At 39.1% G+C, this 72089-nt stretch overlaps 2 protein-coding genes and 1 pseudogene across 3 annotated transcripts; all 3 read right to left on the minus strand.

The window, feature by feature from the left end:
* Positions 1-9283: 9283 nt before the first annotated feature.
* LOC311289707 (tripartite motif-containing protein 16-like) lies at positions 9284-16882 on the minus strand. The gene is made up of 6 exons (XM_084407937.1): positions 16232-16882; positions 14415-14510; positions 14095-14328; positions 11251-11410; positions 11050-11097; positions 9284-10809 (listed from the first exon to the last, which is right to left on the minus strand). The coding sequence occupies exons 1-6, from the start codon at positions 16808-16810 to the stop codon at positions 10271-10273; spliced, it is 1656 nt and encodes a 551-aa protein (XP_084264063.1). The 5' UTR covers positions 16811-16882; the 3' UTR covers positions 9284-10270.
* A 29245-nt stretch (positions 16883-46127) lies between these two features.
* On the minus strand, positions 46128-47345 carry LOC311289813 (putative nuclease HARBI1; annotated as a pseudogene). Its single transcript has 3 exons — positions 46929-47345; positions 46672-46758; positions 46128-46366 (listed from the first exon to the last, which is right to left on the minus strand). The product of its transcript is annotated as a putative nuclease HARBI1 (transcript).
* Positions 47346-61894: 14549 nt separating this feature from the next.
* LOC311289711 (tripartite motif-containing protein 16-like) lies at positions 61895-69186 on the minus strand. Its single transcript, XM_084407941.1, has 6 exons — positions 68552-69186; positions 66007-66102; positions 65687-65920; positions 65129-65288; positions 64928-64975; positions 61895-62852 (listed from the first exon to the last, which is right to left on the minus strand). Exons 1-6 carry the CDS (start codon positions 69122-69124, stop codon positions 62326-62328), a joined length of 1638 nt encoding a protein of 545 aa, XP_084264067.1. The 5' UTR covers positions 69125-69186; the 3' UTR covers positions 61895-62325.
* Positions 69187-72089: the final 2903 nt, after the last annotated feature.

Here is a 72089-nt window from a genome sequence, read left to right on the forward strand (position 1 = left end):
TAACCCTGAAATGAGGGAAACTCTTTTCTGTTTCAGAATGGGAGGTATGTCAAACCTGAGACAGCAGGGTAAGTCAAGTCCATTTCTGAAAGAGAGGTAACTTATACTCAGAGTCAGTTACCATGGCAACTTACTCTGTGAACCTAACCTGGTCGGGAGCAGGTTTTCTTCGGTAAACCCAGAGTTTCTTTTGGTCTCCTCCCCTTTTTTAAAGAGGAAGCGGTGTTTAAACACCTCATTCATTCTTTCGGTACATTCATTCATTGCGCACATTTCAGTCACACAGAGAGCATCAAAGTGAATGAAATGGCATGTCCTTTTATGAACGATACTTTAGATGTAGAGGCTGCATTAATTCGTAGGGAGTTACATTTACGTCGGGAGAGGATTTTGAGGCCCAGAGTGGATTTTTTGTCATATCCCTATGCATTTTTATTTGAGTGGTACCATTTTTCTTTACAGTCAATAAGATACATCCATAATCTCATCCATCCTTACATCAGTAACATCAGCCATCGCGGCCGTGCTCTTACATCCGAGCAGATGCTTTGCGTTGCATTACGTTTCTTTGCAAATGATAGTTTTCTGTATAACATTGGGGATAAAGAACATATTAGTAAGGCTACTGTTTGCAGAGCGGAAAGGAAGTGTGCCTCGCTCTTAAGCGCTTTCTGAGAATTTTTGTTTCCTGGGCACAAACCTGTGAGAGCCATCAAAGAGGAGTTTCACAGGGTTTAAATGAGGCTAACCTGATAAATGACGTTCAGTTAAGAGCATCTTGCTGCGACACCTGGAAGTAACCGAATAATTAGAATTATCTAATTATAAGAGATCCTTAACCTTGATGTTCCCAGTTGGGTTGTGCAGCCCTTTCAAACGGATGTGATTGAATGCGAGCCCGCAATTCAGGAGCATCTTGTCGACATCCAGTGCGACGATGAAGCCCAGGCTATTTTTCGCACCTCTGGCTGGTGCAGCATGTGGGTTCATGTGGCCCAGCAGTATCCGGTTCTCTGGCAAAAGATCAGACTGCTGATTCTTGCTTTTCCAACAACATATCTCGTTGAGCAGGGATTCAGCAAGGTCATCCACATGCAGTCTAAGTACCGCAATCGCTTGGACTTGCATGCCTCAGGCGCACTACGACTGAAACTAATGTCTCTGCAACCCGGAGTAAAGAAATTACCAGAAAAACATCAAGCACAGGACTCACATTAATTTTCAAATCAATTTTGAAAGTTCGAATTTGAAAGTTCAAATAAATCATTCTGCTTTTCCCCTGTTAATGTTCTCCGTTGAAAAGAATTTATAAGAATGTTTCTTGTTTGCTGACTGGCTGTTCATGGTACAGCTGCTGTTAATTACATTTTAGTGACATGCTTTTTAATTATATATCGTCGCTGTCGGGCGGAATCCTCGTATCTCCAAAACCATTATTTTTCAGGAAATTAAAAAAACTGCATATTTTTTGAGTTATAGTACTTTAAGAGCTAATCAAAGCTAATGAGTGTGGTTACATACATCTTCCTAAACTCTATTTTAAACGTTTAAGAGATATGAGTGATGCAATACCAAAATATTAGGCTGTCTAAAATTGGCGGAAATTAATCTGCACACAAACAAAGTCGGCGGTCGCGTTGAGCCTTTTGACAAGAGAAAAGGCTTCAATAGTTAACCAAAGCTAACGACTGTGGTTACATACATCTTACTAAACTCTATTTTAAAGGTTTAAGAGCTATACGTGAAGCAGAACAAAAAACGATGAGCTGACTAGGCTGTCTAATAGGCGGAAATTTGCCTAATCTGCACGCAAACTTACCTTCGTGGCTCATGGGCTTCCTTCTGCACCAAAGCATTACAGCTATCGATTTTTAACAAAACAAGCCTATTCAAATGTATCTAACCTAACTATTTTAACTCGTTATTGTCTAAAAAAACTGACAGAGTTATGCAATGATAGGCTTAGCTGCTACTGGCGCCAGTAACGTTAGACAGACCCTTTTTCTTCCATAAATAAAACCTGCTACTTGGGGTATTTTACATGCACAGTGCCAACTTCGGGTCAGTAAAATAATAATAAAAACAATAATTTAATGATGGTATCCAAAACATTTATTTCAATTCAAGTATTATATTAGATACATTTTAAAACAATGCACACGTATAATAAGCCTAGTAATAATAAGCCTGTAATACGTAGACATTTAAAATACATCAATAACTGATATCATAGTTTAACACAGATAAAATCAGAGTTAAGGCTTGCTTTACGTGTTGCTCGACGAGGATTTCTTAATCGTTGCGACTTTCAATCTTGAGGAGACAAAATGCCGCGGAGTGAAGAAGAGGTGGAGTTACGAGGATTCTCAGACAGTTGAAGTGTCCAATGGAGTTAAGAGATTTGCTCTCAAGCTATTTCAACACTTTAGATTGGTTAATAATTTGTAAAAATAACAGACCCACGTGGGGACTGACCAATAGCATCGATTTGTGATAAAATATGAAATTGACAAAATTTGGGCATACGAGGTTTCCGCCCGACAGCGACGATATACAAAATATAAGTACACAACTGCAGGAAATATATCACACTGTGCAAGTGATTTTTTTTATATTTTATTACAAAAATCTTACATATTGTACCTTTAAGGCCAGTTGCAGTAGAGATAACTACTAATAATAGATAATAAATTCGGAAATTAGAATTGAATCGAAATAGAATTGTGAACTACTTTTAAATATTCCTTATGAATTTAATATTAATTTAAATATTAACTAACTGTTGATATTTTGCTTTATAATTTGTTTCATTATAGACAGTCAGCAAGTGATAAAAAAAGGTTTTAGCAAAGGCCAGGTTGACAAAGTTCAGGAAAAAATGATACAGCAACCCAAGAACTGCTCGAGGAGTACAGAAGGAAGGAGAGAGAGAGGTTTGGTTTGCAGATGTTACAAGCAGGCGTAATCAGCAATAAACACCCTACAGAGCCTTTTAACCACTACTATAACAGGGCTATATTAATATAAATAAATAAATCTGCAACAATCTGTAATTTAATATTAATTAAAACATTTCTTTTTATTATTATTCAATAGTTTTAATTGTTAATAATTTTGTAATAATTATAATTGGTAGAATGGTAGTTCTGTAATTCATGTTCCTGAAAACTTCTGTTAGATCTACCTGAAAAACTTGATCTTTATTTCAGTTGTATCTTTATTCCATTGTGTTTATTTGTGCTTCTGTTTGTAATTTTTTTTTCCTTTTTTTTTTTCTTGTTTAATTATTTGTAAAATCAGTAAGACTGAAATTACGCTCCACCCCACAACTTTAGGTCCTGAATAGGACACACACACACACACACACACACACACACACACACACACACACACACACACACACACACACACAGTAAGCATTACTTTTATGCTATAGGATAATGTGTACATAAAAGTTACTTTTTTCCCCCATGTTGTGAGTTATGCTTATTTAATGTCATGCTTTCTTTCCTTCCAGGTATCAAAAACGAAAACAAACTGGCAAAATAAAGAAAATTGAAGAGCTGACTAAGAAGCAACATGAAAAAAAATTAAAAAAAACAGTGGCGGGAGAACTCAAAGTGTTATTATAAAAGAAAGAAAGAAACAGCTTTATTAGACACCAGACATGGGGACTTGTGACTTGGTGACTTGGACTCGAGTCGACTCAAGTCGCTATTTTTATGACTTGTGACTTGACTTGACAAAAAATAAAATACTTGAGGCTTGACTCGGACTTGACTTGACTTGACTTGACTTGACTTGAGACACGATGACTTGAATGACTTAAGTGTTAATCACATCATGTTTTCAGTTTGAATATAAAATATATAAATTCTTTTAAAAAATAAAGTTGATTACCCAGCTGGAGCGCAGGATGAGAATAGTGTGTCATGACTGGATCACGACACTATCATCAGTCATGCCCTCTCGTACCTTACGCACACCTCGCCACTTAGATCAGATATCACATCAACATGTCAGCCGGAGGGGTACCGAGGGTCATCGCTTTCGGCTTCAAGAATTATTCACAAGATGGCAAAAGACGAACAGTGCTTTGCAAGACATGCAACATTAACATCGCGGACAGCCAGATGACAACCTCCAATTTCGTCCGTCATTTGAAGAGCCATTCTGCCCAGTAAGTGCTTGTCAATTTGTTAATGTTATCTGGTTAGTTGGTAGTTAGCTAATGTAATAATAGCTAAAGTAGCCATTAAAGGTTGTATCAGCGATTTCAGGCCCAAAAAAGGCCCAAACATAAATTATCACACTCATCTAATCTTTCCTAATGATCCGCTAGCTGCCCGCCCCATAAGCAGGCCATCAAAAAAAAAACGTGCCTCTGTAGGCAGCCTAGGCTCCGGGATCTGTACACAAAAACAATTGCTACCAACAAGTGTTAACCAACCACTCAAAGGCAAAATAAAGTGTTCCAACCAATTACCCAATTATGTGTGTGTGTGTGTGTGTGTGTGAGAGAGAGAGAGTGAGTGAGTGTGTGTGAGAGAGAGTGAGTGTGAGAGAAAGAGAGAGAGAGAGAGAGAGAGAGAGAGAGAGAGAGAGAGAGAGAGAGAGAGTGTGTGTGTGTGTGTGTGTGTGTGTGTGTGTGTGTGTGTGTGTGTGTGTGTGTGTGTGTGTGTTTGTGTTTGTGTGTGAGTGTCTTATGTCTTGTCTTTTCACTTTATTAAGATCAGATTCTGCAGGTAAAATTACAATAATAAGGTGACTTGACTTGGACTTGACTTGACCTACTACAGGACTTGACTTGACTTGACTTGACATAGCTTGTGACTTGACTTGACTTGACTTGACTTGACCTACTACAGGACTTGACTTGACTTGACATAGCTTGTGACTTGACTTGACTTGACTTGACTTGACTTGACCTACTACAGGACTTGACTTGACTTGACATAGCTTGTGACTTGACTTGACTTGACTTGACTTGACTTGCCCAAGAAAAAAATACTTGGGACTTACTTGAGACTTGAAGGTTAAGACTTGAGACTTGCAACGTGTGACTTGGTCCCATCTCTGCTAGACACAACACCATCTAGTGAGGAAGATGATTCACTTCAGCTTATTCAAGAAGCAAATGAAGTTCAAGAAAATCTTCAAGTAGCCGCCCCAAAAGAACAGCCATTCTTGTCTCAGCAGTAAAAAAGGAATTAAAAAAAAAATCAAATTTCCAAATTTAGTCAAATAAATATTATTTTGAAGGTTGACTGAACTTTCAAATGTAGAATGTACATTACAGATACATAAATTTGTAGTTCACTTAGTTTGAACAACTTAAAATATTAAAAAGCAAGAGCTTAAAATGTCAGGTTTTGTGGTCAGGCCCAACTAACAGGCTGCTGAGCATGCTCAGATTGTCACAGATGATGCTCCTGAATAACCTTTTTTTTTTTTTGTCGAAGTATTCAGATTTATAATGACAAACAGTTGTTACTAAGAATTAACACGTTTTACCTCTTTAGTGTTTTTTAAATTATATTCCATTTTAAAGGTGAACTGAATTCTCAAGGTAAAGAAACTAAGGAAGTTCCACATCATTCAAATGTAATGTTAATGCAAGATTGAATACTTATAATTTTAATAATAGTAATTAAATTCAACTAATTCTCATAATTCTCAACATACACTATTATCAAAAGTTCTAAAGCTCTCTTTTTAAAAGTTTTTGAATTCTCAACTTTTTTTTTACAGTGTAATTCCATCAGCTCAACTCCTAAAAAAAAAGTATATAAAAAATATAAATATAAAAATTTATATTCAGTCACCAAGACAAATAAATACATCTACCCCCAAAAGAATCACCTAAAATAAAGAAAGAAAGAAAGAAAGAAAGAAAGTGATTTTTTTTTTTCATAAAAAAGGACACAGGACCACCTCTCAAACTTCTCAAGACACATTTACAATATCAAACATCAGTATGAAAGAATGAGGAAATTGAGAGAGTCCCTTACCCAGAATGAAGCAGTAGTTCCGATGATAAGAGGTCAAGAGCTGCAAGGAGGGAACAGGACAAACTGGCACCAATCAGAGAGATGTGGGTAGACTGGGTCGAAAGACTACCTCTCATGTACCGACCAGATACCAACATTACAGTTGATGAGAGCTTGGTGGGATTCAGGGGCAGGTGCCCTTTCAAACAGTATATGCCAAAAAAACCTGCCAAATATGCCATTAAAATATGGGCAGCCTGTGATGCAAACTCGAGCTACTGTTTGAACATGCAGGTGTACACAGGAAAACCTCGAGGGATGCCACACGAAAGAAACCTGGGAAGGACAATAGTCATGGAAATGATGAATGGCTTTCAAGGGCATATTGTCACTTGTGACAACTTTTTTACTTCATATACTCTTGGCACAGAGCTCCTAAACAAGAAAATGAGAATGATAGGAACAATCCGACAGTCAAGTCAAGAGCTGCCAAGTGCTCTGACCAATCCAAGAGGCCGTGCGATATACTCATCTCTGTTCGCCTACACAGAGACACACGCCATCGTGTCCTACTGTGCAAAGAAAAAGAAAAAACGTTCTTCTCATGAGCACTGTGCACGAAGATCCAGCAGTGAGTGAAAGAGAAGACAGGAAACCAGAGAATAATATTTATATCAGGAAGTTTCAAGCAATATGTCAGTAAATATGTTAATGGATTTGTAGTATACCTATAAAACAAATGTATTTTAAATACATTTTTTTTAAAAATCACTAGGGAAGTAACACAAAACAGTAAACTACAATCAAATTTATGCATATTTTGAATTGAGAATCAATTTTTAAATCGTGACCTCAATAAATTATATGAATCGAATCGTGAGGTACCAAAAGATTCCGACCCCTACCAGGAAATATACTAGAATTGACAGTATTTATTGAGCCTTTTAAAGAGGGGGTTCATGAGTTTTTCAAACATTGTAAAATTGCTCTTTAAAGAAAATTGCACTCGCCTTACCTGCCAGCACTGCAGCTTGTGAGCAAAGTTTTTCTGTCCTTAAGCGCACTAAAACCTGCCTAAGAAACACCATGAGTGATGAAAGCCTGAGTCATTTTAAAGGGGTATTGAGTGTAGAGTCAGAAAGAGCTTGAGGCACAAAATCCTGGCCGCCATTCTCCTGGAGGATTGTGTTGCTGTATTTGCCACAACAGCAGAATAAAGTTGCTTTGACCTTGTTGAGCTGTGATGTAGTACAAATATGTGACCAAGTACAGATTACAATTTACATTAACAGTATAATCATAACTAATGTTTGTTTATTTAATTAAGTTAGTTTTTTTGTGAAACTATGCGATATAATAACTAATGTGAGTTGTTCTTTTGATGTTAACTGTAAAATTGTGCACCCATGAGTTTGTACTATTAATGTTCATTTGAATTGAAGTAGCGTTGCTTGCATCCTTTATTTTCTTTGGATACATACTGCAACAGTATAATGATTGTTTTGATTAAATGAAGAGTTAAGCATCCATGTTTTCACTTTGCACTTTGAATAATTTGCAGTTGACTTGTGTAGTCCCTTTTGTCTATTTGACTTGAACTCCCTCAGCTCTATACAGTGTAATAGCAATGTATAGTAATATTAATGCTAACGTTTCGAATTAGCTCATTAGCTGCTTGTTCTGAACTTCACCCTGTTCACTTGCTTAAAAACACTACGGTTAATTTCACATTTATGTTCTCTTCTTTTAAACCAAGACTGGCACTGGCAAATTTGAGAAGCCTGAATTTCCTGACAAGTTTACCAAGCACTGCTCTGGCAATCAGTTGCCTATTTTGTATTTATCTTTTGTCTTCGATGATAGATGTTTGTAAGAGCAAGTGTTTTTTTTTGTTGCCACACTGATGCTGTAGAAACTGAAAATCAAGTTTTTAATGTTGTTTATATGTCTGTGGTGTTTTTAATATGCTGTACATTCATGTCAACACCATTGCTGAGTATTTTCACCTTAAAACTGCAGTGAACCAAAGACAGTCTCAAAAACGCAGTCTGAAATCGCTGTTGTTTCTGACGTCTCAAACTACCTTGTAACCAATCAGATCAACGTGTGATCGTCAACAAGTGGAATATTCATAGAACCACGTATATTAAATGAGGCAAGGTTGTAGAGTTACATTCAAGCTATTTTAAGGCATGTAGATATTTTTTTTCCATGGAAAAAACGCTTAAATGTGTTATTTTGGTGATCAAAGATGAGTTTTAAGGGATAAAATGATTGACTAAAGGGGGGCTTTTTATAATAACGTTCAGTGAACAATTGCTGCACTGCTGCTCCTGGAACGTCTTGACGGACTGCATCCGGACTCCAACCTGTTAACATGGGCACGGAAAAACAAACACCGTATACACACTGCAAACGTATTATGTGTGAACCTGGCGTGAAGAACACTGATGCTTTCCACCACTGATAACAGCAGTAACCAACACTCAGCGTGATTTCCAAAACAGCACATTCCAGCGCCTCTTATTTAACAAACTAAATGAATACGCTGCTAGCTAACTGTAGATGTTTTATTTGTATTAGGTGCATCCATGCCGTGAAAATGTCTCAAATAATGGTGGGGACAATATCAACCCCTGCAAAAAGTGGTTGGGACATGTCCCACCTGCATGTTACGCCTATGATCTATACAGTTTTCCAGTGTCATAAATGAGATGACCTACGGATCCATTGTGATGGTATTTTCCCTGCCATTCATGCCATTTAATAACTGCTAGGTGGTCCACCAGTAATTCTTCCACACATTCTCCTCATAGGTTCTCCAGGCCCTCTCTATGTGTTAGGTATGAGCTCCTGTCTAGGCATCAACAAATGCTACACTGTGGTTCACAGTATAAAGCCTGTAACCTAGCTGGGGCAGAGCATGTCTGAAAGCCCTCCACTCATCACTGATGATGATGATGATGATGATACCTCTTGCCATGGTGAGCTATGACTGGAATCAGTTCTCCTCTGTTCCTCATTTCAACTGGATTTGATGATTTGTCTCCTTGGTGTGTCACTCCCAGTTTGCCAAACACCCACTTCCTCCTTTTCCATCCACCATCTATTCTACTGCCACGCACATACTGAAAACAAAAACAATGTCCAAAGAAAGAAAGAACATGTAATTTAAATTATTTTTAATAGATCATAGTTAAGTAGTAAAGCACATATTTCAATGAGAAGCCAAACGTAAGCCGTCCGCCATATTGGAACAGTCAATATTCAAAAACAGTCTACAAATACATATCTATGAGTGCAGCCTTATGATGTTACACCACCTGACCGTTCACATGCTGCTGACTTATGTAAATATATATTTTGTATTATATAAACATTTAAGGGCAAAACTGTAATGTTTGAGTGCAGAAATCATTTATACCAGATATTACAGTATTAATATTCAAAAAGATACAATATCAATATATCACAATAAAGATATTTTGGTTATTTTATTTTTTGTTTCTAAAAATAAGAACAAAGAAGCAAATTACAAATTATTTTTTTTTTTTTTTTTTACATTAGGTTTCTTTAGGTTTTTTTGTAGAAATATTGGCTCATCTTTCAGGAAGGTCAAAGTTCATCGTATTGATCACGTGTCGCTCGTGATGAATGCTAGATGCAGAAGAACCCTTTTTTCATGTCCCATATATTTCTGAGTTATCTGGATTTAACTGATGATGATGATTTGACTCAGTCCTTGTTTTGATCTTATCTCAGATTTGGCAAAGTATCATATCTGTAATTTCAGTCCTGTTCAGGAGGAGATTTATTTAAAGTAAACTGGATTAGATTAGAATAATTGTGCTCATACTTTCACTGATCAAGGGTTTACAGTATGATCAGATAATCTGGGTTTATATATTTTACATTTATTAATACATTGACATTTATCAATTGCACAACAAATTACTTTTTTATTGAATGATAAATTTAAAGAAAGGTCATTTTAATAGTAATAATGATTAATGAATAGAACTGAATGACTGAAATAGATCTTGAGAAAAGCACAGATACACACCGTCACTCATCATGACTCACGAACACACACTGATCTGACTGTCTATATGAGGATTCATTAAACACATTTATTCTGACGTTATTTCACTGACAGAAGTTCAACTGTAGTATTAATGTAATGAAGAGAAAATAAGAGACTCTATAACATCTCATTATTACTGATTTATCATGCAGCTCAAAGCATTATGGGTAGAATCTCTACAGTCTGTTCTCATTCATCAACACAGTTTCACTGATGATCCAGTAGAAACAGTAAACCCAGGATAGAGCGGTTGAGTGAATGTGGTCTGGACTGTGTGGATGAGGCTCATTGTGTCAGAGACGCTGTAGAAGGACAGAGTTCCTGCACTGTGATCCACATACACTCCTACTCTACACACTCCTACTCTCCTGCTGATGGGCTTTACAGGGAGTTTAGTCTCTATGTTATTGTGTGTGAATGAGTAACTGGAGGAAGAGCAGGACAAACTCCAGGACTGATCATTATATCCAAACCAACACTCATCACCCGTTCCCTTCCTGCTGATGCTCTTATATGACACTGATATATACACACCAATAACTCCACTCCACTCAATCTCCCAGTAACAGCGTCCACACACACTCTCTCTACACAGAACCTGAGGATACACATCAAATCTGTCTGGATGATCAGGATACGGCTGCTCTGGGTAAGTGTTAGTAATCACTCTGTTCCTCTCAGACAGACTGAGGTGTTTATGCACTGTGTTCAGATCCAGAGTGAACTGATGAGAATCTGATGGAGAGAAAACACATCAGAATCAGGAATTATGAATCTGTCTGATCTTTTATTATAGCTGAACTCTTCATGTTCAGTATATCAGCAGTGTCTCAGTACAGTTTACCAGATATCCTGTGCAAATCATCATTTACATGATCAACTCTAAAACTCTTCTATCATATTTTCTTTCACCTTCTACAGGAAGAACATGAAGACACTCAGTGAGTTTTTCTGCTTGTTTTCTTAGTGACTTACATTGTAGGAAGTCGTTCCTGGTTCTGGGAACAATGTTGGTGAAAGTGACTGTGGAAATCAACAGACATGAAGAGTGTGATTATCATGTCGAGAGAAAATGATCCCTCCATCCGTTCCTAAGACATTTCTAATATGATCTTCTACATGATATGAGATGATGGAGGATCATTTCTGAGAGCTGATGAATCTCCAGGACTTTACCTCTGTCAGAGATCTTCTTCAGCTCCTCTTGGCAGAAATCCTCCAGTTTGTCTCTCAGCTGACGGACAGATTCTCTCACACCATCAAAAGAGGAGAGAGAACTGAAGGGATTGTCATTTACGTCTGTAGATTCAGGAGGAGCTGAGAGAGACTGGAAACTCTACAGAAAACAGAAATCAAAGCTCATCACCTCCACACTTCATCAATAACCTGCACTACTGTCAGATTTCAGCGGCTCTTGTTGATCTTGACATCTTTAGTAACTGAACTAAATCCAGCTCTTTCACAGAATCAGATACATTTTTCTTCATATTCATTATATGACATTAGAGCAACAAATTATAACATGTCACACACTATATGTGAACTGTCTAGTCAATCGTTGTTGTTTTTTGGATGATAAAACATTAGCTAAGAACATAAATGTTAAGTAGGGTTTGAGGGTTAAGTAGATTTGCTCAGGAAAAACAGTTCAAAGGCTACGAGTAGATTAGTGGTCAGGTTTTGTGGTTTCAAAACGCTGCATTGCTATATTTCCATATTTTTTGACCTTGGATAATAAAATAATAATAATTGCAAGGATTGCAAAAAAAAAAAGTATATGATTAAATAAGAATCATAAAATAAAAGAGTGAAAATATATAGATATTTTTAAACTGCCTGACTGCTGTAAAAGAAGTTTGATCCAATTTGTATCTCTGCAACAGATTTTTAGCAACATTGATTTTGCAACACATTTCTCATGTCAATACCTAACAATTAATTAATTAATTTTAATCTGAGTTTAAGTTCAAGTCTGACGCCTGTTTCACACTGGACAAGCAAGAGCACATATTTTTTCTGCCATCAATGTTACCAGATTAGAGCAGCGGTTCTTAAACTGGTGGTCAACGTTTTATTAAGAACAACGTCTTATTCCAATGTACATATTACATTATTTTAACAACTCTGTGGAATACTTGATCCTGATTGGTCAGTCACAACATTCCAAGGTGTGTTATTCCCCGATAACAACCACCAAAATGAATAACACACCGTTCATCCGGGTTACTACGAGTCACTACTACTTAAATGCTTAATGTGTCAGTCCGCTGTCTTAGACTGTCTGGCAAACAGCACGAGTTACAATGGAAGACTTCAGCGTTAATTTCAACATATATGGTAAAAACAATTATTTTCAGCAATGGATAGAATCAGACGACTCCACAGTTAAAAAAAAAAAAAAAAAAAAAAAAAAAAAAACCTTCACTCCGAAGAACAAACAACCACGAGACACAAAGAGCTGAATGAATCTGCACTTGACAGAATAGAAGATGACTGCTACGAAACTAACACAAAATAATTTTATGGCCAATGAAAATTCTCAAAGATTGGCTAAGTGAGAAAAAAATGCGACGGATTATGATAGGTATGAGGCAGAAGAGCTCAATAAGGTGCTACGCTCCTTTTATGCGTCTGTTCAGAATGCAAACGGCCAGACTTATTCGGTAGCTATATGGCCATCAGGACTGGTGTCGCCAGATATTTCAAAAAGTTTGACATCCTGAAGAGTGCTACCTTTAACTCCAGCAATGCAGTTTTTAAATCTACCATTAAACAAATTCGTAAGATTGGTAAGGACATTAGTCAGCATCATCCCCCGATCTCGACAGCAGACTTGCACCTAATAAAACATTTGGACGTGCTGTCACCACACACAGCCATTGGTCTTGTTCGGAAAGTTTGGTTTGATGTACAACTACATCTGGCAAGACGAGGCAGAGAAGGAAATCGACACCTAAGAAGGGACTCGTTTATCATAAAATGCGCAGACAACGATACAAAGTACATTACTCTGTCACATTATGCAGAGACCAAGAACCATAAAGACCCGAAAGATCCATGTAAGAAATTACAGGGATTGCGTCTTTACTGAACCCAACAACCCACAGTGTCCCATTGCAAGTTTAAAAAAATACCTAGGCCTCTGTCTGCCGAACCACAGTTTGAGAAGCACAGCTGTGCAACTCCTCTCACGCGCCGGACTGGAAACCAGACAGATTATAATTTATATTTATAATAATTAATTAATAATTATTTTAAATTTGTTACAAATGAGCTAATAAAATATTTTGCATTAACATTTTGTGTCCAATTGTTTATTGTTTTTAGTGATACAACTGCACATTATGCCTTAATTGTCTGTCTTGTCTAAACTCAAAGCCGTTTGTTGCGAACTGTTTTTCTTCACGGATGCTTTAAGGAAGAGCTAATAAAATATTTCAACTCAAGTCAATATTTCGCGTCTAATTATTTACTTGTGGCAAGTAGCCATGTTAATAAGTGGGATAATTTACCTCCGCTTCGCATCGGGGTCCTCATCACCCTGTCGGGGGTTTATTCTGAGATGATAACTGGCTGGATGTACATTATCCCTTACATAAAATGTCCCATGAATGTTTTGGTCTGCTTTTGTTTTCCAGTTTTGTTTTTCTCGGTTTACCTAACTTCCTTTTTTACCTAAGTACCTAAAGAAAACATACCTATTAAACTTTTTTTTTTTTTTTGTGGTTTTAAAATATATATATATTTTTAAAACCTGTTTGTAAAAAATAAATAATAAAAAAAAGTTTAAATATTAGTGAAGTATTCCAGAAAAAAAGAGATTTCCAGAGCTGAACTGCATTTGTAAGTGCGTCTCTTTCAAAAGAAGAAGATCAGATGAGAGTCTGACTGATGATGATATAATAACCGAACACACAGATCAACACTTCAGTCAACGGCTCATTCTGCTCTCATGAAATGTTTCTCTGTGAGTCTCTTGCTCAAGTCCACTATGACCCTGTTCTTCTAGATCTCTGTTACCTGCAGGAAATGGATGTGATCCTGTGTGTGTGAAAGCTGCTCCAGCTCAGCGTCTCTCCTCCTCAGATCATTGATCTCCTGCTCCAGTCGCTCCAGTCGTCCTTCAGCTCGACTCACTGCAGTCTTTTCCTGATCTCTGATCCGCTGTGTCGCCTCAGAGCGGCTTCTCTCAATGGAGCGGATGAGCTCAGTGAAGATCCTCTCACTGTCCTCCACTGCTGTCTGTGCAGAGCGCTGTTAGGACACACATCACAATCACACAGTGGCTTCAGTGAGTCCTGACTGAGACGTCTCAAACTTCTCTTCTTCTCCAGACTCACCTTATGAGACGCCACAGCCTCTCTCAGCTGCTGAAGATCTTTCTCTCTCTGCTGGATCCTCTGCTGGAACGACCTCTGCGTCTCCTTCAGCTGGTGCTAAAGGACAAACCAATGACAGGAGAAACATCACATTAATCATCAACTAAACAGATATGAATCCAGTATCAGTGAAGAGGTGAGAATTAGGGGTTAAAGGTTGCATTATAAGTATATAAGTTCAATCATAAGTGCCAACATTATTTCATCAAGTTTTATTGCCTAGCTTTATATAGATTCACCCAGAAATGTAAGTTCTTCATTGTTTACTCATCATCAGGTCTTTCCAAACATGTATGATTTCTCTTGCTGGGCACAAAAGAAGATATTATGGATAGTCTTTGTTTTTAAAGCCCAAATCAAATATGGTGACACGTCAACAACCTCAAACCTAACTGGCTCATGGATGTCACATGACTTAACGTGCGACCATATTTAATATTCTTCGAAAATATATAAGACTTCGGGTGCTTCTCAATATCCCTCCTCATTTCCTTGCTCCTCCGTCCTCCATCCTATGACCCGGAAACCTATCGAGCTCAGCCATCTTGAAGGACATCTCAATTCTCTAATTACACCGCGAGGAGACGAGGATCGAGGGGTGAGGAGGCTTCCATAGGAGTTATGAGCGAGGATACATGAGTGTATCTTTTGCGGAAGTGTTTTATCGACTAAACGTGACGCACTTATCAATTCTCCTCCCCCTTCACATCGGTCACAATCATTTTAATTTATACCCACATCAAGATGTTGGGTCTGGGAACTCACCATTGGCTGAGCTCAATCCGAAGGGCGGGATAAACGGTTGTCTTTCAAATTCCCTCTGCACGCAATAGGATAGCTCTACAACCAACCAGAGCGTGAGCGTTTTCTCAAAGAAAAGCTTAACTCTAAGTCCTCCAGAGTCGCGGCCAAAGCCGATTCGAAAGACCGCTGTTCGCCAGCAGCAGCAGCAGCCACTCTTTGGAACCGTCGCAACTCTGCCGTCATTATGTTAAGCCCGCCCGCCGACTCTATACACGATGTGATTGGCCTGACTAGAGGTTTTTTTTTTTTTTTGGTATCTTGCTTTATTATTATTCATTATGAATTTCTTGAATAACCAAACTTCAACAATATAAGGGCAGATCTTTTGAGCACTAATGATGATGCTGTAAAGTGATGCTCGTGTTCCAATGTATAAAAAAGCTTTCATCCGATTCCTCCGTCCTCCATTTTTTTTCTTGCTGCCTTCCCTCGCACCCTTAAGGGGGTGGAGCTGAGACGCGAGGAAAGGAAGCAAGGAAAGTTAACGAGGATGCACAAATAAGAAATTAGAAGCACCCTCTGATCACCCCCATTGGATTTGCATGGATTTTTTTTATTCTACTTTCAAAATAAGAACAGATGAGAAATTCCTTAAAATACCTTCTTTTGTGTTACTCAGAAAAAGTGAGTCATGCCAGTAAATGATGAATGTTAATTTTTGGGGGTGAAATACTGGTTTAAAGGGCTCCTATTATGCTTTTCCACATAGACACAGTCCAAGAGACACAGTTTTTCAGTTGAGGGCGACACAGAATCTCTGAAGATGATGACATCATGCACATGCGTATTACGTTTTCAAAGGAAAAAAATCTAAGGAAAAACTTCTCTGTTTTGAGCATATCTTTGTCGTGTAAACGTACCCTAAAACTAATTTAGGGTAAAACCATTAAATGATATAAATGTAGTCTAGTAGACCCCACAAACAATATTATGAGCCTGTAAATGATCATAATGGGATCTCTGTAAGTTCAAACCTGTTTCTCTGTCCTCTGTGCAGCAGTTGATACAGTGTCGTGGTTTTTATGTTCATCCATCACACACAGCAAACATATACACTTCTGATCAGTGCGGCAGAAAACCTCGAGGAGCTTGTCGTGTTTCTGGCAGATCATCTCCTGCAGTCGTCCAGTGGCATCAGTCAGATTGTGTCTCTTTCCTCTAAAGAAACTCTCATGTTGTTCAAGGTGATTCTGACAGTAAGAGTTCAGACACACCAGACAGGACTTGACGGCTTTGTGTTTTCTTCCAGTACAGACGTCACACTGCACATCTCCAGCTCCAGCGTAACAGTCAGCAGCAAGTTTAGTCTTCTTCAGTTTCTCCACCACTTCAGCTAGCATGGTGTTTTTAGCTAAAGCAGGTCTTGGCCTGAAGGTCTGTCTGCACTGAGGACAGCTGTAGACTCTCTTCTCATCCTCCTGATCCCAGCAGTCTGTAATACAGATCTTACAGTAACTGTGTCCACAGGGAATGGCCACTGGATCCTTCAGGAGATCCAGACACACTGGACACATGAACTCATTTTGATCCACTGAAATTCTGGCTTCTGCCATTTTACTGAATGAATACAGAGACACAAACACATAACAGCTCAGCTACACTTCAGTTTCACTTTCCCTGAACTCATGTGATTCCTGTTTCCTGGTTCTGTGTTTGAGTGACGTGTGCAAAACAGGCGTGTCTGTAAAGCAGCTTCCACATTCCTGATCCTGAAGAGCCTCATTCCTGCTAAGTTTTTAGTTTCCATGTGTTCACAAACACACATTTTGTTTAATAAGTCTCAGACACGCACTCAAAAATATAAAGTAGAGAGAAGCAAGACAACAACCTTAAAAGTTCAGTTATTCTCTGTCCTAAATACTACACTGTTACTGGAGGACTGAAAACTGTCCAGAAAAGTCACCATGAAGTCAAAATTGCTCGGCGAGGATTTCTTATCGTTGCGACGTTCAATCTTGAGGAGACAAAATGCCGCGGAGGCTCCCGCCGCGGAGTGAAGAAGAGGTGGAGTTACGAGGATTCTCAGACAGTTGAAGTGTCCAATGGAGTTACGAGATTTGCTCTAAAGCTATTTTCAACACTTTAGATTGGTTAATAATTTGTAAAAATAACATAACCACGTGGGGACTGACCAATAGCATCGATTTGTGAACAAATATGAAATTGACAGAATTTGGGCATACGAGGTTTCCGCCCGACAGCGAAGATATGAAAGCTGCAGTCCGTGACATTTGGCGCTCGATAAATAAACAAAATTTCAGGCATTATATAATGTCCATATAATGCCACATAGTTTTGCAAAAGAATAAAGTATCGCAAAAGAAAATAAAGTTTTGCAAAACAAAAATAAAGTTTTGAGCAAAGAAAAAATGTTTTGCTCACAAAAATAAAGAATGGCAAAGGGGGGAAAAAGTATAAAAAAAAAAAGAAGATTTGCACAATAAAATAAAGTACTGCAAAAAGAAAGATATAATTAATTGCAAAAAATCAATGACAGCTGCAATCCTATTTTATCTCTGCAACATATTTTCCATACTCACACCTACTAAGTTATTTGCAACGCTGCTTTTATTCTGCGTTTCAGTCAAGCGTGTGCTCGCAATACCGTTTTCCCTTTGCGCTTCACTTTTCTCTGCATTTCTCTTCATGGCGCTGTTTTAACGTGGGGGTGGAGTCAAGAAACCCTGCGAAGTCACGTCATCCGCAGGAGACGCAGCAGATCGCAAAACAATTCATGTCACCATGGCAGAGCATAGGCATGCAGGTGATGGATTTCAGGTATGTACAGTTGACTGTTTCCCTTTATTTCATCAACATTAAAATGTGCATTGTTTTTTGTTTGTTTAACTTGTCCAAAATGTCCGGGATTCGGCTTTTGAATGAATGAATGAATGAATGAATGAATGAATGGCGACTGTAGAAAGCAAAAGCCGAATCCCGGACATTTTGGGAAATCTCGAAATCCCGGCCGGACATGTCTGGGAAAAAGAGGACGTATGGTCACCCTGTGGTGGTCTTTTCATAACGAGTGCTGTGTCATGAGTGCTGTGTGTATGTGTGTGAGTACGTGTGCGAGAGTGTTGAAGCACAGGTGTACGGGAATGGTGACTTGCCGTGGAGGCCTTATTGTGCCCTTTTATATCGTCCCTGCTGTCACCCCTCTGCTCCTTTATCCTGAACTCAGATGGCGCTGACTACTCAGGTCGCTCTTTGTGTATTTTGTTAAATGGTGTAATTGTTGTTGTCTACATTAAATGTCATTGATGGGTTGTTCTTTGAGCTTTTGTAAAGACTCTTCTTATCTTTAATAAAATTTATATTTTTCTGTATCCACGTCTCCCGCTGATTCACTGTGAACTATTTTAATTTAGTATTGTCCCTGGCAAGATTCCAGGGTGGCGTAGTCGCCAGCTATCAATCTTATGACATCCATCCATAATCAGATTACAATCCCAGATGGACTCCTTAATGAACTATCCAACTTAAAAAACAGTGGAGAGGCAAGTGGAAAACAACATTGTACCCATAACTGCCCTTGAAGTGCAATTTGGAGTGAAAGGACCTCCAAAGTTTCTTGTTTCCAGAGAGCATCTTCAGAATATTGTGAGTATGCAGCTGTCTGTTCCATGTATTTCCCAGCTTCTTGGTGTGTCAACAAGGACTATTAATCGCCGTCTCAATGAGTTTGGCATTTCTGTAAGAGACACATATACAAAGATCTCAGATGAGTAGCTTGACAACCTTGTCAGTTCAGTGAAGGCTGAAAGTCCACACCTAGGCCACAGAATGATGAAAGGACAGTTGCAAGCACTGGGTCACCGTGTGCCATGGACAAGGGTTTGGGATTCCATGCATCGAGTGGACTCTGCTGGAATACTTGCAAGAACGACGCAGTTGTGATGTGTCGTCAGAAGGACTTATTCTGTCCACAGAGCGCCACCGACCAGGATAGGAATATTTACGACTGGTAAGCGCTGGGACCACCGCCCAGTCTGAGGAAACAACTCTTAAAACCGTTTTTTCCAGCGTTCGCGAAGCTCATAAGCATGGCTGGAGTGTCCCGCTAGACTGTTAACACGGTCTCACGGGCCTTGATGTGTTACGATAACGTGTTGAGGCTTTCAATTTATGCCTTTCTAGGAAGGTGGCCCCGAACGCAAGCGGCCTGCCTGTTGTTCGACCGCTGGGAGTATCGAGCCCGCGTTCACAGGCCACGAGCCCTCCGGATTCTCTCCCGGTCCCGGAACCCCTGTCCAAAAGACACAGGGTCTGCTGCGGACAGTCGTTTAATCCCGTCTCGTGGCTACCCAGCCCGTGTGTTTAATGGACGTTTAGTGGACGTTGTGTGCGTGTGTCCTGAGAATGAGAGCGTTCACGAGATGGGTTTTGTCACTACATTTCAGCCCGATTTGCGATCTATGCTGCTCGGCGGCCCTGCGCCATTGGGCGAGCGAGAACTTTTTACGCACGGAGAACCCCCCTTGGGACGGTTACGATGCGGAAAGTTGTGACGACAGATGCGTCCTTAACAGGCTGGGGAACCACCCAGGAAGGCAGAACGGTGAACGGTCTTTGGCTGAGCAGACTACGTTCAGCGCACATTAACTATTTAGAGTTTTTACCATTTGGAAAGCTCTGAATCATTTTCTGCCTCGCCTGCAGGGACATCCCCTTCTAGTACGGTGCGATAATACCATGGCAGTGGCTTATATCAACCGTCAGGGCGGCATGCGCTCGTCGAAACTCCACGCTCTAGCTTACAGGTTTTTGGGGTGGAGCAGACGGGTTTTTCTGTCATTACGCGTGACTCATGTTCCGGGCATTCTGTACAGAGGCGCGGATCTGCTATCGAGGGGAAACCCAATCTACGGGGATTGGTGTCTTCACCCACAGATAGTGGAGATGTTATGGATGAGATTCAGACAGGCAGCCGTAGATCTTTTCGCCTCGCGCGAAAACCACCATTGTCCTATGTTCTTCTCGCTAAAGGACGTGGACGCGCCCCTCGGGGCAGACGCACTGGCCCACCCATGGCCCAAAGTGCTGCTGTATGCTTTTCCTCCCCTGTGCCTGATAATTTAAAACTGGCCAGGGTGAGAGAGCACGGCCTGTCTCTCATTCTGATAGCACCCAGGTGGCCCAAAGCCCCGTGGCTGGCAGAGATAATCCCTCTGTTATACGCCGAGCCATGGCGCCTCCCCCCTCGCACGGACATACTGTCCCAAGCCAACGGGGAGATTTACCACCCCCACCCGGACAGGGTGGCTCTCTGGGCCTGGCCCGTGAGAGGACGAACCTAAATGCACTGGGGCTCCCGCCGCGTGTAATCGCCACTACTCAGAATGCCAGGGCCGTTTCCACGCGATCCCTATATGGCTGTAAGTGGCAAGTGTTCGAAGGGTGGCGTGATGGGCGTGGTCTCACATCTTATCAGTGCTCGGTGTCTGATATTTTGTGTTTCCTGCAAGACCTCATGGAAAGAGGCAGGTCCTTTTCCACCATTAAGGTCTACCTGGCTGCGATTTCAGCCTGTCATGTGGATTTTGAGGGCTCCACCGTCAGGCAGCACCCTCTAACCCGCAGTTTTATGAAGGGTGCTCGCCGCTCTTTGCCGGTCATCAGGAGATCTGTTCCAGAGTGGGACCTCTCCATGGTGCTGGAAGCGCGGTCTCTGTATCCTTTTGAGCCTCTGGGGAGTATTTCCCTTAAGCTGCTGTCCCTCAAGACAGCTTTGCTCTCGGCCTTGGCATCTGCTAAACGGGTCAGTGAGCTACATGCACTCTCGGTTCACCCCTCGTGCGCCAAATTCTCCCTAAGTGGAGATAAGGTTTCCCTTAAGCCTAACCCGGCCTTCATGCCGAAATGCTTCCCTGCGTTCACTTCGGAGGTTTTGGAGCTATCCGCTTTTCACCCTCCACCTTTTGCCTCCCCGGAGGATCAGAGGCGGAATGCTCTGTGTCCCGTTCGTGCTCTGCAAGCATATATGACCAGGACCAGTGCTTTCCGCAAGAGCGACCAGCTCTTTGTTTCAAGGGCTCCCCCCGCACAAGGGGAGTCCCATTTCAAAGCAATGCCTCTCACATTGGCTTGTGGACGCTATACTATGGCTTATGAAGCAAAGGGAATGCAGCCCCCAGGGGGCATCAGAGCTCATTCCACAAGGGGCTTAGCCGCCTCTTGGGCTTTGTTCAGGGGAGTGCCACTGCAGGACATCTGCTCCGCTGCCAGCTGGGCCTCTGCTCATACCTTTCAGCGTTACTACCGGTTGGATGTCACCAGAACCTTGGTGGCACACTCGGTCCTAGGAGTAGGGTCCTCTTAGCCCTTTCCCACAGCCCCGTTGGGTTAACCAACAAGGAGTGAATGGGCCGGCTGGACCTGTTCATTCCTGTCACCAAGCATTCGCATTCCTTCTTGGGTTTAGCTATGTGCATTGGTGGTGCGGGGGCCATTATCATGTTTCATGCCCTGCTTGTCCACAGCAGTTTAGCGTGGCGTCACCCTTGCAGGGTCATGTTTGTGGGACGTGTCAGGCACCGCCTCTCTGAGGTGACCGTCCTTCTCTGGCCTTCAGAACCTCACTGTGAGTGTAAAAGGCAATCGTAAAAGGCAATCGGGGAGCTGTCCATGTCTCTCCCATAGGTGGATCTCGAAACGAGATGATGAAAGAGAACAATAGGTTACTGTCGTAACCCCGGTTCTCTGAAACATCGAGTGGAGAGATCCACCAGCTTTGCCCTGCTTGCCGCACGAGAAGTGAATATACTTACTGAGGGGGAGGAGCGCGCCTGACAGCTATATGCCTTAGGTAAGGGGGTGTGGCCTTACCTGGCATTGGCTGCGCGCTTCTGTCTGTTAGCCAGACTTGGTGCAATTGGTTGCTTCTGCAGAGGTCAGGTACAGGATGCCCTTCCCATAGGTGGATCTCTCCACTCGATGTTTCAGAGAACCGGGGTTACGACAGTAACCTATTGTTTTCTCCAAGGAACTTAGCTCCTTCCTTAAGCACTGGATGAGGTCTGCTCACTCTGCTGGAAAATGACTCAAGGAGCAGCGTGCGTCGAACACGAATAGGCTGCCCACAGATGCGCCTGCCTAATAATCGGCTTGATATACTTGGATATTGGCCGATGCCGATTATGTTAAAAAATGCAAAAATGAATTATTAACCCCCTGAGGTCGGCGGTATCGCCGGCGATACCAGCTCGCTTTTTTTGTATCAGTGTAAAAGAAACTCATAAATACTCTGTTGACTTTGATTTTCCATAGGAGTTTCATACATCAATCGATTCTGTTAAATGTGTATTATTTTTCTGTATACTCACAATAAAAACAAAGTGTTGTGCTTTTCGCCAAATTAAGAAAAATAATCACGGAGCGAGTTCTGCCTTCTCTCTGTCCGTGTAGTCCATTCTGAAACGCGTCCGAAAATGAATTATAACTCAGCGAATACTTCTCACACAGGCACGTGATATATGTCTTTATGAAGCTTGAAATCTCTTCTTTTAAATGAAGTAATTAATAAAAAAAACAAATGTTTTCAACTCATGTAATCCGTTTGAAAGCAAGGAGAGGTACCGTTTTTTCCTTCTGCCTAATTATCTCTATAATGAACTGAGGCCGCCCCGACCCCGGCGCTATTGACATGGTAAATAGTTTAGGAAATCTATGCTTCGCACCCGCCCCCCCCGATCAATGCCTTGAAAACACGAAGTTTCATCAGATCAGATTCACTGATAGTTCATCGCGTTTAGAGAGGATGGCGCGTTTCTCCGTTAAAGACGCCCTTCAGATGATCCTGGACAGTGAGGAATAACTCACCTTGGCTTTTCCTCAGAGGAAGATTGTAACTCAGACGAACGGCAGCATGTTCAAGAGCGAATTGATCACGCCGACTAAACACAGAGTTTTCACGTGAGTAAATACGTGAACTCAAGTGGTCTAGTGGTAGAACATTTGCCTAGCGTGTCAGAGGTTCTGAGTTCGAATCTGCACTCATATAGTTTTTTTTTTTTTTGTCAAATCAGATTATGTTTATCAGTGGTTGTATATCAGGCCTCTGCCTGATATACAACCACACATGCTTGTGTGTATTTTATTTTGTAATTTCACTGGAACGAAAAGAGAGTCTCCACAACGGATTGAAGCGCGCGTCCGAGTGAAGACTGCGCGAGCCTAAAACAAACACAGTATCTGCGTCTGACTCGCGGGAATCCACGGCGCAAACCTGTGAGGGGCTGTGTTTTCTCGAGCCCCATATCAGCTCGAGAAAACACGAGTTTATTCAGATCATTACTTGTTTACACCGTCTCGCAGCGCTGTGAGGAATAATAATAAGGGAAAATGTCCCTCAAAAGGTAGATGTAAACAAACTATTAAAAGGTAAATATAATTTTTTTCTTTAAATCATTTTTATTGTGTTTTATTAGTAACAAATTTGGGGAGAGGATAAATATTCCAAAACTGAAAATACAGTATGAGAATTTACTGCACAATTACTAGACATGTTTACCTTGGATATTATACAATTTACAAGCACAATTTGTGAAAAAAAAAAGTATATAAAAAATATAAATAAAATTTATTTTTGTGTATAAATATATACACATATATATGTGTGTGTGTATGCACATATATATATATATTTGTATAAGCAACGTATTAAACTGCAAATTAGCATTTATATTCCTTATAATAAAAATGAAAGACCTATGTTACAGACATAAGACAACATTTCGTTGATTAGTTTTGGATAGATACATTTTTACTGTAAAATATCTGCCACCTCAAATAAGCTTTTATTTGCCAATTTTTTTGTCAAAAATAATCAAATAATCAATCAAATCCTTAACTTTGAAATATGTATGATAAAATGTATACTTTAGTTTGTACAAAGAAAGATTACACTTGAATTGTTGTTTATTTAAATATTTACAAGGTAGATGTAAACAAACTATTAAAAGGTAAATATAAGCCTTTTCTTTAAATAATTTTTATTGTGTTTTATTAGTAACAAATTTGGGGAGAGGATAAATATTCCAAAACTGAAAATACAGTATGAGAATTAACTGCACAATTACATGTTTTCCTTGGCTATTATAGGCCAAATTGCAAGCACAATATGTGGAAAAATAAAAAAGAATTGAGATGCTTCCAACTGTTGCTCTTGCATTCTTGTGGCTCAGTGACTCACCTGAATGAATGGCTCATTAAGTATGCGGTCCTCAGGTGTGAATCACTGCATATGCATGATCGTCGACGCCCACTCGAATATTTGCCTTTCCAAACAGAAAGTGCTTTGCAAAATTCAAATCAATGTATTGTGTTATGTGAAGGATTAGGCAGGGTGATTTTCACATAATTTTGAAGAAAAAACACTACGCGATGACATCCATTAGACAAAAGTTTTATTGGCACATATTTAGTGTGTGTTTTGTGGTCTTATTTCAGAAACTTTAGTTTTTAGTTTTTTTCAATAACCACGCATAAACATTATTCTCTCAAAAATGCAGACATGTACATTCTTGTTGCTCACATATTATGGTAGCCCTGTTTGTGCTAAATAGTGTGTAATTTTTTTTTGCCATTACTATGTTTATAAGCAACTGAAAAAAGCACAAATGTCAGGGCATGTCAGAACATCTCAAGGACCCCAAAAACACCTCAGACCCCAGAGGGTTAAAGACTAATCGGTCGACCTCTATTGTTCATGTAAATACTACAATCTGATTCATCAATTGTAGTGAATTCATTCATTCACATAGAAACACAGCTATAAGTATTCCTCATGTTTGGATGGTTTAATTTCATAGTGAAAACTTCCACAAATTGTAAAACAAAATAAAAAACAGGCACTATGTTTACGATATGAGTCACATATTTGAGGTCTAATAACTAATTTCTCGTCTAAAAACTCTTAAAATCCTTCTGTGATACAACAATAGTATATGTAAAGATTGGTGGATTTCACGACCGCCATGACATTTTCTGCAAGCAGAGTGATACAAACGATGAAACAGATGCTGTGTACAGTAGAATATTGCATGGCTGGAAAAGGCTGTTTGCCAATCAACAAACATTTTTGGTTATTGCTTTGCAAAGTATAGTTCGTTTGACTCTTAGAAACGCAGGCGTTCAATGTATGCGTAGTTTAATTAATGTCTCGCCAGCGCGCAGCACATACATATTCATCTAATCAAGGGTAGGCTACTCTTCTCCTGACGAAATTTATGTCTCTTGCGTAGGCTACGCGTATGTGAGTATTTTGTCTTTAGTTAGAACATATATGTCCATTTATTTTATATGTTTTAATTATATTTTATATTATAAGATTTATATGCCTTAACTGGTGATAAACAGGAAAATGTGCTCATTAGTTGGTTGTCATAGTTTTGCGCAATATAAATGAGGACATTTGGTCCTGAAATGTATAGACAAAAGTTAGTGTACACATAGATAGAGTGCAGAAGTACACGCGCGCGCGCGCACACACACACACACACACACACACACACACACACACACACACACACACACACAAAGCGGTCTCCTAAACAGTAATTAAGATCACCTGTTTATAATCATCGTTAAAAAAATCATTATAATGCTGCCAAAGATAAAGGGAACATAAATTGCATTACCTTCCAAGATTTTCGTTCATTTGTCACGAGCAGACGCAATGAACGGATTGTTCATAAACGATTCTTTACTAGTTTAAAATAAATACCTGTATCTGTGTCTGAGTGTGGTATATCGTGTGTCCCAAAAGAGGTGAATTTATTGTCCTTCGTCATGTTATTGGGCGCAGCAGTCCTAAGGAGGTTAATTTTTCTGAATCAGGTGGTGGTCTTTTAATGTTGCATTTTGACCCCTACTTGTCTGGATGTTTATTGTTTTTAATTTTTAAAGTAACATTGACATAAAAAATTTAACTCTAATGCAAAATGGTTATTAAGATATTTGCTTTATTTTAAAATTGTGAGATTTTTATTTATTTAGAAAATGTAGTAAATAGTGGAAAGTTAAAAAATTGTGTCTGCACAACATGTTTGTGAAGGAGTTTAAATAAAGCAGTGACATGGAACATTGCTGTTGAACTTTTTATTTGATTTTTCTTCATAACAAGATCAATTTTGAACATTAAAGAACAGATGAATTATCAAGTTATAATAAATGCAAAAGCAAAGTGTTTGTTTTAGCAATTGTAAAAAACAAAAAATTCAATACCAGGGTAAAATTGGAAGTGAAAAATAGTCTTTAAATATGAAGTGTTAAATGAAAGTGTAAGAATTACAGTGACTGAACAAACGTGTGTACATTGACATAGTGAATATAAAACAAAATTAAAGAACACATGTAATCCAGTTACAATAAATGTACCAGTATAAGCAAAAATTCCAGTACTTAAATTGTTACAGTAGAATGGTGTAAATAAAAAAAATAAAATAAAAAGACATATGTACTTTTCAGGAAGTAAAATACAATTATAATAAAAATATTAGAATTCCACTAATTAAAGAAAATTTGTTTTGTTCCACTAATTCAAACCATGACCATGTATCAATGTATGTTTTTTGTAAGTTATGTCTTTTGTTAGGTGTTAGTGTCTTTAATGTGTTGATTTTCCTTAAAGGGATAGTTCTTCTAACCATGGGTTAGGTCAGTGGTTCCCAATTCCAGTCCTCGTGACCCACTGCTCTGCACATTTTGTATGTCTCTCTTATCTGACACACTCAGTTCAGTTCATGGAGTCTCTCCTAATGAGCTGATGATCTGGTTCAGGTGTGTTAAATAAGGGAGACTCACAAAATGTGCAGAGCAGTGGGTCACGAGGACTGGAATTGGGAACCACTGCGTTAGGTGACATGTCTACTGTGAATCTTTGGTCGGATGTGTTTGTTTTGGTTCTAGGTGAAGCATGTCTTTTTTCACCAGGGAATTTTTGTTCAGCAGTTTGAGATGACGACACTGCATCTGTGATGGTGCAAAGTTCTTCATCAATCTGATGTGTTTCATTTGAGGCGAACTTCGTTATTTGTATGGCATGGTTGTCATTTGTGTATGTCACGGTCACAGGCTAGAAGAAATTCTTCTATGTCCTGTGCATCTAGGAATGTTATGTCTTTTTCATTTTTTAGGAATTTGGTCAACACAGAATTTGAGATGGCCAATGAGATCTCATCTATGTCAGTGTTCAAAATTAATGGTCCATTACATTTTGTAATGTAACTCTCTTGTTTCCTTAAAATCTTGCAAGTGGTGCACCTGTGGAACTTTTCTTTTGTGTTAAAATCTACTTGTGTACTGTGACACTTGGGACACAGTTTCTTTATAGAAATTGTGCTGCCCTCTATTGGTTGTGTAACTGTTTGTTTGTGTTGAAAAATCATCTGTGCTTGATGTGGTGGGCAATTTTACTGTTGTGCTTTGTTGTGTGATCTTTGTGTTTCGTGTGGTTGTTAAATTAGTTTTACCATTAAACGATCTAGTAGAAAGGTTAGTGAACTCGTAAGTTTTACCAATCATCACATGATCTATTTGACTGTCCCATAGGGACAGTAAAATGGTCCCTGTCAGGTCTCCTATCTTGCAGGTCTTGACCTCGCTCTCCGTGTCATGGGCGGTCACCATGGAGCTTGTGCTGCTGATGCTGGAAACTGCCGCGTTGAGTTTCAGAACCTGTAAAGTAGAGTAAATGGTTAATAATGTATTTATTAAAACAAAGAACCTTTAAGTAGTGTGTTTGTGTAGTTGTGTTTGAGTGCCAAATTTTAGAACTATAAGGTAACTGTCACCTTAAAGTTCTGAAATTTGGCATTCAAACACAACTACACAAACACACTAGTTAGAGGTATATATAGAGATATAATGCTTTATAATGATATAAAGATTATATATATATATTAGGGATGGGTATCGTTAAGGTTTTAACGGTATTACTACTCTTACTGATACTCCTTATCGGTCTGGTACTTTGTGTTGTGTTTTTTTATTTTTTAAGGAACAAATTGAGAACAGAATTAACATTGCTTTATTTTTTTAAATGTAAAATTAATAAAACAATTATTTATAGTGAAAAACAGCATGTTTGAACAAATAACTATACAAAAAACAAATAAATGTAAAACAAATTAAATAAACAATATTTTTCTGTAAAAGAACATACAGTGGTACAAAGCAATACGGGTGGGTCATGCAAGTAGGCTGCAAAAGGACTCAGTTTTTAACCATTCTTCTGAAGAAAGATTAACATATTTGCCTTTTCTGGCAAAAGACGGGACCTCTCCTGGCTTAATGTGTTCCCTGCAGTTGAAAACACACTTTCACTTGGGGTGGAGGAGGCTTGAGCACAGAGGTAGCTTGTTGCAACGTTTTTGAGGAAGGGCAGAACAGCTCTCTTCTCCCACCACCACAGCACAGGATCTTCAGAATCATTTCAGACAGTCTTCTTAATGTCAAAACAGCCATTATGCGTCAACAAAAGTGCCATGATGGTTTAATTGTTGATTTTCCAAACAGATTCTATGTATTTCAGACGCGTTACATCCATAACAGGGTTTTTGTCACATCCATAACGTTGGTTTTTCCTCATAATACACTTCATAAAAATATATATATTTTAAACATTGATATTTTTATGTTCAGGTAAGACCCCTTCATCATGTGGATAGCAATATTTATACATTGGACTTAAAAGTTCACAGACTTTAAAGGAAATCGAACAGTATACCAAAAACGGTCATTTCCCGTCACATCCATAACGCATGCATATTTTCCTTTTTTGGGGGTGCTTAAATATATTTTAGAAAAACATATTTTGCCTGTCAATTCCCCAGATTGGATGCTCTGAGAATATGCATTTCCAATTTAAATATTGTAAGAAGTTTTTTTTTTTCTGAGACATTTCATTATGAGTTCAAATGTCTCATCCATAACGCTGGAATTGCCCTATTGTTACTTTGTAATCATCTCATAAAAGCTTTTATTGTAAGAAAAAGCATGTCGTTTTTTTATTTGTGCATTATTCCTAGGGTTAATGAAACATTGCTGTCACAAAGTAATACAACTAGTGCAGTATTATGTCCAATGTATATAAACATGAATGTCAAATTACACTATATTATATATTTATTTTTTCATTGTTGTGCCAAAATAAGACACGAGTTAAATACTTTAACAGAACTGACTAAAGGTTGGGAGAGTGATAGGAAGCAACATGAGCAAATCTAAATGTAACGTTAATGGCGCGCCAATCGATACTTGTTCATTTCGCATTCGTGACAACCATAATAGATCTAGCTTAGAGTTGAACTGCCAAAATAATGTAACTTCGAATAGAAATTATTCCATCGACTCTATATAACACAACATGCAGACTCAAACTTAATATAACGAAGCAACCGCTAACAAAAAGAAACATTTATCGATTATGTCTTACCTTGACTTTTTGCAGTACCGGTATCCGTCCTCCGTCCTCCTGACAATCTTCTGACTTTTTGGTTTTGAGCGCCTTTGTCGCGCTTTCCGGCAACGTTTAAATTTAAAGGGCCGTGAACTGGAAAATCGTCAGTTAGATTTTTTTTTCATTAATTATTTGGGCAATATTTGCCATGTCAAATGGGGGCCACTTTTGCCTCACATCGAGATGAGATAGTGCTCACTGAGCCATATCTTTGCCAAAACTGACCCAGATATGTTTTAAGATAAATGGGTCACATTTGCAGTATTATATATGGGCCACTTTTGGCTCACACCCAAATGAGCCAGTGCTCACTGAGCCATATCTTTGCCAAATCTGGCCCAGATATGTTTTAAGAAAACTGGGCCACATTTGCTGAAACATATGTGGGCCATTTTTGGTTTACATCCAGATCAGTCATTGTCGATTGTGCCACGTTTTTGCCATAGGTGGCCCAGATTTGGCTTGTGATATTTGGGCCATATTCATTATTTATCATATGGGCCACTTTAGGCTCACATCCATATGAGCCAGTGCTACTGAACCATATCTTAGCCAAAACTGGCCCAGTTGTGTTTTGAGATAACTGGGCCACATTTGCAGTATTATATGTGGGCCACTTTTGGCTCAAATCCAGATGAGCCAGTGCTCACTGAGCCATATCATTGCCAAAACTGGCCCAGCTGTGTTTTGAGATAACTGGGCCACATTTGCAGCATTATATGTGGGCCACTTTTGGCTCACACCCAGATGAGCCAGTGCTCACTGAGCCATATCTTTGCTCAAACTGGCCCAGATATGTTTTAAGATAACTGGGCCACATTTGGAGCATCATATGTGGGCCACTTTTGGCTCAAATCCAGATGAGCCAGTGCTCACTGAGCCATATCTTTGCCCAAACTGGCCCAGATATGTTTTAAGATAACTGGGCCACATTTGGAGCATTATATGTGGGCCACTTTTGGCTCAAATCCAGATGAGCCAGTGCTCACTGAGCCATATCATTGCCAAAACTGGCCCAGCTGTGTTTTGAGATAACTGGGCCACATTTGCAGCATTATATGTGGGCCACTTTTGGCTCAAATCCAGATGAGCCAGTGCTCACTGAGCCATATCTTTGCCCAAACTGGCCCAGATGGGCCACATTTGGAGCATCATATGTGGGCCACTTTTGGCTCACATCCAGATGAGACAGTGCCACTGTGCCATATCTTTGCCAAACTGGCCCAGATATGTTTTAAGAAAACTGGGCCACATTTGCTGAAACATATGTGGGCCATTTTTGGTTTACATCCAGATTAGTCATTGTCGATTGTGCCACGTTTTTGCCATATGTGGCCCACATTTGGTTTGTGATATTTGGGCCATATTCATTATTTATCATATGGGCCACTTTAGGCTCACATTCAGATTACACATTGCCATGAGTGCCGCATCTTTGCCTAAAAAGGCCCCCTTCAGGCTCAGACACATTTGGTCCGGGCCATAAGTAGGCCTGAAGTGCCGCATCATTGCCTGAAGTGGCCCACATCCGAAAGAAAGCGTTTGACTCTGTCAGGTGGGATTTCCTTTATAGTGTATTAAAAAATTTTTACTTTCATGATATAATAATTAGGACAATACAAGCCTTGTATACTGACCCAACGGCTAGGATTAAGATTAATGGAAGTCTATCCAATTCTATTTCATTAAGGCGCGGATGTAGGCAGGGTTGTTCGGCTAGCCCCCTTCTCTTCGCAATTTTCTTGGAACCACTTAGCCAATCCATAAAACAAAAAGCACAAATACAAGGCATAGAGATAAAGGGGACATGTCAGAAGCTTGCACTTTTCGCAGATGATGTTCTAATATTTTTGTCTAGTCCTGATACATCCTTGCCAGCACTCATGTCAGAATTTGCAAAATTTGGACAAATGTCCGGCTACAAAATAAATGTACAGAAAACACAAGTCCTCACCTTCAATTATAACCCCGGTGAAGCTGTTAAAGAAAAATATGAAATTAAGTGGAATTCAAAATCAATGAAATATCTTGGAGTTAATTTAACAAAAGATATTAGCCAATTGAAATCAGCAAACTATGACCCATTAATATCCAAAATAAAAGAAGACATTGCAAGGTGGAATTTAATCCCCTTTATGACTTTTACATCTAGAGTTGAGGTGGTCAAAATCAATGTTCTCCCCAGGGTGTTATACCTATTTCAGAACCTTCCAGTGGAGATACTGGACAAGGAAGTTATAGAATGGGACAAAATTATCTCAAGATATATCTGGCAAGGAAAACAACCTAGAATAAGATATAAAACACTACAACTGTCTAAGGCAAAGGGGGGACTAGCTCTCCCGTGCTTAAAAAGTTATTATCAAGCAGCGCAAATAAAGCCTTTGCTGAATTTATGTAATCCCTCCTACTTTGCTTGGTGGAAAGAAATTGAAATGAAAATGACAACGGAAGCTCCAATACAGGCATTTATCGGGGATAACAAACTCAGGCACCAAACGAAAAATGTACCCAATCCATGGCTTGACATTTCACTTAAAGTGTGGTTTGAAATTGTTACAAAGAAGCTGCTAAGGTGGATAGGATATGATACAGAATTTTCCCCTAATATAAGAAATAATAGATTTAAAAATTGGGAACAAGGCCCATATATGTTTTGGGAACTATTAGAAAATAAGAAGTGTAAAAGTTTTGAAGAAATCAAAGAACAGTTTAGTCTGGCAAATCAAGATTTTTATAGATTTTTGCAAATGAGGCATTATTTAGAACATGATATAAAAAAGGAAAATTTTGACGTTGAGTTAAACATTATAAAACTCTTTATTTCCGCATACCAATCTAAACTAAACAGGAAATTAATTTCAAAGATATATTCAGGGATAGAAAGCTTAAAAGGGAAATGGGAAATTGAAGCAAACATAAAATTGATGGATGAAGAATGGGAAGATCTCACTCAACAAATATGGAGAGTGACATCTTCCTTAACGTGGAGGAAACATGGATGGAAAAACTTAGTGAGATATTTTAGAACTCCAGCTCAGACAAAATATCGGGATACAAGCTGTTGGCGGGGATGTGGGGAAAAGAGTGCAAATATGTTCATATTTTCTGGAGTTGTCCTTCGATAGTAAAATATTGGATGGAACTTAATGTATGGACAAGATTTTACGGATTAATCTCCCTTTCACTTTTGACACATTTTATTTGGGAAGACTTAATATGCAAGGTGAAAAGAATCTGAATTGTAAAATGTTTAAAATTATGTTACTAGCAGGAAAAAAGGGAATTACTAGGAAGTGGCTAAAGGTGGAAGTGCCAAGAAAGGAAAATTGGGTTGATGTGATGCATGATATATAATGGAGAAACTGACTTCCACTTGTAAATTTGAAATGGATAAATTTGAGAGGTTGTGGAATAGATTCCTGAAATTTATTCGGCCAATAAGATCAGACTTTGTGTGAAACATAATACCTGTGGCATTCCCCTAGTTTGTTTTTGCTACCAGATTTTTGTTGTTGTTGTTTTTTTTTTTTTTTTTTTTTTTTTATGGTGGTGGTGGTGGTGGTGGGGTGTTCATTTAGTTCTGGGGGGAAAAAAGATGTTGTTGTAGGACAAGGGAAATTTTTTTTATTATATGTCCAAATGTGTATTTATGTCTTGCAACATCAATTAAAAAAAAAAAAGAGAAATTATTAAAAAAAAGAAACCATTACAGAAATTCTATTGGATTTAATGGTTTTCATGGGAATTTTATTCCTTGTAATGGGAATTATAGTGGTCTCTGTGGTTCTCTACTGATATGTGTTGGGTTCTATTGGTGGGGGCATTTAATCCTAATGGAATATGTCCCAAACACACTACAAAAAATAATTCTGTAGTGGCTTAAATGGTAAAAGCCAATGGTTCCTATTGGTATTTTAATAGAAACCATTCTATGTAGAGAGAATGGTGTCATCTTAGCGGCCCCTAATTTAATAACAAATGATCGTTGCGACGGAAGCGAATCAATCAAAACTAACTTTAGCTGGGAAATAACTTTATTAAAGTACCGCTATGAAGCCAAAGCAATCTCTGTTACCCTAAATTATACGTTTCTCTGTAAAGCTGCTTTGAAACAATCTACATTGTTAAAAGCACTATATAAATGAGGATGACTTGACTTGACTTCAGAAAAATGTGCAACCATTGAAATTGTGAACCAATTTTCTCATGGAGCCACATTGAGATCCCTATATGTCTGGAAATTAACCCTCTGAGGTCTGAGGTGTTTTTGGGGTCCTTGAGATGTTCTGACATGCCCTGACATTTGGGCTTTTTTCAGTTGCTTATAAACATATTAATTACACTAATTACGCAAAGGTGTAATTACACTATTTAGCACAAACAGGGCTATCATAATATGTGAGCAACATGAATGTACATGTTTGTATTTTTGAGAGAATAATGTTTATGCGTGGTTATTGAAAAAACTAAAAACTAAAGTTTCTGAAATAAGGCCACAAAACACATACAAAATATGTGTCAATAAGACTTCTGACTAATGTATGTCGTCGCCCAGAGTTTTTTCTTCAAAATGATGTGAAAATCATCCTGCCTAATCATTCACATAACACAATACATTGATTTAAATTTTGCAAAACACTTTGTTTGGAAAGGCTATATGCGAGTGGGCGTCAACGATCCAACACCATCATGCATATTTAGTGGTTCACACCTGAGGAGACAATGGCCCGCATGCTTAATGAGCCATTCATTCAGGTGTGTCACTGAGCCACAAGAAAAAATGCAAGAGCAATATGTATATATATATATATATATATATATATATATATATATATATATATTGTGGCATCATGAGAGGGCGTGTTCTAGAGGGCAGATACATTGCCCTCAGATGGCTGGAGCAAGATGGCCGTCTGTTAAGGACTACAAAACCCAGGCTGCCTGAGAGTACAGCTGCAGCTAATGAGACCAACAGCAGGCTCTAATAGTGGGTGTGAGAAACTGTTGATTAGTGTGTGTGGCTGTGGAAAGGAGACGTACCTCTGTGAAACAAAGAAGATTAAGTTACTTTTGAGCTGAAGAGATTTAAGTTGTTAACCTTTTTGTTTAATCATTAAACACACCTAAATACTGAAGAGACTGTTAAAGTGGTGTTTACTGGGAACTCGCACAAATTAAAGATCCTGAACCTCTAATGCTGTCACAATATATATATTCATTCTACCAAATTGGTTCACAGTTGGAAGTTTTTTTTCACAAATTGTGGTTTCAAATTGTATAATATCCAAGGAAAACATGTCTAGTAATTGTGCAGTTAATTCTCATATTTTCAGTTTTGGAATATGTATCCTCTCACCAAATTTGTCACTAATAAAACACAATAAAAATTATTTAAAGAAAAGGCTTATATTTACCTTTTAATAGTTTGTTTATATCTACCTTGTAAATATATTTTTTTATTAAAAAGGTTACAACAACAATTCAAGTGTAATCTTTCTTTGTAAAAACTAAAGTATACATTTTATCATACATATTTCAAAGTTAAGGATTTGATTGATTATTTGATTACTTTATTTTTGACAAAACATACTATACTTAACATATGAGCAAAAATGGGCAAACAAAAGCTTATTTGAGGTGGCAGATATTTTAAAGTAAAAATGTATAATCTATCCAAAACTAGTCAACGAAATGTTGTCTTTTATATGTCTGTAACCTAGGTCTTTCGTTTATATAAGAAATATAAATGTTGGGACTTCCGGTGGCTGGGCACGAGTGATGCATGCCTAAAACTGAGCTCCGTCTCAAAAGTCCGAAATTTCGAGAAAATATATTTACAATCAGAAATTAAGCTAGCTGATTTTAGTCGGAAGTGTCCCTGAAGATGTCTGGATCAAAATCCGCAAAGAATAAGCCATTGCAAGACGAGACGGCAACGAAAAAGAAAGGGAAAGAAGGGCCGAATGAAGACTCGCCGAACTCAGCCATTTTAATGGCTTTGCAAGAACAAGAGGAGAGGTTCGCAAAAAAAGTAAAATTAGCAGTGAGAGAGGTTACATTACATTACATTACATTACATTTAGCTGACGCTTTTATCCAAAGCGACTTACAATTGCTATATATGTCAGAGGTCGCACACCTCTGGAGCAACTAGGGGTTAAGTGTCTTGCTCAGGGACACATTGGTGTCTCACAGTGGATTCGAACCCGGGTCTCTCACACCAAAGGCATGTGTCTTATCCATTGCGCCACACCACCCCGGGTGAGGTAATGGAGGAGGTACTTTCTGGAGAAATTCAAACTTTAAAGAACATGATTGAATCCTCGAACTCAGCCGTTAACGAACTACGACAGGATTTCACCCGCCAAGCTGAACTTGGCAAAGCATTACAAGGACGGGTGGATTCGATGAATGCAAATATGCGCTCGGCTAAACAGGAGCTTAATACGCACCAGCAAGAGATAACTAATCTCCGAGACAAAATTGTTGAAATGGAGGACAGATCGCGAAGATGTAACGTCAGACTCGTGGGCCTACCTGAGTCAGCGGAGGGCGAGAACGCTGTTCAGTTTCTTCAGGAAAATCTACCAAAGTGGATCCCCTCCCTCCAAGTTGGTGGAAAGATAGAAATTCAGCGGGCTCACCGTATTTATGGCGGTCGTGATAAGGCAAACCGACCCCGAACACTCATCTTTCGGCTTCTCAGATATCAGGATAGGGAGAGAATTCTTAACGGAGCCAGAGCACTTCAGTCCAAAATAATCCATGGTCCATCCAAGCTGTTATTTTTTCCAGATTTTAGCAACGAAACGGCTCTAAAGAGAAGATCTTTTGATAGTGTGAGAAGGAAGCTTGCAGACAAAGGATTGCGCCCGTTCCTGATATATCCAGCGACCCTGAAAGTGAAGTTCAACGGAACGCTGCATCACTTTAAGAATGCTGAGGACGCCGGAAAGTTTCTACTGGAATTGGATCATGCTCCGCTCTCAACTCCTGCTACGCCGAGCATCTCTGCCTCTTCGTTTCCAAGTGGATGTGACGACCAGGAAAACCCTTCCTTCGGTATTTCAGAGTCTAGTTAATCGGTACAAATCAAACCGGTAAACAAAAAGTCCTCGTCTAAATAGGTCTGATGGGTTATTTACTAGCGTTTCTGATGTTCGTTTTGACTCGGACTTGGGACGTGCTGCTTTAGATAGCCACAGGCAGTAACACCTTATATTTTGTTTATTTTTCTCCACCCAAAGAGAGAGAATTTAAGGTCTTGTCTCTTGCGGATGGATTGTAATGTTCTTTGTTCTTTTGTCAATTGTTCTATCGCCAAAGCCTTGAAGTTTTTGTGTAAGTTATGTGCATTCTTTATTTTACTGTTTTTAAATTCACGTTTTGATTTTGTGGAGGCCCATCTATATCCTGAATATTTTACGTTAAAACTCCATTTATGAATATACCCCTTAATGTAATGTCGTGGAATGTCCACGGCCTAAACTCGCCGATTAAACGAACGAAGTGCTTAGAATTTCTTAAACGAAAAAAGATCTCAATTGCTTTGATCCAAGAAACACATTTAAAAACGAATGATATTCATAGATTTCAGAATAGATATTATAAATGCATAGTTCATTCCTGTGCCCCAAATAAATCTAAAGGCGTTGCTATTCTGTTTGATAGGAAATTAGCATTAAATATTGATAAATTTGGGAAAGATAGTGAGGGACGCTTTACATATGCTGCTGTAACTGCCCATAATATAAAAATCTGTTTTGTATCAATATATTGCCCTAATATACCCGACTCCAACTTCTTCAATATGGCTTCAGCCACTCTCTTAGATATACCTGAATACTTACTGGTAGTTGGTGGTGACTTCAATCAAGTGTGTAATATTACCTTAGACAGATCAGCAAATATCTATTCTGGCTTGGATGCACCTTCCGGGATTAATAGATTTACGACAGAATTGAACATTATTGATGCCTGGCGTTTACGAAATCCCTTAGTGAAAAATTACACCTTTTTCTCTAATAGGCACAAGACATTTTCCAGAATTGACTACATTTTTGTTTCACCTCAATTAAATAATTTAATCAAATCTGCAGACATTCTTCCTATTATTATTTCAGATCACGCTCCTGTGGTATATACTTTTGAACTTACGCCTAGCAGACACGCACACAGATGGCGGTTTAATACAATGTTACTTCAGAACTCAGAGTTCCTGAAACAGTTGAGAGCTAATCTGAAAATGTTTCTAGAAATTAATATAGAGTCAGCATCATCACCCCAAATACTTTGGGAAACAACCAAATGCTTCATTAGAGGAGAAACTATCTCATTTGCTTCTAATATGAAGGCGTCCAGAAATTGCAGAATTGTACAATTAGAAAATGAAATTCAATTATTAGAAGCAGATCAAAAGCGACAGTTCTCTGACCAAAAACAGACATTTCTTTTAACTTTAAAATTTGAATTAAATAACCTACTGAAATCGAAGGCAGAATTCTCTATCCACCGCACAAGAGTGACTTATTATAGTCAAAGTGAAAGCTCAAGCAGACTTTTAGCTGCAAAAATAAAACAAAATGAATCATTTTCCATCATCAACGCAATTGAAACCCCATTAGGATCTGTTACTTATGATGCAGAGGAAATTAATGATACTTTTAGACTTTTCTATTCAAATCTTTATGAATCCGAAGCACTCTTTGACCCGACTGTCCATAAATTATATCTTTCAAAACTTAATTTACCCTCCCTGTCCAAGGAAGAAGCAGAATTTCTTGATAACCCTCCCACTATTACAGAACTAAAAGATGCATTGTCTTCAATGAAAAGGGGCAAATCCCCTGGACTAGATGGTTTTCCTCCGGAGCTATTCCTGGAATTGTGGGATAGTATTGGTCCACTTCTTCTTAATTCAATCAACTATGCTCTTAGCACTGGTTCATTTCATCGTGAGCAAAATACATCACTTATTTCTGTGTTGCTGAAGAAGGGCAAGTCCCCTCTGAAGTGCGGTAGTTACAGGCCAATATCTTTAATTTCAACAGAGTTGAAGCTTTTTGCTAAACTTTTAGTTAAAAGACTTGAATTATATGTATGCAAATTAATTCATTTTGATCAATCTGGATTTTTAAGAGGGAGACTTGCATCTGATAATATTAGACGTCTTCTGCATATTATACATGCTTCTGAAATTGATACTCAACCTGCAGCGGTCTTTAGTTTAGATGCACAAAAGGCCTTTGATCGGGTCAGTTGGGAATATCTTTGGTTAGTTCTAGAGGAATTTGGCTTCGGAAAAACATTCATATCTATGGTCAAAACACTCTATACTAACCCTTATGCAGTAGTATCAACAGGTAACATTCTGTCAAAGTCATTTCCTCTGCATCATGGCACCCGCCAGGGCTGCCCACCATCCCCCCTACTTTTTGCATTGTCATTAGAACCACTAGCACAATCGATTCGACTTGATTCTCTGATATCACCCATAGTCATACAAGGAACTCAGCATAAAATTTCTCTTTATGCAGATGACATACTCTTATATTTTACTAATATACATGTCTCCTTACCTCAAATAATAAAAGTATTCTCCCAGTTTAATAAATTCTCTGGCTATAAAATAAACTGGGATAAATCCCTTCTTTTTCCATTGAATGCCTCTGCAAAATGCCTTCCATTACCACCTATTCCTCATATCCAGTGGCATGACACAGCATTTACATATTTAGGGTTAAAAATAACAAATTTGTCGAATATATCACGCATAAATTATGATAAACTTAAACTTGAAATCTTCGCAGATATGCAGAGATGGTCCAATCTCAAAATGTCACTACAAGGTAGAATTTCAATAATAAAAATGAATGTTTTGGGTAGGTAAAATTTTCTTTTTTCTATGATTCCTTTAGCTCCACCTGTAAAATATTTTGAGGAGCTGCAGTCTCGAATCTCAAATTTAATTTGGGAGGGTAAAAAACCCCGTATCCGTCTCAGTACTCTTCAGCGGATGAAATTGTCTGGTGGGCTTGCACTGCCTGACTTTAAATTGTATTATTGGTCCTTTCAGGTGAAATCACTTACAAATTGGTGTGACAAACACTCTGTACTTCCCTGGCGTCAGATAGAACAAGAAATTGTAAGACCACATAGAATTGAAGATCTGTTATTTGCAGGACTTAAACCTAAATCTGCACATGAGATGTTCGGGCCAATTATAGGTAACTCTCTGCAGGTTTGGTCAGCTGTTCAGAGTCAAATGGGCTGCACTACTAAACTCTGTGATCGCTCCCCTATATGGCACAATTATAATCTATTGCAGAAGCATGGCCCATATTTCAATACAAGTTGGGCCTCTAAAGGAGTTTACACTTTGCAGGATCTATATGGACAAAATGGCTTAAAATCATTTCAGGTCCTTAAAGAAAAATACTCTCTTCCTGGATTTTCCTGGTTTTTGTACTTGCAACTAAGGTCAGCTATCAAAGCTCATGGAGTTCCCTGGGACTCTCCCCTCTGTGCTCATCCACTGAGTCTGTGGATTTATCCAGGAACATCGTGCAGCGGACTGGTGTCTAGAATATATGCACAGTTAATCACAAAACGTGATAAACCCCTGGGAGTGATAAAATCGTGGAATCATGACCTCAAAGAGAGATGCATGGAACTGGACTGGGACAATGTATGGAACAATTTGTTTTTGTCATCAAAGAATCCTGCACACCAATTAATCCATTTTAAGTTTGTGCAGAAATTGTACCTTTCCCCATACAGACGTTTTAAAATGAAGCTTATAGATACCCCAAATTGTGAAAAATGTGATTTGAATACGGTTGGCACTTACTTGCATATCTTCTGGGACTGCCCAGATGTCTCTAACCTTTGGTCTCAAGTGGCAGCTTTTCTTGAAGATATATTAGAGTTCCCAATTCCTAAACGGCTTACTTTATTTTTATTTAATGATGACTCATCACTTATTATTGGTACTAAATTGGCTACTAAGAAAATTATATTTGCAGGTTTAACTGCTGCAAAAAAGACCATAATTCATTCTTGGTTTTCTTCTGGATCCCCATCAATAAAAGAATGGTATAATTACTTCAGAGAAATTGTTCTTATAGAAAGATCACTGGCTGTCATTCATAAAGCACGAAGTTCAACTTTGGATGTTTGGAACAAAGTTATTATCGCTCTTTTGAAACCACCTGTTTTTCCTCAGGTTTGATGCATAATTTAAATGGGTCTTAACAATGCCACAAATTGTATTGCATTTTATTTATTTTGCATCTATTAGTATTATTATTTATTTTTCAAGGCTTTGGCAACTGTAAATAGTTTTAATTTTGATGTTTATATACTTGATGTATAATAACATAAAATGTATATATCCTGTGGTAGTGAAATAAAAAGATAATCACAAAAAAAAGAAATATAAATGTTAATTTGCAGTTTAATACGTTGCTTTTACAAATAGAGAATGAAATCAAATAGAGAGTGAAAATTTCATCACGCTTGAGAATGAAAAAAAACTTACTACAGTATTCCTCAGCTCAGCGGCATCCGTTGCTCCTCGAAATACCAGCACTTCTGAGGTACATTTTCCATTATTATTATTCCTCACAGCGCTGCGAGACGGTGTAAACAAGTACAATGATCTGAATAAACTTGATGTGTTTTCTCGAGCTGATATGGGGACGTTCACAGTTTGCAGGATCGCCTCAGTCATTTGCGTTTGAATAGCGCTCGCTCTCCGTGGGCGGGGTCACATTAAAAATAATTAGCTGAGATGAGAACGACTGACATCTCGCTCTTTTCTTACAGATTACATAAACTGAGAATATTTGTTTTTTATAAAAATTACTTGTTTGAGTATTCGCTGAGTTATTGTTCATTTTCGGACGTGTTTTAGAATGGACTACACTGACAGAGAGAAGGCAGAACTCGCTTCGTGTTTATTTTTCTTTATTTGACAAAAAGCACAACACTTTGTTTTTATTGTGACTATACACAAAAATAATACACACTTAACAGGAGAGATTGATGTATGAAACTGGTTTGTAACATCAAAGTCAACAGAGTATTTGGACTCTCGTTTGAACTGATAAAAAAAAGCGAGCCTATCGCGCCGGCGCGATTGTCGACCCCAGGGGGTTAACCATATTGGGCATTAAAAATGAAGAAACCAAAAGATAAGTTAAAGGGATAGTTCACTTTGAAATACAATTTTGGTATGTTTTAGCTTACCTCAAGGGCATCCAAGATGTAGGTGTCTTTGTTTTCCGCAGTAGTTTCAATTTTGATATTTTTTTACATTCTTGTCTGTCAGTCATATAATGCAGGTCTATGGTCACCACCTCAAAGAGCATGCACAGAGAAGTCCAAATTAAAACAATTCCCCATCGTAAGTACACATTGATGGCCTAAGACACGAAACGAGCGGTTTGTGTGAGAAAACGAACAGTATTTATATAGTTTTTACCTCTTGTACACAACCACGTCCAAGTGATCTGAGGGCGCGGGCGCTTCCTGGTGTGTGATGTGTGCGCGTGTTCTGGCTTAGTCTGCGCAAGCGCCGGAAAGCACCGGAAGTGATCTCTCGCTCGTGTACGTCAATCATTGTTTACACAGAGATTTCGGAAGTGTTACTTTTCACTGTGAAGATCTAAACATATTTAGACGTACAGGAAATTGCAATTCCGATATATCAACAGACAACGTTGAATTTTTTTCACAACCATATTTATTTGAACCAGAATACACAGATCAAGAACTTAGAGCGATGGAGGAAGCATCCGCTGCAGAAGCATGTCTTCAAGCCTCAGATAGACAGAGATCTCTTCCAAATTGGTGTTCTTGTAGCAAGTGTTGTGAGAAGCCAACAGAAGTGGAGAGCATATGTTGTCACGAATGGAACATAGCAATGCCACAACTACAAGACGACGACGAGGACATTGACAGTATCCCATCACACACCTGCCTTACTGAAGCCGCAGCATTTTGCACGTTGTGTTTAGTTTGCCACGTATAAACTGGAGGCGACATCCAAGGCCAGAGGGACCCAATGGCACGCTGTCAATAGAGTGAGTAATGTGTTGTATTTGTATTATTATCGCAACGATTATAGGGTGCATTATAAACCAATTAAATAATTACAATTACTGCATTATATTTCAGATTGGTGGCGTATCGTGTGGTTTTGGAGTGGATGCTGAAGGGGGAATATCTGGGCAGAAGAAATAGAAAAGTTTTACCCTCTTGTATGGTGAAAGCCATCCGCAATAAATGTCCATCCCCCTCCGGACGTTATGTGGGCTTCACAGAGGCAGACAATGCATTTGCAATGTTGTAGAAATTTGTATTGTACTGTTATAATTTGTCACAACGTTCTATATATTTTTTAATAATTTTTACTTGTAATGTAAGCCCTTTTCCTTATTTTACAGGAATTACCATTTATCATTGATATATGTGCAATCAAGGACATTCTGAAAGTGCTGCCTGTTGTCATTATAATGTAACCTTAAGTTTTCTTTGAATTTCTAAAATAAAAACAAATTGCCACTACATTTGCATTGTAATTTGCACTAATAAACAATCTGCATTTATAATGGCTTCATAGATATTTAGAATAAAGAGTAATGACACTTTACATAAAAGCAAGCATTGTAAGTTTAATTTTCTTTAGCTGCACATTCACAAATGAACAGTATAATTTGTAAGGGAATCAAACAAAACTATAGTTGCAAAAGAGAAAAATAAAATAAAGGCCTAATAAATACAAAAAAATACAAATACAAAAAAAGACAACAAAAGCGGTGTAATTTTCAATAGATAACCTACAAAAAAATTCCTCAATTAAAGAATTTACCCTGTACAAATTTTGGTAAATACACCTCATTCAGTCACTGAACAGACAAATTGACGTTACTGTACAAGGCAACATCAATGATCACACACACACACCACTAAAGAAAACCACCATGGAATGTGGAATGTATTACAATTACTTTGTAAAGATAAAGATAACTTAGTCTGTAAAAAACTAATTGTTTGACAAATGCTTTGAAACTGTGTCTTCCTTAGACGGTTTTGTCTGTTGCGCTATGTTCTTTGGGACAGGTTGTATTTCCAAATGTAAAGAAGAGTCCTTATATATAATACTGCTGTCCATGCGCCTCTGAAGTACGTGACATACGAGTTCTTCTCTGAAATTTTGAGTTGGGGACTCATAAAGCTTTCTAGCCACCCACTGTTTAGAGTGTTTTGGGTCTGACCTACAATCTCTGTTCTGTGTAAACAATCAGTGACGTACACACGCGAGAGATCACTTCCGGCGCTTGCGCAGACTAAGCCAGAACGCGCGTACACATCACACACCAGGAAGCGCGCGCCCTCAGATCACTTGGACGTGGTTGTGTACAAGAGGTACACTGAAATACTGTTCGTTTTCTCACACAAACCGCTCGTTTCGTGTCTTAGGCCATCAGTGTGTACTTACGATGGGGAATTGTTTAATTTTGACTTCTCTGTGCATGCTCTTTGAGGTGGTGACCATAGACCTGCATTATATGACTGACAGACAAGAACGGTTTAACCTAAAAATATCAAAATTGAAACCACTGCGGAAACAAAGACACCTACATCTTGGATGCCCTTGAGGTAAGCTAAAACATACCAAAATTTAATTTCAAAGTGAACTATCCCTTTAAGAATTATAATATAAAAGAATATAAAGATACGAATAACAGGCATGCATACTTCGGGCAAAAAACACAAAAGCAGCTTTTTCCCATTTTTGAACTGTCACCGTTGGCATATAATGTAACAGAGATTATTAAAGTCAACTTATTTAATTAATAGACCTACCAATCTCTGTGTAAAACTAAAATAATGATGCTGCCATCTTTCTAAAGTCATTTTTACCCACTATAATCTGACTCAATCTCAGATGAAAATTGTCATTTTGACCCCCCCTCTACAAAACAGTGGATTAGTCAGTCATTTTGATTAGTAAAGGGAAAGTTTCTGAAATTTGCTTAATTTTGACAAGGAATGACACACTTTCAATAACCAAAACCAATAAAAAATAAAATGTCTCTTTCCAGAAATATTGGGTATTTATATTTTTTTCTGTATTTTATTATTTATTTTTTAAACAAAACATGTATGTTATATGATTATATAATTCTGTCAGATACAAAGTAAAATGTTCACAGCATTTATGAACAGGCAGCCCTCCAACTGAAGAAAAACTCACCCAGTGTCATCTGGCTGAGGTAAAAATGTTATTGCTTGCTGGGACAGTAAGGGGATGGTGCTTTGGGTATAAATTACAATCTAATAAGTCAGTCAAGTCAAACACACACTTTGTATCTAAGACCATGGTATGAGATTCATTAAGTAATAAATTAATTATTACAATAGAACCAGCACCATCCCCTTACAGTATGAGACCGTTTAGTCAATTTCATGTCTGAAAGAGCATCTTCTGAAGATCCACCCAGACAAGGCAGACATGGAGCGTCCGTTCTTCCAAGCCTTAAAAGAGCAACATGGTAGAGAACCATCAGGGGCCTGTACCATGATGGTAGTTGAACAAACTCGGGGTTACAGGATTGGTTTTGAGTCGACAAAACCAAACCGATGCAATCAGGCTTTATTGGTACCATGACGCAGCTCATCAACTTTCTCTGTCAACTCAGGCTTTGATCCTTAAGCTATGATTACTCCACGCGCACGTGCACATAAAAGAGTGATGTCGACACCGAACAACCAATCGCGTTCGATATTGATAGAGTGAGAGCTATATATTTTTCCGTGCAGGAACAAGAGATTATTCTTCAGAAATATGAAGAATACAGAAGTGTTTTTCAAGCACGCAGTAACACTGTACCTGCTGCCAAAGCAAGAGAGCAATCTTGGAGGAATCTTGTTTACGTTGGGAATAATTAAGTGACTGGCCCTTACACATCTCTTTTATTGTAGGATTTTTCACAACCTGCCCCAGAAACTGAAGCCTCCACCTCAATGGGCTACAGAAGGAATGTGAACAAAGTAATGCTTTAAACCCTTGACATAAATTACAGTCAGTCCTATGTTTGTAGAAAGTCATGCCACTTTTTGTGATTTGATCAACCTCCAGAAAAGGTGTAATGATTGTTTGTGGTGGAATTGTTTCAGGTGGAAACAGACTCAGTCAGGGCCCTGTACAAAAGGAGTCTCGAACTAGACTGCACACTAAAGGAGCTGGACTGTGAGCTGAGGAGGCTCCAAATTAAAAAAAATTAAATTGGAGATCAAACAGCTGGAAAAAACAGATCTCAGTATGTGAACTTTTTTTAACCAAGTAACTCTTTAGTATGAACACTATGAATGTTTATTAATGTAATTTTGTGGCTACATTATGCAGAATGGCACATGCAGCCACTATCTGTGATGCCCGCTCTGGTGACTCTTAAACGCCTAAGGCAGTTGAAACGTGCCTTTAGGATGCCAAAGGTCATCTCGATCTTGACCCTGGTTTTACTGAGGGCCACATCGAATCGGTTTTGTGGCCCTGTCTGAGGGTCAGGATAGGGGGTTAGCAAAAACCTCTGGCATGCATAACCTCTATCTCCTATCAACAGGCCATCAAAAAGCCCTGTCATAGAACAGAAAAGGGGAAAATTTAAAGTGTACTGTACCAAATTTAACTTGCCTTCCTCAAAGCGCTGACACAAAATAGACTCACGGAAAATTCGTGAGTCATGCACTGAGCCAGGCCATTTGGCATTCATGATCACAGGCCATTCATTCATGCAGTCATGATCACAAGTCATCTGTAGATTAAATTTACAGTAAATAATTGTCCTATCTGTTAGTTTCTATTTATTTAAAGATTGATTGAAAATCATTTCACATAGGCTATATAGTAGCCCTACCTGAACATTGAGGCTGTGAAATGACTGTTCACATAATCTGCCTCATGTTCTCCTAGAGCTGTGGAGATTGCAACATGTGTGCAGTCTATTGCTCCTATGATTCTAGGGAATCCTATCATAGGAATTAAAAATATATATTTAAAATCATTCTGAACAGGTAGCTACTGCAGACTATTGTATAATAGATTTCTAAGTGTGAAATATGCTTTTTTGAAGAAAAAAAAAAATGAGTGTGAAAGGTTAAATTTGTTCATGTGATGTCACCATATCAAGATATCTTACCGGCAATTTTATAAAAGGCCTCTTTTATGGACATGGTCGATAAATGTCCAGGGAACACAATGAAGCTATTTATGTAGGCTACCCCTGCAGAGCGAGGACCACCTTGCTTTTTCCTAGATTCTCTGCATCACCGACCACATACAAGTATGTACCACTTGCAAAAAAACGCAACGCAATACATACCATTTGCGGTACAGTAAGGGCATGACTTCGACGAGTCACATTTGTTATGTGCGGCTCAAGAAGTTCACAAAGATAAGACATTCCTTCCGCGAAAAATCTGTATCTTTCATACAAGTAACTATCAGGAAAATCAAATGGATTTTGTCTGTCCCTAAAAACTCTTTCTCTACGAAGTGCTCGTCTAACAATTTGCGCGGAGATGTCCACAGGATTTGGGAGAAAAGGTGAAGCCATTGCAACAGAGAACAGACGCTGGGAATTAGTTACGTCACCTATATGTTTCTTTGCTCACGGCTGATTGGTCAAACTTCAGTCTGAGATCTTAAATCCAGAACATAACCTGCCCCGGAGCAGGTTAGCCGTGCAGCGTAAGATACCATGGCGACGAACACCGATTAAAGCCGAGCTACTTTCATAGTACCTAAAACCGGGTTGGCGGAAACTAAACTGAAACATAGCTGGCTAGCCACCTAAACCGGCTTCATGGTATAGGCCCCAGCAGTCTCTACTCTAGGAATACCTGCCAAAATGACGACTCTCTGCACAAAATGGACAAATGTCTGGACAAATGTCTGCACAAATTGGACGACTGTCTGCACAAAGGAGACATCGGGCAGCTGCTCGAAGATCTCGCCTTTGGAGAAGACTGTTTATTTTATACTCAAACAATGCAAGTGTTACTACTTGAAAATTAAGATTACCCTAGGCAGTGAACCCCAAATTCTACTGCCATCTCAACACAGCTGTTCCCATTCTGCGGCTTTGGACTAATCAGCTGACCACTGTTCCCACCTTCACCTGTCTCTGCCGTCCATCATGTCCCTCATTGCTGCAATCAGACTGGAATCTGATCACGGATGGGAAAGGGACATGGAGGTGCTTGTGTTCCTCTACTGGCTGGCCCATGCAGCATCATACAGGGTGGTGTCGCAGACCTTCGATATCCCCAAGACCTCTGTGCATGACATTGTGCATAGAGTGAGCAAGGCCATCATGGGAATCTTGAGAAGGGTGATATGCTTTCCGACCAGAGATGACCTGGAGGCAGTGGACTGCTGGACTGGTTCTCCAGCTTTCAGCAGAACAGTTGGTGCAATAGACAGCTTTCGTATCCGTATCAAACCTCCACGAAATAACTCCCACTGTTACTACAACAGGAAGCTGTTTCACTCCATCCAACTCCAGGCCATAACTAATCACCGGGGGAAATTCCTTGATGTCTTTGTGGGATATCCCGGGTCTGTGCACGATGCCAGAGTTCTGAGGAACAGCCGTCTATACTGGCAGCCTGTATCCACCACCAGGAAAGTGCATCCTCTGGGATCGTGGCTATCATTGCCCGAGTGCAGCATCTGCCTCATCAGGCCATACAGAGAGCCTGTACAGAACCCTGTGAGGCTTGTTTCAACAGTAAATACTCCCGTGCCCGCAACATAGTGGAGAGAGCTTTTGGCATGCTGAAGACACGCTGGCACTGTATTTTCTTCAAGGCCTTAGAGGTGCCTTCGTGCCTGAGGTTGTTGCGTGCTGCGCTGTACTTCACAGTCTCGCTCTAGTCAATGGGGACATCGTTGAGCCTGAGGAAGACCATGATGATGGCCCCCTTGAACCCCACAACCTTGAAGCAAGAGTGGGAGAACATGTGCGGGACAATCTGTCTCTGCTCCAAACATGTGTGCCTGTTCTCCATGAGCTCGACTTCCTTTAAAACATTTAAAAAGATTAAAATATTTAACAATTCATATTGTCAGCATTCCATTTCTTGCCAAATATCATTTCATATTTTTACAATTACATGCTAATTTTTGTTGTAGGTTTTGGTTTGCAGTAGTGATGAGTCGTTCATGAACGATTCGTTCATTGCGTCTGTCACGTGACAAAGGAACAAAAAGACTCGGAAGATAAAGTAATTATGTTCCCTGTAAATTATTTTTGACTGCATTATAATGATTTGTTAATTAAGAATATGATCAAAATTACGCCAACATTTTCCTCTTTACATGTTGTGATTTGTATAGTCACAGCGTGTACAAATAACAAGGTCACATGAGACACAGTCATCTCCTATAACCGTATACATACTGGGAACTATATTCTCAGAAGGTGAAGCACTGCTACTTCTGCGGAGTGATTATAGTAAAATACCATATCATTCTAAATGACTTTAGAATTAAATAAAATGCAGTAACCAATTATTTGGAGCAAACTGTCATCACTCAAGTGTGCATAAGAGTGCTCTCGAGTGTGCATAGATTTTGTTCTTAGCCAAGAACAAATCCAAGATAAGAAAACTTTAGTGAATGTCACTATTCACGATAGTTACTGTTTTCTTTTGTTACTGTTGTGCCGGGTTTGAAATCAATGCAGGACTATCTCAAAGTAAAATGGCCATAATTCACATAAATGCCCACAAATTCAAGATATGATTGCAAAAAAAGTACTTGTATGAGATCTTGTTTTGTTTGTTTTTTAATATTATAACAGGATGATTAAGCAACATCACAAGAACCATTTTCACGAATATGAGCAGGATTGCAAACATGATTGACTTTTTTTAAACATTGAAAAAGAAAGCCATGAAAGAAAGGTTCAAATTGCCTAAACACAGTTTCTGAATATAGAGATAATATTATGCATACATTTAATACACTAAAAGTTTCAGTTGTGTTTGAGCATTTCTCCTGTACAACGCGTTTGAAAACAGACACAATGTAAACTGATTTCTAGCACTATAAAATGTTTATCAGCAGGAGCTCTTCTTTTTTAAATTTACTTATTCAGCAACCATTCAGCCAGCAGCCATATCACCCTGTAGCCCAAGACTGGTTGCCCACTGAAGCTAAGCAGGGCTGAGCCTGGTTAGTACCTGGATGGGAGACCTCCTGGGAAAACCAGGTTGCTGCTGGAAGAGGTGTTAGCGAGGCCAGCAGGGGGTGCTCACCCTGTGGTCTGTGTGGGTCCTAATGCCCCAGTATAGTGACGGGGAAACTATACTGCCAAAAGAGCACCGTCCTTCGGATGAGACGTAAAACCGAGGTCCTGACTCTCTGTGGTCATTAAAAATCCCAGGATGTCCTTCGAAAAAGAGTAGGGGTGTAACCTCGGGATCCTGGCCAAATCTGCCCCTTGGCCTCTGTCCATCATGGCCTCCTAATCATCCTCATATACTGATTGGCTTCATCACTGTCTCCTCTCCACCAGTAAGCTGGTGTGTGGTGGGCGTTCTGGCGCAATATGGCTGCCGTCGCATCATCCAAGTGGATGCTGCACATTGGTGGTGGTTGAGGAGATTCCCCCCTTCCATATGTAAAGCACTTTGAGGTCTCAGAAAAAGCGCTATATAAATGTAACGAATTATTATTATTATTATTATTCAAGCATTTGTTCATCCTGAAAGAGTGTTGATAATCAGTCCAAAACAATTGCATACTGATAAAGTTCCATTTAAAGATACAGAATAAGGCTGTTAATTTCTGAATTTAATTTCAAACTTCTGAATTTATTCTATCATTAATGCATAAACATTTATTTGTGGGTGTCACTATCCTCATTTTACATACTTTAATCTCTTATTAATTTTAGTACAACAGAGGACAGGCAAACAACAGGAGCACATGGGTATTCAGAATGCTAGGCATCAAGTTTGACAGAAGACCCATTAAAAAAAAAAGACTAACATAGAGGCATTAAATCCAGAGGCCAACTTCTTCCTGTGCCTCTCCATTCTTCCTCCAGACTCTGGGACCTTGGTTTCCAAATGAGATGCAAAATTTGCTCTCATCAGAAAAGTGGACTTTGGTCCACTGTGCTTTATTAAATCCAGAGTCAACGCAGCCGTCTACCAGGACATTTTCAGAGCACTTCATGCTGTAACGGTCACCAGCTGGAGTGCCCTTGAGAGCCACCAGAGGGCACTCCACATAAGACTCTCCTATTCACTCACTAACTACATTTCCCATAACTCACTGCCCGGACTCATCATCTCTGATTGCATTCACCTGTGTCTCTTCACCTGTGTCTCATCACCCTGTTAGTCTCAGTCTATTTATACCATGTTCACTCATTCACACACTGTGAAGTTTTGTATGTTGATTTACTGTTACAACATTTCTGAGCGTTATTTACCCGTGTTTGATTCTTGTTTTGCTGACCTTGGACTGTTTCACCGTTTCCTGATTGTTTCTCTGCCTGGCCTGACTCGGATTGTTTATTGGACTCTGATTATTGCCGCCTGCCCTGACCTCTGCCTGTTATTTGAATATTCTCTGTGTTTCCTCCTTTGATCTGTTCGCTGTTGATGACCCTGCCTGTACGACTACTCTGTAAATAAACTGCATTTGGATCTTAACCTTCGAGTCTCGGAGCAGTTTCGTAACAGAAGACTTCGCCGTACCTAGATCCAGCAGCAATGCCAACAGATACAGCAGCAGTACAAATTCTGCGTCTCCGTCAGGGGAATCGGCCGATTAAGAGGTATGTCGAGGAGTTTATTGAACTGGCACATCTCACCTCAATGAACACAGAATGCCTTAAGATCTTTTTTCGGGGAGGGCTATCTGAACCGCTCAGTTCATTCATGCCCTTGCATGATCCTCACGAGACTTTGGAGCACTGTATTGATCTGGCCCTTTTGTTGAGCGGTTCATCGTTTACTGTGGGCGGGGTAGAGGAGGAGCTCCGTGAACCCACAGTATTCCCCCAGCCTGAGTCGCTCCACGTCAGCCCTGCCGAGCCCGCGCTCCACGTCAGCCCTGCTGAGACTGAGCTTCACATCACTTCTGCCGATCCAGAGACTGGGCCTGGCCCTCCATCCCGCCCCCGGGTCCGCCTCCGCTCCACCTCCCTCCTGGACAGTTTTAGGAGCGTCTGGAATCCGCTCCTTAAAGGGGGTGTTATGTAACGGTCACCAGCTGGAGTGCCCTTGAGAGCCACCAGAGGGCACTCCACATAAGACTCTCCTATTCACTCACTAACTACATTTCCCATAACTCACTGCCCGGACTCATCATCTCTGATTGCATTCACCTGTGTCTCTTCACCTGTGTCTCATCACCCTGTTAGTCTCAGCCTATTTATACCATGTTCACTCATTCACACACTGCGAAGTTTTGTATGTTGTTTTACTGTTACAACATTTCTGAGCGTTATTTACCCGTGTTTGATTCTTGTTTTGCTGACCTTGGACTGTTTCACCGTTTCCTGATTGTTTCTCTGCCTGGCCTGACTCGGATTTTTTATTGGACTCTGATTATTGCTGCCTGCCCTGACCTCTGCCTGTTATTTGAATATTCTCTGTGTTTCCTCCTTTGATCTGTTCGCTGTTGATGACCCTGCCTGTACGACTACTCTGTAAATAAACTGCATTTGGATCTTCACCTTCGAGTCTCGGAGCAGTTTTGTAACACATGCTTCCTTCATTTTCCAGCAGGATTTGCACCTGACCACACTGCCAAAAGAACCAAAACCCTTCAAAAAAAAAGATGAATTTTCTGGCCGTGAACATTAATCTTCCCGTGTTTATAACATTAAACTACTCAACGTAGTAAATAATAATCTTTTGAGTTGAATCTGCTTTATTGCTCCCCAAATCGAAGTCCCTGAAAAGGACGATCCAAGCTACAAAGCTTTTATTATTTACTACGTTGAGTAGTTTAATGTTATAAACACGGGAAGATTAATGTTCACGGCCAGAAAATTCATCTTTCTTGGAGTTTGTAAGAAGGGTACTTTTATTGATGTTTGATAAGGAAGTCTTATATAAAGTTTGCGGGACAAACAGTATATTTAGATAACTGAAATTAATTCTGGTAAAGGTTACCCTTACAAACAGAGCCGGATTATCCATAAGGGCACTTGGGCCAGTGCCCAGGGGCACCAACCATTCACAACCACCAGGGGGGCACCACATGACACAAGCTTTAAAAATATTTTTCGTAAATTGTTGTATTATTAACTTGAAATTCTTGAAAGACCATACATAACTCATTTATGAACACTAACTTAACAATACTAATAATAATAAATTATAAATAAATAATAATTACATGACCACTATCACTCCCTCCCCAATCTGTCAGTTAAGTTGGTCCACAACAAGTACGCGCATCACGCAAATGTGTCATTTTTTAACGGCTACCTACATAAAATGAATCAAAATGGACAGACATCAATTGAGTGGTTTTGCAAAAAGAAAAATAAAGAAAGACAAGGACGCTAGACGTTTAGCTACAATTCAAAATGTCCCAGGGATCGACAGTTTTTTTTGTGAGAACTAGCAGCGCTGAGTCTGATGAAGCCGGAGCTAACTGTGGAGACGCTATAGAGTATTTTGCTAAATACGTGTAGGCTACTATATTACATATTTATTATATTGTGACTTATATCATTAAATAAAGTTGTTATTCTAATAAAAAACGCATTATATTTAATTTGAGTTATTTTTTAACCTTAAATAATACTGCCAGCTGAAAGGGCTCTCTGTATGTTTACAGCAGGTGAGATTTATTTTTTTCTTGAGAAAAATTTATGCCTATCTTGTGTACCTAATATTTATCCAAATGAGTCAATATTATATCAAATCACAATAACTGAATTGAATTGAAATCTTGAAATTTGTCAAGCAATAATAAAAAGAATGTAGCTTACCAGAAATTGTACCATGTGCAAGTTTGCAGCTGTATATCAATCAATCTATTTTTTCTCTGACTTCACATTCAGAAAACAGGTGTGAACATTTTCTACGATTGCAAATTTCAATTTACAAGTTCAGATTTTTTTTACAAGCTCTCATTTGTTTTGTTTTTCTCTCTGTCACTTCAAATTCAGATCATGAGTGTGAATATTTTTTTTTTTCATCAATATTTTTATTGAGTTTTAACATAATCAATGTACTTACATATAAAACATGCTTGACACTTAAGGAAAACAAATGTAATGGACAGAGTCATTAAGAATAATAATAATAATAATAATAATAATAAAAAAAATTAATAAAATAAAAAATAACTAAAAGCTTCTCATCTCATACTATTTGACACAGCTTCTCAATCAGCCACTGGTACATCATTTCCACCATGTTCAAGAAAGAATAAGAAAGGATTCCAGATTTCCTCAAACCTCCTATATTTACCTTTCACAATATAAGTTACCTTTTCGTTTTTTTTCTTCTTTTTTTCTTTTTTTTCCTGAAAGTTCTCACATCGTATTCTACAAGCTCTCACATTTTGCACCATATTTACCTTTATAGACACTGGAGATATGGTCAAAAGCACATCCAGCCAGGTACATAAGAGTGCACTCCAAGGAGATGGCGATGAGGAAGACCTGGGGGAAGATGAGGACCTTAGGGATGTCATCAATGAAGACACCTCCAGGCCAGATGTGCCGCCGAAGCCTGTGGAACATTTTACCCTCTCAACTGATCCTGCACTATGGGGAGATCTAACCGAGCTAATGATAGAACTGGCTATTTCTAAAGGTTCCGTCGCCTATCACAATCGGGCAGCTAAATACCCCGCCTCTGCACGGGACACTGGTATGAAAAAGCGATTTCTTACAAATGATCTTTTGCAATGCCACCTCCCAAACAAACAGGTGGTGTCTCGAGATTGGTTAATTTACTCGCCTTCAACGGGTATGGTTTATTGCTTTGCATGCAAATTGCTGTCCTTGCAGCAAAATGCTTTTACATCTGGATATTCTGACTGGAAACATCCTGAGCGAGTTTCGGCTCATGAAAAGAGTGCAAGCCATCGTGAAAGTATGTTAGCCCTTTTAAGGAGATCAAGGAATGTGGGCACAGTGGATGCCTTACTCAGGCAACAGAGAGATGATGAGGCAAAGTATTGGAGAGAGGTTTTACAGCGTGTTGTTGCTGTAATCAAATTTTTAAGTGTGAGAGGTTTAGCGTTCACAGAGGATGTCGAACTTCTGGGCTCATCGAGGAATGGCAATTATCTCGGACTGTTGGAACTCATTGCAGAGTTTGACCCATTCTTAAAAGAGCACCTGGAGAAATACGGTCAAAAGGGAAGAGGCACCACATCTTACCTGTCATCTACTGTGTGTGATGAGCTCATTTGTTTAATGGGTGAGAAAGTAAAGAGGAGGATCGCATCCGAACTACAGCATGCCAAATATTTTTCAATCATCACAGATTCAACGCCCGACATGTCACATACTGACCAGCTGACATTTATCTTTAGATGTGTCAGTGATGAAGGTGAAGTAGTTGAGCGATTTGTTGGTTTCGAGCCTATTTATAGCCACACGGGAGAAAGCCTCGCTGATTGTGTCGTGAAAATGATAAATGATCTTGAGTTAGACCTGTCAAATTGCAGAGGCCAAAGTTACGACAACGCCAGTAACATGTCCGGTAAATACAATGGCCTTCAGGCTCATCTTAAAAAAAGAAATCCCCTGATTCATTATGTGCCCTGTGCTGCACATTCACTCAATCTCGTGGGGGTGAACAGCATAGAGGACAGTTGTCCACATGCAAGAAATTTCTTTGACTTGCTCCAGTCTCTCTATGTGTTTTGTGCTAAGTCCACACACCGCTGGGATAAAATCTTCCACAACACAGATGTGATCAGGACTCTAAAACCCTTATCCACTACCAGGTGGACATGCAGAGCGGATTTGACCAAGGCATTGAAGGAAAACTACAAGGCCATCAGAGAGGCTTTGGGCAGATTTTCCATCGATCCGGAGGAGAAGGGGGACGCCAGACGTGAGGCCAGATCACTCTGCGCTCAACTTGATAAATTGGAGACCGCGATTATGACAAATGTTTGGGATAGCATACTAACCAGGTTCAAGGCCACTACTGAGACTTTGCAAAAGCATGACATAACTTTAGACAATGCAGAACGTCTTTTGGAGTCACTGCATTCTTATGTGGCATCACAGAGGGATCAGTTTGAGAAGTACGAAAATGCAGCTCGAGATATTGAGGGAGTTACTCACCTATATGAGGAGGAGACCAAAAGAATCAAAAAACGAAAATATTTTCCAGATGAATCAGGAGAAAGTGATGCTCTACTAGGCCTGCATGGCAGCCGACGATTCAAAGTGGAAACCTACAATGTCATTTTGGACAAGTTGCTGTCTTGTCTTGCCAAACGCATTGGCGCATACACAGAATTGAACAAACTATTTAGTGTTTTGTTTAACACCGACACAGACTGTGATAGTGTGCATAAATGCGCTGCTGCACTCTCCTCCAAATATTCAGATGATCTGGACAAAGACTTTGGAGAAGAGCTCATCCAATTTAAGACTTTCGTCCAGGAAGAAAAAACACGATCTCCTAAAATAATGCTACAGCTTCTACACAGACATGGCCTCCAAACCACGTTTCCAAGTGTCTTTGTTGCGCTCAGGATATTCCTAACCCTGCCTGTAACAAATGCTGAAGGTGAAAGGTCGTTCTCCCGACTGAAGCGAGTGAAGAATGAGCTCAGGACGACAATGACACAGAAGCGATTGACTGCACTCTCCCTGCTTACCATTGAATCGGACTTGGTCAAAGAAATGAACTTTGGGGATATAGTTGACACCTTTGCTTGTGCAAAATCAAGGAAGAAGCAGTTCTGCTAAAGGTAAAAAACCTGATAGAATTATTATTATTTTTGAGCAAACGTGAATTGACGCTGTCAAAGAATTGATGTACATTTTGAATTGAGACATTAGAATATAGTGCTCACTGCTCAAATGCCTACATGTATGTAGTTGGAAAAGTTAATAAATTACATTTGAGAAATCACCTTAATTATGTCTGATGGGGTGGGGGGGGGGGGGCCTTTTGAGGTATAGTGCCCAGGGGCACCACACTGTCTTAATACGGCCCTGCTTACAAATTGATCATATATTCCCTTTTTGGGTAATTTAATTTATGTAGACGATAAGAAAATCATATTCATAAACTCATGAATATTACCTTCATTTGAGTTAATTATTCCCCAGAAGTGATTTTCGCTACAATACTAACACTTTCTCTTCTATTCTATATCTATTTATAAAAATAAAAATAAATACATGTACTGCCATAGCACTTGCATATTGTTGTCCTATTGTCAGTTTAACTGATTCTATAATTGTTCTCATTAAGTCACTTTGGATAAAAACGTCTGCTAAATGAATGAATGTAAATATTAAAGTTTTGATGAAATGCAAGTAATCTTTTGGAAACATTGATGCAAAATGTTTATTGCCATGCTTGTTGACAGTCAAAATAAATCCTGGTGTTTACAGCAGATGTTACTCTTGATAGATGTTACCAGCTGTTTCCAGCAAGACATCAGGAAGATATTTACTACAATGGTTTGTTTACAGTTGGAATCTCCAAAAAAAGTCAGTCAAATTATTTGAACTATATTTTGAGTGTTGTGAAATCTTAGTGATGGTTTTAAAAAAATGACTGTCTTGATGCTTAGAGTGTACTTGAACAAAGTATTGAATCAAGAAACTGGATTTTTTTCATTTTGATTGTTTTTATCAAATTCACTGTTGACCACCAAAAACAACAACTCTCAGGTAACAGCAGTAGAAGAAGAAGAGAGAAACTTGTTAGAACTTGTTTTTATTACATGATCTAATCAAATTTCAGAATCCCTTTTTTCTTTTGAACAACCCTTTTTTCATTTCAAGATTTGATCCAATCCGATAGCCGAAATCTGATTAGATTAGTTTTGAACAACCGGCCCTGAAAAAAAAAAAAAAATTTGATCTGGATCACAGTGATACAATCCTATTTTGCTTTGAAAAATTGGCACAAATATAAGATGGATTACCGGATCCTGGATGGCAAAACAAAAATTTGGATCTAGATAAAACTTTTTTCAACAACTGGGTCCAGGGCCCGTATTTATCAAGCCTCTGAGAATTACTCAGAAGAACACTGTTAAGAATTGACTTCAGAGTAAAAAAATGTTTTGGCTCAAAGGTGCTAACAAGCTGCTAAATCCTGGTGTTTACAGCAGATGTTACATGATGGATGTTACAAGCTGTTTCCAGCAAGACATCAGAAACATATTCACTACAATGGTTTGTTTACAGGGATCTCAAACAAAGTCAGTCAAATAATTTGAACTATATTGTCAGTGATGTGAAATCTTGGTGATGGTTTTAAGAAAATGTTCAAGTACACTAAGCATCAAGTCAAAGTAATCCTCCAATTTTACTGTTTTTATCAAAATCACTAACTTTTAATAATAATAATAATTTGTTACATTTATATAGCACTTTTCTAGGTACTCAAAGCGCTTTACATGGAAGGGGGGAATCTCCTCAAACACCACCAATGTGCAGCATCCACCTGGATGATGCGAGGGGAGACAGTGATGAAGCCAATGGCCAAGGGGCAAATTTGTCCAGGACACCGGGGTTACACCCCTTCTCTTTTTTGAAGGACATTCTGGGATTTTTTAATGACCACAGAGAGTCAGGACCTCGGTTTAACGTCTCATCTGAAGGACGGTGCTCTTCGACAGTATAGTGTCCCGATCACTACACTGGGGCGTTAGGTCCCACACAGACCACAGGGTGAGCAAGCAACCTGTTTTTTTCAGGTCTCCCATCCAGGTACTAACCAGGTGTGACGTTGGAGAAGCACCACCACCACAAGACATCCTTCACCCGTGGGACCCCAGCGCCTGAAAGGAAATCAAAAATAAATAAACAAACTTCAAAACATAATTACAATAAACCACAGTTTGATTGTATCAAAGTATAGTCATGGAGCAGACAATAATAATAATAATAATAATGAATAAACAGTCACAAATCAAATCACCAACGAGATACAAATATTCAAACAATAGAAAATAAAAAACAAACAAATTAACTCAATTCGAACAGCAGGGGAGACAGGCTCGCACAGAGCTTATAAAAGTATGAAAGTATAAAAGTATGTGTTTATAAAAGTATACTTTTACTAAAGTAAAATAAAAGCAAACTATTAATCAATGAAACCAGACAGCAACAATCCCCTCGATTAGTTGGAAAATATGGCGTTCTCCCAGTGTGGCAGCAGAGAAGCGACAGGGCTGTAACTATAGCGACAGCAGAGAAAACGATCGCCACGAACGAGAGGGAGAATCCTGAGCCAAATACAAACAAAGAAAAACAAAACAATTACTAAGATTTATGAATCACCTGCTAAAATTCTCAGCTCATAACTACATGCACGACGACACTTAACGGAAAAGGACAATGTGCTCCATCCTTTCACTGGCACAGGTACACAGCATTCATATAACCCGCCGTTTAGCTGGGATACAGGGATACTGCACATAACTCAAAACATCAGCCAATCCCTAAGCCCTGAGCAAAGCTAAACAATCTGCTTTCCACAGAACAGTTCGCACATACCTGAGAAGTGAGCAGTCTTAGAATCCACTTAAAGGTATAGCAGAGGATTTTCTTTTTCCGGGTGGATCATCAAGACTATTGGTCCTCCTAAGTGTCAATCATTCTGGTGATATGTTTACGTAAGGCCGTCGTACGTGCTCGTGCACACGATTCACACGATGGCGTGCGCTCAAAACACAGGTTGGGCTTCCCACTGATGCCTCAGTCGCGAAGTTTCTACTTGACAGGTAAAGTTTGGCATGCTATTTGGAGAAATCCATTTAAAATCACTGCTAGTAAAAGTTCATGTAAGCTATGATTAGCTCGTGCATGCTCTCTCGTGCACACGTTTAATAGGCGTTCCCTCTCGGGAGCAGGTAGAGTGTTGCGCATGTGCATTTTTTCAAAAAGTGGAGAGGGCGGTTCTTTTCTAAAATTCGGGAAAATCCTCCGCTATACCTTTAATGAAACAAGCCGAAGGAACCAAGGAGGGGAAGGAACCAAGGAGGGGAAAAAACAAGCTAGAATGCAACAATGAATCATTAATGCCACACGCACAACAACTAGAAGCAGAACTGCTAGTGATGTGACATTTGAACCGAGGCGTCGGAGCTTGTGTCGAGAAAAAATGGGCGTGTCAGATGAAGCCGCGATTCGAGGCTTGTGTTGTTAACGTGAAAATCATGTGACTAATGACAAACGAGGCCTCGGTTTGTGTGAATACGTCATCGGTTCGGTCTGGGTGCTGCTTCCGGATAAAGGGGGTTCTAAACTCGCGCCACCTTGTGGGTGTTGTCAGGAGTAGTAGCAGTTGTAGTAGTGTCAGAGAGTTAGAGAACTCCCATTGTTGTCGTTATTGTGTCATATATGTGTTAGGGCTGTATATTATTACATTATATCAGGTTAGAATAGTTATAGTATATTATTATTATTAATTATAGTAGGCCTAGCTATATTATAGTCTTGTTATATTAATTAGATAAGATTATTTTGATTGCTTTGGGTTTTTGGATCTGGACTGGATTGCTTTTTGATTGGGATTGCCCTTTTGGATTTCTTTGCTTTTTGTGACCTCTTCCTTTTTCCTGGTAATAGAGCAGCAAGAAAGAGGAAATCCTCCCCTGTCTGGGCTCAACAGAAGCATCAGTGTCCTCATTTATACCAGCTGGCACTGGCGTTTTTATGTTCCCCTGAATCCTCTGTGGCTGGAGAGGTTTTGTCCAAGAAGAGGAATTGTCTAAACCCCAACACACTTGAAAAAATGTCCCAATCCCATAAGCACAACACTGCACTAAAAATAGTAACAGTTCACTGCACAAAACCCCCCAGAAACAATTCTTAACTTTTCCCATCCCAGACTATTCTGTTGCAGTTTATTTTTTACACTCCCTCCACCATAAGCACTGCACTCAACACAGTGTCACTTTTGCTGTTCATACTGTCACTATCCAAACAATTTATGAATAATTAATTAATTGTGTCTGTGACAGTTGTCTCTGCAGAAGTAAATTCAGACAGAGAAAGATACATCTTTTATTTTATACCCAGGCAATGGACAAATGTCTGCTCAGGTCATTGGTTCAAAATTAATCAATTTGTCTGCTATTTCTTTGCACAGTAGCTAGGTGTCACTAGTGAGCAATGCTGAATGAAGCTTCGAGTAATGAACCTTTGGCTGAAGCAGGAAGCCTCATTTTGCCATCACTAAAAACTGCTACATGCTAATGGCACATACCTGCAGCTAGTGTCAACAACAGAAAGGGGAGGAGCCAGATGAGACACATCACAGGCTATAGCCAACCAGCTCTTAAATAGGAGGAACTCCTCGCTGATAGGTGCTCACAAATGTCAATCACCGCCACTCATCTCATTCACAGACTCAACCCTGCTTAGCTTCAGTGGACAACCAGTCTTGGGCTACAGGGTGATATGGCTGCTAAAACCAACAATTCTAAGGTAACAGAAGGAGAAGAAGAGAGGAACGTGTTTTTATTACATGATCTTATCCAATTTCAGAATCCTTTTTGTCTTTTGAACAAACCTTTTTCAAGATTCAAGATCCAATCCGAAAGCCGAACTCTATTTAGCCCTGAAAAGATGTTAATCTGGATCACAGTGATACAATCCCATTTTGCTTTGGAAAATCAGCACAAATGTAAGATGGATTACCTGATCCTAGATAACAAAACATGGGATTTCCAAATCCAGATCATTAGGATCCAAATTAAACTTTTTGAACAACTGTGCCCAGGTCTGTAAATTCAATCCTGTCCAGGAGGTTTATTTAAAGTAAATTATATTATATATTAGATACTGGATTATATTAGAATAATTGTGCTCATCCTTTCACTAAACAAAGGTTTACAGTATGATCGGATGATTTGGGTCTGTACAGTATATTTCACATAATAAATTGACATTTAACAATTTTACAACAAATAATATTTTTATTGAATGATATATTTGAATGAATCCTGTGTGTGATCATTTCAGTTGAAAGGTAATTTTAACAGTAATATTTAAATGATTTATGTGACAATACAATAAGAACTGAATGAATGATTTCCATCAACACAAATGGAGTTTGAGAAAAGCACAGACACACCGCACAGACACATCTGACACCTTTATGCGAGTCATGATGAGTGACATCATGACTCGCAAACACACACTGATCTTCCTGTCTATATGAGGATTCATTACACACATTTATTCTGAAATGTTTTTTCAAAGACAGAAGTTCATCTGTAGTATTAATGTAATGAAGAGAAAATAAAAGACTCTATAACCTCTCACTGTTACTGATTTATCATGCAGCTCAAAGCATTATGGGTAGAATCTCTCTATAGTCTGTTCTCATTCATCAACACAGTTTCACTGATGATCCAGTAGAAACAGTAAACCCAGGATAGAGCGGTTGAGTGAATGTGGTCTGGACTGTGTGGATGAGGCTCATTGTGTCAGAGACGCTGTAGAAGGACAGAGTTCCTGCACTGTGATCCACATACACTCCTACTCTCCTGCTGATGGACTTTACAGGGAGTTTAGTCTCTATCTTATTGTGATAGAATGAGTAACTGGAGAAAGAGCAGAACAAACTCCAGGACTGATCATTATATCCAAACAAACACTCATTACCCCGTCCCTTCCTGCTGATGCGCTTATATGACACTGATATGCACACACCAAACAAATTACCACTCCACTCAATCTCCCAGTAACAGCGTCCACACACACTCTCTCTACACAACACCTGACACACATCATCAAATCTGTCTGGATGATCAGGATACGGCTGCTCTGGGTAAGTGTCAGTAATCACTCTGTTCCTCTCAGACAGACGGAGGTGTTTATTCACTGTGTTCAGATCCAGAGTGAACTGATGGGAATCTGATGGAGAGAAAACACATCAGAATCAGGAATTATGAATCTGTCTGATCTTTTATTATAGCTGAACTCTTCATGTTCAATATATCAGCAGTGTCTCAGTAGTCAAGTCACCTTTATTTATTTAGCGCTTTGATCAATACAGATTGTTTCAAAGCAGTTTTACAGTGATAACAGGGAAATAATGCAACAAAGTTTGTTTCAGCTGTACAGCAGATCATTTATCTATACAGCCGCTCTGGAGAAAGCAGTGATGTCATCGTCCAGCTCAGTTCAGTTCTCAAATAATGGTGTCAATGCAGGAAGAGCAATAATATGTTTTACTAGTGTCATGATTCTGTCATGGATTGGTAAAATAGTGAAGCAAGTATTCATGTGCAGGAAAATAAGGATTTTTTTTTTTTTTTTTTTTTTTTCGTAGGGAAAACAAGACAGGCATCTGGCATAACAAAAAAGATATAGAACAACAAACCAGCACAACACAGGGAGACTAAATAGGGAAGCAAACAAAAGAGGGTAATGAGAAAGGCAGGTGGGGCAAATGAATCAATAATCAGGTAACAAGATGGGAGGGGCTAGACAATTGACAGGAGAGCACATGGCACAAGGAAATACATGACAAGCCATGTGCTCACAACAAACACATGACAAACCGAGAGTGTCAGAGCTCTGTCACCAAATCAAGAGACAAACCAGACAGAAGTGACAGAACCCTGACAGATTCCTGGCTTGTGTTCCCCTTGTCCTGTGTGGACCTTTTGTCATTTCTTGTCTTGTGCCGTGTTTTGTAGTTCTTTGTAGTTTTTCATGTTGATTAGTCTTCCCCATGTCTTATTAACTTGCTTGTTTGCCCCGGCTGCATTTCTGAGCATTATTATATCATTGTATCTTCTGCCTGTGTTTTGAGCCTGCCTTGAATTACCGTTTACGACTCTTCTCTGCCTGCCCTTGATCTCTGTTTACCTGACTTCTGTCATTAGCTGCCTGCCCTGTACCACTGCCTGTTTTGACCACGTTTGATGTCCTGTCTCTGATATTGTCGTTCGCCCTGGTATTTCAACCCAGGCCTGTTTGTACACTGAGCGTGCGCTTTTTAAATAAACTTCACATGTATCCTACTCAGCCTGAGTCTGTGATACAACTAGTTTACATCCTGTGAAAATCGTAATTTACATCAGTGTATCATTTACTGAATATTAATGTTAATGTTGGTTATTATCTTGTGTATAATTAGGCTTATTATTATATTTACACCATTCAAATGTTTGGGATCTCTGTACTATTCTTTTTTTTTTAAAGAAGGATGCATTAATTAATTCAGCAAAAATCTATTAAATTGTATTTTAATTATTACACTCATCGTTGAATCAAAGTTTTTAAGTATTGTAGGCCTATTGTTGGTGATTTTCAGTGCTGTGGCCTTTAGGGATCTTGAGCTTTCTTTAAATTTCTAATTTTCCTCAAAAGAAGAAGAGATTTCAGTTTGTTCTTACTTTCCTGAAGCTTTTTTACTACTGTGATTTTACCTTTAAATCTTGGATGAATGTTTTTAATTGGCTTTCAGTGAAAAATAATCGTATTTATTCATTAGTTCTAAAATATATCCTGTTTTTGAAGAATATGTTAAATCCCCAGTTTATTTCTGTCCTGATTTACATCTTTGTTAAAGTCACGAGACAATTCCATTCCAAATCTTGCTTTTTTTGGATGTGATGAAATCTTGGTAGGATGGTAGTATGTTAACATATAAATACACAGTGTAGACATTTAAAATGTTAATACACAGTTCTATTTTAAATAATTAAACATAACTAAAACTTCTATATTTATTTCAATCTTCAATCTTTTTCAATCTTTCAGTTTATCAAACAATTCCAGATAAAATAACCGCCACAAGTTCCACATTTTTATTTTACATTTTAAAATGCAGTATATTCAAATAGAAAATGTTTCTTTAAAATCATAGTGATATTTTACAACATTACAACATTATCTTCTGTCATGTTTTCTTTCACAGTCTACAGGAAGAACATGAAGACACTCAGTGAGTTTCTCTGCTTGTTTTCTTAGTGACTTACATTGTAGGAAGTCGTTCCTGGTTCTGGGAACAATGTCGGTGAAAGTGACTGTGGAAATCAACAGACATGAAGAGTGTGATTATCATGTCGAGAGAAAATGATCCCTGCATCCGTTCCTAAGACATTTCTAATATGATCTTCTACATGATATGAGATGATGGAGGATCATTTCTGAGAGCTGATGAATCTCCAGGACTTTACCTCTGTCAGAGATCTTCTTCAGCTCCTCTTTGCAGAAATCCTCCAGTTTGTCTCTCAGCTGACGGACAGATTCTCTCACGCCATCAAAAGAGGAGAGAGAACTGAAGGGATTGTCATTTACGTCTGTAGATTCAGGAGGAGCTGAGAGAGACTGGAAACTCTACAGAAAACAGAAATCAAAGCTCATCACCTCCACACTTCATCAATAACCTGCACTACTGTCAGATTTCAGCGGCTCTTGTTGATCTTTAGTAGTGAAACTGGTGCCATCAGGTTCCTGGATTTCACATTGTTATAAAAAAAGTGTTTAAATATTAGTGAAGTTTTGAGTTGTTTCTGTCAAAAAGTTTCCTAAGAGATTTCCAGAGCTGAACTGCATTTATAAGTGTGTCTCTTTCAATAGAAGATGATAAGATGAGAGTCTGACTGATGATGATATAATAACCGAACACACAGATCAACACTTCAGTCAACGGCTCATTCTGCTCTCATGAAATGTTTCTCTGTGAGTCTCTTGCTCAAGTCCACTATGACCCTGTTCTTCTAGATCTCTGTTACCTGCAGGAAATGGATGTGATCCTGTGTGTGTGAAAGCTGCTCCAGCTCAGCGTCTCTCCTCCTCAGATCATTGATCTCCTGCTCCAGTCGCTCCAGTCGTCCTTCAGCTCGACTCACTGCAGTCTTTTCCTGATCTCTGATCCGCTGTGTCGCCTCAGAGCGGCTTCTCTCAATGGAGCGGATGAGCTCAGTGAAGATCCTCTCACTGTCCTCCACTGCTGTCTGTGCAGAGCGCTGTTAGGACACACATCACAATCACACAGTGGCTTCAGTGAGTCCTGACTGAGACGTCTCAAACTTCTCTTCTTCTCCAGACTCACCTTATGAGACGCCACAGCCTCTCTCAGCTGCTGAAGATCTTTCTCTCTCTGCTGGATCCTCTGCTGGAACGACCTCTGCGTCTCCTTCAGCTGGTGCTAAAGGACAAACCAATGACAGGAGAAACATCACATTAATCATCAACTAAACAGATATGAATCCAGTATCAGAGAAGTGGTGAGATTGAGGGGTTAAAGGTCTTGCATGATAAGATCATAGGTTCAGTCAGAAGGGGTGAGGCCTGGCTGAGTCGTGTTAGTCGGTAGGGGTGGAACGGTACATGTATTCTTATTGAACCGAAATGGTACGGGTGTCATGGTTCGTGCATGAATATACACAGAGAATACACGGTATAAAAATAAATAAAACTTGCGTGCAAATTAATTAATGTAATGCGGAACTAACTAACGCGGGTTCTTTAGAGACACCTAATCTGTAGCCCCGCCTTAGCTCTGAAGCTATGTGGCTATAATGAACAGGCTGCGATGTCAATCGTGCATGCTAGAAATAGAACCGACGCCTATTTTTCACGCGACACACAAGCGTCTTGGAAGCGTTTCCAAGCAAAATTGAATAGGAAAAGATGTTTGACATTTTGACACGAATACATATTAATAAATGTAATTTTGATGTTTGAAAGTGCCTAGGGTTTGACATAAATGCAAATATAAATGCAATTAAAAAAAATATTGTCGATTTTCAAATACTGCACCTGTCAATACAGAACGAAATATTCTATAGTCTATATTGCTGTCAACACTGCCGACGTTGTCTTTGCTGCTATATATTTATGTTTAACATGAAGTCTTACATGAAGGCCTTCCACAACTCTCTCCCCATGTGTCAAATATATGACCAATATGTCACCTAGCAGCAGCAGCGCCGCGTCAGACACGCTTCTGGTGTGCAAAGACATGGAAAACGCGACGCAGCTGACACGCAACAGAAACGCCACGCTCACGCCACGCATCCAGTGTGTCACCGGCCTAAGAGGAGCAGGTGCGATCTAACAGTGGAAACATAAAAACATACTCCGTCATTTTGTTCATACAGGACATCATTCAAACTGCAGTGTTTACTTATATTTGTGCACTCGCAATAAAACACAACATTGTGCTTTTGTCAAACTGTAAACTCTACAACATTTACCCAACCAAAATCACACACACTGTTTAAAAGCGAAAAATATTTATCCAACCCCATTTAAAAACAGTCTGTGGGTGCCATCTTTTGGACATTCATCATATTGCATTGGTTTTCATTTATTGTCCTCAAACAGAGCACTAATCTGTTTATTTTGAAGTTACACATTATACATTGATTAAAAAAGAAAATCAAATGTGTTTTTAATGGTAGTATTATTTTATTCAGAAATCAATTATTTATAATTCAGATGAGATGAGAATAAAGTTTGTGTTAATAAAAATTTTAAGGAAAACAAATTCTGAAATATAGCAAATTAATTTTAAATTCATTCAGGTACAATTACCAATCATATCTCAAGGTCTTTGTCTTTTTATTAATTTAATTAATAAACTAATTATATAAAACTATTGTCAATGCGCTACAAATAAACTGGTTCTATGCCTTTACTTTATTAATTTTTTTTTTTTTTTAAATACAAGGCTTAAGACATTTATTTTCCTTTGGTGGTACAGCCTGAGACATGCACAATTGCCTTTTTTGCTTTTTCCCTCCATTGTACCGAACTCGTACCGAACCGTGATGTCTGAACCGAGGTATGAACCGAACCGTGACTTCTGTGTACCGTTCCACCCCTCGTTGTCGGCATGTCCAAGAGACACAGTTTTTACCACCCTGAATCTAAACCCTAATTCCTAATGCAGACTAACTTGATGGTTAAAATGTACTTTTAACACTATCCTCGAGTATACAACCTCAATCTTTTGTTGTGTTCTCACCACTTTTCTAACGACTGCTTTCTGAACCATGTAGTTCAATGCAGGTCAGATGTTATAAATAAAGTTACAAATGTAGGTTCAGGAGGAGCCTAATCATTCAGTCAATCATCATTACTGCATTTATAAGCAGCCGTCCCAGCGACAATTCTTCCAACATTCCTCACCTCTCCATCGCTGTTTACATGACACTGTTTTCAACAAAAAAATTGTTCATTTACACGACAACAGTGTTTAGGGTGGCTGAAAACCCAAAAAGTCTCAGTGTACTACAAAAACATGAATCTCTAAAAATTATGACATCATGCATGTGCGTTTAATCGCCATCTAATGGCCTGGCAGCAGAATACAGCATTTTTAATCGTTTTTGCAAATCTAGTTTTTAATGTCCTTTAAGACAAACCATGTGCAAATTCACAAGTCAACACCATTGCTGAGTATTTCTTTTTTAAACTGCAGTGAACCAAAGAGTCTCAAAAACACAGTTTGTAATCGCTGGTGTTTCTGACGTCACAAACTACCTTGTAACCAGTCAGGTCAACATGTGATCGTCAATGAGTGGTCCCCCCCAAAACTGTGAACCTGTAAAATGAGGCTATGAGATAATGGGACCTCTGTAAGTTCATACCTGTTTCTCTGTCATCTGTGCTGCCACTGATACAGTGTCGTGGTTTTTATGTTCATCCATCACACACAGCACACATATACACTTCTGATCAGTGCGGCAGAAAACCTCGAGGATCTTGTCGTGTTTCTGGCAGATCATCTCCTGCAGTCGTCCAGTGGCATCAGTCAGATTGTGTCTCTTTCCTCTAAACAAACTCTCATGTTGTTCAAGGTGATTCTGACAGTAAGAGTTCAGACACACCAGACAGGACTTGACGGCTTTGTGTTTTCTTCCAGTACAGACGTCACACTGCACATCTCCAGCTCCAGCGTAACAGTCAGCAGCAAGTTTAGTCTTCTTCAGTTTCTCCACCATTTCAGCCAGAATGGTGTTTTTAGCTAAAGCAGGTCTTGGCCTGAAGGTCTGTCTGCACTGAGGACAGCTGTAGACTCTCTTCTCATCCTCCTTATCCCAGCAGTCTGTAATACAGATCTTACAGTAACTGTGTCCACAGTGGATAGTCACTGGATCCTTCAGGAGATCCAGACACACTGAACACATGAACTCATCCTGAGAAAATCTGGCTTCTGCCATTTTACTGCATGAAAACAGAGACACACAACAGCTCAACTACACTTCAGTGTCTCTGAACTCGTGATTCCTGTTTCCTGGTTCTGTGTCTGAGTGTCGTGTGCAAAACAGGTGTGTCTGTAAAGCAGTGTGACGAGGCGTGATGGTAATAACAGTCAACTTTAACACACAAAGAAAACACTTTTTAAACCACTCTCAGCAACACCATGTTTGTACTCTCTTCTACTCAACCCACACTGAATGTTGTTGCACTTTCAGCTTAATATAAAATATAAGCATGAAATAAAAGATTGTCTTAATTCAAATTTTCTAAAACTCAACATGGACAAAACTGAGATAATTTTTATTGGAACTCCGTCACTCACTAGCAATATTTCTACTGATTTCACCTGTGAGATTGCTGGTATTCACATCAAACCAAAGTACTGTTCAAAATCTAGGTGTTATTTTCGACTTTCAGGCTCATATTAACTCTATCACAAAATCTGCATTATTTTACCTTTCTCGCATTGTCCAGCTCCGTCACTTCATCAAAGACGCTGAAACTGTCTTCTACCCAGCAAACACATTTACTTTGTGGCAACATCTGTGGCACGTTGCATTTCTACTATGGTTCAAGGAGTGCTGAAATGTCAATTACTCATCATTAAAGTAATTTTTGGCTTCATTAAGGCTTAGAACTTTATGCATAAAGTTAAAATGTTTCATACCTGACTGACCATACGATGGTTCAGTGTCAACATCGTGACAACGCTGTAACAACCTTCACCACACAACGTAGTTGCAAGCTTTCCCACATAGCAACATTGTGTCGGCCCAGATCCGGCCCACATCTGGCTCATGTGGAAAGATGATCTGGCCCACATGCAGCGTGGAATTACGGCACTTGGGTGGGCCGCTCCTGTTTTCCAGATCTGGGCCACAAGCAGGCCATAGCAATGCCACATCTCAGCTGAGAGCAAAGAAATAAACCACAACTGGACCTTATCTGAGCCACAAAATCTGTATTAAATATGAAGTCATCTCAGCCTGTTAACAAAAAGAATCACTGAAAGAAAGAAGAGAACAGAAAAAAGAGACGAGCAGAAACACAAGAACTACAACTGACTTCAGACAGTCTTGGATAAAATCAACTGAAGAGAAAAGAAGACATTAAATCTGTGAAGATCTCAGCAGAGGAGGATTAAACAACTCCACAAACAGCATTACCAGCTTCACTTATTACTAACCAGACTGACTTTATTTCTGTCATACGTCTACAAAAGTTTTATTGAGAATTAACAGAGGTTTAACTCTAATGTGTTTCATTTGAAGTCATAGTGTTTCCATTAGTTGGGCTCTTAACTCTTATTATATTTTTTGTCTTTTATTGGCTGCAGTGACAGTGTGTTTGTCAAACACATTTGCTGCAGCAAAGAAAGCTAAAGTGAAATGAGATCAGGTGATGATGGTTACCTGTTTATGGTTTTATAATCATCATTAACCTTTTAATCTATTAAAATATCTGCTAGAATACTTACACATACCAAGCGTTCTTCTCATATCACCCCAATTTTGTATGATCTCCACTGGCTTCCAGAGCAAATTTCTCCTACTCACTTTTAAATCTTTGCACGGCTTGACTCCCCCCTATGTAACCTGCTCCTCCCCTACACCCGACTCGCTCACTGTGCTTGGCATAATGTACGTATTTTACTAGGTCGCATAATACGCATCTTTAAACCCCATATATTCAGGGGGCACTCTGAATATCTTGTCATGCCTTTCGGCCTGTCTAACTCCCCTGCGGTTTTCCAAGCATTCGTTAATGACGTGCTGAGAGACATGGTCGATCAGATCATATACAGTATGTCTACCTGGACGACATATTGATATTTTCCTCTTCTCTCTTCCTCTTCCTCTTCCTCTTCTCTCAGGTTTAGTACGTCAAGCGAGTGCTGAAGAGGCTGCTCGAGAATTAGCTTTTTGCGAGCGCGCGACACCGAAATGGATGCCAACCAGATTCTGAATGGAAAGTTTACTTTTAAAAAGTTGCCAAATGGTTCCATGATCTGTGTGTTTTGTCTTTGTGAACTGAGCTATCATCGCAGCACGTCCAGTCTGAAATACCACTTGATGGCCAAGCACACAGCTGATGCGAATTCTCTGATGCGATTATTTGCTCCAAGTGAGAATGTTAGTGTGAAATTGAACACTACAGTATATGCCAATGTTGTTTTCAATAAAAAACATTTGCACAAAGCAAGCCGATCCACTTTTCCATATTGATAAGAGCATTAAAATGAGAAATAAAATAATGGGAAAAAAAGAAATCAAGGGAAATTTAGAATAGATAAAAATGTGCGATTAATTGTGAGTTGTGGCATATAATAATAATAATAATAATAAAAGAGCAACCTCTGCAAGACAATAAAGATGTCTCCCATCATGTTTCTCACAGCCTATTATCATTTTTGACTCCTTTCTCTCAGAACTTTTTAGTGTCTCAGTTGTGTCTATTTTTATGTCTCCTAAGAATTATAGGAGAAACATTTGAGACATTGTTGATACTAAAATGAGAGATGTATGGGATCACAACTAAGTTTCATGAGCTTAAAAAGAGCAACTTCTGAGCAATACAATTTCTATAAATGGAGTCTTGAAAGATATTGCAGCAAGACAATAAAGAGATGTTCCACCACATTTCAGTTTTTACTCTTTTTTTCCCTTAAATATTTCTCGTCTCATTCGTGTCTATTTTTATTTCTCCTAAGAAAGTTTACATTGATACAAAAATGAGAGATATATGAGAATCACAACTAATTTTTTTACTCTGTGTTTGGAAAAGCACAACGCAAAATAGCTTGACATTTTAAAGTTCATGAAAAGGAAGATGCCGAAATTGCATGAGCACTTGGTTTTCCAGCTCGCTCTAAAAATAAAGAAGAAAGGAATTGCTTCAGGCATTGCGAAATAAAGGAAACGTTAT

This window comes from Rutilus rutilus (assembly GCF_951802725.1).
Source record: "Rutilus rutilus genome assembly, chromosome: 4".
In the NCBI taxonomy this organism is placed as follows: domain Eukaryota; kingdom Metazoa; phylum Chordata; class Actinopteri; order Cypriniformes; family Leuciscidae; genus Rutilus; species Rutilus rutilus.

Excerpts from the sequence above, each read along its gene's own strand:
- LOC311289711 (XM_084407941.1), bottom strand. The coding sequence starts at position 69,124 with ATGGCAGAAGCCAGATTTTCTCAGGATGAGTTCATGTGTTCAGTGTGT. Across the intron at positions 65,289-65,686 it reads ATCACATCCATTTCCTGCAG|AGTTTCCAGTCTCTCTCAGC; the intron begins GTAACAGAGATC and ends TGTTTTCTGTAG. Across the intron at positions 62,853-64,927 it reads CAGGAACGACTTCCTACAAT|ATTCCCATCAGTTCACTCTG; the intron begins GTAAGTCACTAA and ends TCTCTCCATCAG.
- LOC311289707 (XM_084407937.1), bottom strand. The coding sequence starts at position 16,810 with ATGGCAGAAGCCAGAATTTCAGTGGATCAAAATGAGTTCATGTGTCCA. Across the intron at positions 11,098-11,250 it reads GAAGAAGATCTCTGACAGAG|TCACTTTCACCAACATTGTT; the intron begins GTAAAGTCCTGG and ends TGATTTCCACAG. Across the intron at positions 10,810-11,049 it reads CAGGAACGACTTCCTACAAT|ATTCTCATCAGTTCACTCTG; the intron begins GTAAGTCACTAA and ends TCTCTCCATCAG.